This window comes from Pygocentrus nattereri, chromosome 19, assembly GCF_015220715.1.
Source record: "Pygocentrus nattereri isolate fPygNat1 chromosome 19, fPygNat1.pri, whole genome shotgun sequence".
Classification (NCBI taxonomy): domain Eukaryota; kingdom Metazoa; phylum Chordata; class Actinopteri; order Characiformes; family Serrasalmidae; genus Pygocentrus; species Pygocentrus nattereri.
The window spans coordinates 532-72,620 of NC_051229.1; the positions used below are offsets into that span (position 1 = coordinate 532).

Below are 72,089 nucleotides of genomic sequence, written 5' to 3' on the forward strand. Positions count from 1 at the left end.
TAGGTGCCCTAATGATAATGGGTCCTAAAATTTCTTAATATTTTATCTCACACCTGTTCGTTCTCTGACTTGCCGTTGTGGGAAGGAGAATGAATAGGTGAAAAACATAGGCCAAATCAGGCCTCGAGGGTGCCCTGCTCAGTCCAGTGGCGCACTTCTCTCTTCACCTTTTTGTTCTTTGCCTCGCAAAGCAGTTAGAAGAATCAAAGATAACTTAGCCCGAATACAATTATAAATAAAAAAAAGTTTTCCAACAAACAAAAGGAGATTCATCCACAGACGGAGGAACTGAAAGGCCCGATGGCGTGACTTAACAAGCGGTGGCCCGTGCAATACCCTTGATCTTCCTATCTAACCACGGCTGTTGAGGACAGTTGATGGGGGAAGTCATTGTATGTTCTCTAAACCTAACCCTAACCCTAACCCTAACCCTAACCCTAAACCCTAACCCTAACCCTAACCCTAACCCTATCCCTTGTGGCCATAGCCCTGAATCCTAAATACCCTAACCCTAACCCTAACCCTAAAACTTAACCTAACCTGAATCAGATCTGCCCTTAAACCTAAAACCTAACCCTAAACCTAACCTTAACCCTAATCCTAAAACGCTAGCCCTAAAACCTAACCCAACCTGAAATTAAATCTGTCCTTAAACCTAAAACCTAACCCTAAACCTAACCTTAACCCTAATCCCAAAACGCTAGCCCTAAAACCTAACCCAACCTGAAATTAAATCTGTCCTTAAACCTAAAACCTAACCCTAAACCTAACCTTAACCCTAATCCCAAAACACTAGCCCTAAAACCTAACCTAACCTGGAATTAAATCCACCCTTAAACCTAAAACCTACCCCTAAACCTAACCTTAACCCTGGTCCCAAAACGCTAGCCCTAAAACCTAACCTAACCTGGAATTAAATCCACCCTTAAACCTAAAACCTAACCCTAAACCTAACCTAATCTTAACCCTAGTCCCAAAAGAAACCTAACTATAAACATTAGACCCAAAACCTAATCTTAACCCTGCCCTTGCCTTAAACCTAACCTTAACCCCAAACTTAGTTCTTAGTCCCTTGTGGCCATAGCCCTGAATCCTAAATACCCTAATCCAGCCAGTGCCATCTACAGTCATTGGATTACAGAAGAATGCCATCTCTCCCTTGTCTCTTCCTTTTCCTGGAACAAGAAAAATCTCAAAGGGTCAAATTAAAACACATTGGATTTTTTTAAAAAAATAATTATTTACTTAATGGTTTAAATTTCAATGGGCATTTCCATAAAAAAGAAACTTCATATAGTTTAGGAACACAGAACATTCATTCATAAATATAATAGCAATTGACCTCTAAAAACAATGGATTAAAATAGGAGACATAAATTAAATATTATCTTCCAAATTAATATATTAACATCCACTTTAAAAACATTTAAACATTACCTTTAATGATCTTTCATCTTTCTATGTAATTATTTTTCCTTATTTTTCATTAAAAAGAGAAAAGATTAGGTGAAAAGGAGCCTTTTCTGCTCATCAGAAAAAGAACCTAATTTAATAACCTCCAACGGCCACTAGATGGCGGTCGAACAACACAGATGACGGAGAGCATCGTTTAAAATTTCAAACGGTCAACTAGGGGCGGTCCTACAACAGAGCTGAGCAAGGAGCTGAGTAGGACTCACATTACACAGCCAGATCCACTCGGAGAGAGACACGGACAGACAGTCATCTACTTCTCTACCTTTCTCCTGAGACAAGACCACAAAAGCTCTTTTTAGAGCTCCAACTTTAAACTTTCTTTTGATTTATTTCATTTCAGACTTCAATTGGATTTAATTTAATTTACTTTGTTGATTTAAATATTTTTTCCCTATTTGGGGAAAGCTCATTTCTCTCCACTTGGGAAGGAGCATTATTTGAATCTTCCTTCAATTCTCTCTCCCTTTTTGGTAAAGAGAAAAAAATATATATTCTTTTTATTTATTTTTTTTGGTTTTCCCTGTTTACTCTACTGAGTTTATCTGACTTTTCCTACTTAGGAAGAGCCAGACCTGAAATTTTTCCCTTGTAAAAGCTCTCTCCCTATACGAGAAGAGAATTCTTTTTGGAAAGGGATTTTTGTTTTTGTATGTTTTTGTATCTTTTCTATGTAGGAAAGACCTTTTGCCACAAAAACAGATTCTCAATTTTTTTATACAAGTCTGTGCCTGAAGAAGGTTTTGTTAAAAACCGAAACGTTGCAACAACAGACTTGTATCTCAAAATTTAAAAATGTTTCAGTATAGACCTGGTCAAAATATGCAATTTAAAAGACAGGAACCTCGATTCTGGATGAGGTCTTCTGAGAGAGAGCCCCGTTACCACTGGATCAGACCTGACGTACGGTTTTTCCGGGCTGACAGTGGACCCAGGTCTCAGTATAGGAGACCTGAATGGCGTGATTATCGGCCTTTTCCGCCTGAAATCACAAGGGTTCGGGGACCTGTAAACAGATACGGCTACTCACATTTTCCCAACCGTGGGAATAATGTAAATTTTTCGAAACCCCAGGAACGGGATACAATACGTACCTGGACCAAAAACCACAGTGCTCCGGCACTGCAAAACCCAAGCGGCAAACAGGGTGCCGCACCTGCAAAACAGAGGATAAAACAAAATAACAAACACAAAAATAGGAAACACAACACAAAGAACACAAATACAAATCTAGCTAACCCACAAACAAACACACAGGACAAAAATAGTGCTACTTACAAAAGATTTACTGGTCTGGTGAGGATTTTATTTAATCTGATGCGGTCTCACCACCACATGGAGATGGTTGCGGCTAACGCTGAAACAGAGCCCCCAACTTTCTCCAGACTAACTGCTTACCTTTCTAAAGTGGTGAAACCAGCAAACATAACACCCCAGACCAGAATCTTGTTAGAGGGAAATGCTAGAAACTGGGCCTACACCACACGGCTCATACTCACAGAGCATTATCAAACACACATTAGCCAGGAAACAGCAGAGCTAATAAAGGTGGGGGTGCAGGACATGAGAGAGGCACTAGAGGTCGCCACTAGATGGTACCAAAAAAGGTACCCAAAGAAATACATGGGGGGTGCAGTTAATAGTGTAGAAAAAATTATTTCCACACTTCAAAGCACACCTGAGGCTGTAAGGGAGGAACAGGGGATAAATATGCCCTCAGTACAGGAGATTCCTCTAGATGAGGAGGATTTTCCACCTTTGCCCCAGCGGGTGGATACTCCCTCGCCACAGTCCACATCATGGGGAACTTTAACCCCTTTTCCTATCGCTCTGCCACCTCGTCCACCCAGAAAACAGTCCCGACAAAGGATCAAGAGACGACAGTCTGCAATTAAAAATCCAGCAGTCGCCCATACGGAAGACTGTCTGGATTTAATCCAGATTCTGCCCTGTGCTGACACACAAGAGACTAGGAACCCGCCGCTTATTGAGGAGCCGCGGAGGGAGTCCTTGTGTTTGTCACCAGCAATTGTGGAGGTGCATGCAGAGAGCAGCACTCCCACGCACACCCAGGGAACCGATGAGGACCCTCAGGTGAGATTGCTGGCAGAACCTGACTCCGCATTAAGCCCTGAAATACCCTTCACTCCAATGGTGAGGACTAAAGGGAGTGTACTGGATGAGATCATTTCACCAGTCGATCCCTTAGGCAGTGTTCCTAGAGAGGAACGAGAGGTGAGCCTCTTGCCGAACCCTCCCATGGAACCAGTGGTGGTGGGTCCAAAGACAGTAGGGACCTTTAGGCCCATCAGACATATTAATACTAATAAGAAACTTTCCACTTGGAACTTCAATGCTCGTAAACCTGTGTGCATCCTGGGTGATTCGAATTTGGCCAAAATTCCAGAACACCCATATGAAAATATTCAAATTGACAGCTATCCAGGAGCTACATTTAGGCATGCAGAGAGCATACTAAACAGGGCAAAATTTCAAAATAAGGTGGAAACAGTTATTCTGTCATTTGGCATCAACCACCGCAACCAAAAATGTAAGGAGACGGCTGTAAAACAGATCCAGCGGGCTTTAAAGGTGGCAGAAGAGAAATTTGCAGACGCCACGATCTGGATCCCTTTAATTAATTTCTCCAGAGCCCTGAAATCAGAGGAACAAAACACTTTAACAGGCATTAACAAACACATGACGAAAAATATGCCTCACCTTCCTCTCTTACCAGCAGCCCAATTCAAGGTCAAACCGGACAGAGTGCACTGGACACCGGATTGTGCCAGGGCCATGCTGGATCATTGGGTGAATCACTTAAACTACCCAGCCCTGTGAACCTGAAAAAGGGTCTAAAGAGGGGGGAAGAGGTCTTAAACCTATCCAAACATTTTACCCCTACAAAAAGTCAAATTAGACTATTAAACAAGGGCTTAACTTTCATACCCACTCCCAAAATAGACCTTGACATGAAAAAACAAATTAATTTGGATGTACAACAGTACCATAGAAGGCTACTTTTAGCCTCTTACTTCAGATATGATGAAGGGTCTGAGCCCCTTCCATTCACCCCCAAGTCCGCATGGACTCCGAGACTGTCTCAGGTACCTAACACCGTGAGAAAGATCATTAGAGCAGATAAATACGCGGTGAAAAACTTACCGTGGAATTATAGAGAAGTTCCAAACCTGGATAGGGAGGAACAGCGGGCTCTGAGACAGCTTCGCGATGACACGTCCCTGGTCATCAAACCTGCTGATAAGGGAAGTGTCACGGTGATCATGGATAGGGACGCCTATGTGAGGGAAGCAGAGAGACAATTACATCAGGAAAATTACTATAAGAAGCTCTCTGAACCTATCTTCCTAAAAACAGTTCCAGAGGTGCACAATATCCTGGCAGAATTACGGAAAGGAGGATTTATTAACAAAAAACAGGAAACTTACCTTAAGGGCCCTGACAGTCCACGTCAGAGGTTCTTCTATCTCCTTCCTAAAATCCATAAGGACCCTCTGTCCTGGAGTGTTCCTTTTGAAATGCCACCAGGCCGGCCCATTGTATCTGACTGTGGTAGTGAGACCTACGCCACAGCAGAATACATAGAACATTTTCTGAATCCAATTAGCACCAGACACCCAAGCTACATTAAGGACACATATGATTTCATTGATAAGATCAAGAACATCCACCTTCCACCTGACTGCCTCCTGTTCACCGTGGATATAGACAGTCTCTATACTAACATAGAGACTCCAGCGGGACTGGAGGCTGTGAAAGAGTGGTTCACGCGATACCCTGATAAAAGCAGACCTGACAATTTATTACTAAAATTATTGGAAATAAATTTAACTAAGAATGATTTTGAATTTGACTCCAAATTTTACCTTCAGGTCAAGGGTACTGCGATGGGGAAGAGGTTTGCCCCATCATATGCCAACATATTTATGGCCCGATGGGAGGAAGCGGCACTTGCTGCGTGGCACACCAAGCCTCTCTATTATTATAGATTCCTTGATGACATCTGGGGGGTCTGGTCTGGAACAGAAGAGGAATTCACACAGTTCACAGACCATCTTAATCGATTTAATCAATCGATTAGGATTAAATACACCTTACACAAAACAGAGGTCAATTTTTTGGACACTGTAACCTATAAAGGTGATGGTTTTCTAAAGGACCATAAACTTCATGTCAAGGTCTACTTTAAGGAAACAGATACACATGCCCTTCTGTTTAAGTCCAGCTATCACCCTAAGCACACCTTTAGGGGGATTATTAAATCTCAACTCCTGAGATTCCGCAGAATCTGCACTCAGGAGGAGGATTTCTGGACTGCAAAAGAAATCCTTTTTCAGGCCCTCAGACGACGCGGATACTCCCGTTCATTTCTTCGGGGATGCCTGGAGGGATATCTGTCCACAAAAGAGAAGGAAACCACAGAAATGATTCCATTGATCACCACCTTCTCGAAAGGGAGTGTGGATCTCAATAAAAAATTAAAAGAGAATTTCACCAATTTTACCATGTCTGATGGAATGCTGAATAATCACAGGATAATTTCGGCCTATCGTAAGAATAAAAATTTGAAAGACTTATTAGTACACACCAAATTAACTCCATTACAGGGAACCAAAACCAAACCCAATAATATTAAGGAATTTGAACCCAAACGTTGGATCTCCAATCCAAACACTAAAAATTTATTTCCAATTTGGCCACCTCTAAAACCGGACATCTCAAATTGTGTCTACTTAATTTATTGTGATAAATGTAATGTACAATATGTGGGTGAGACCAAGAATAACTTGGCTACCCGCATGTACCAACACAGACACAATTTGAGATACGGAAAAGAGGCTCACACCCTGTTGATTCAGCATTTCATCAGACATGGATCGGAATCACTGAGGGTTATGGGACTGGAGTACAGTCCTCTGTGGTCCCTCAACACTAGAAAGAAAAAAGAGAGGGAATGGATAGAGAAACTGGGATCGATGCATCCAGGGGGCCTGAACGAACAAAAAAGGATAATTTTATAAATCTGTACGGGAATTAAGGAGAATGGGAGAATGGATAGTTTGTGATTAATGACAGTGGATAGGCCAGTGCACAACACAGGTACCAGACCAGTGGGGTTTCCCTAATTGGCTGGTGGCCGTGGGGATTTGGGACTTTGGTGATGGGGGACTATCTAAAGGATTGCACCTGATCCTTAATCCCACCGCTAACCCTAATCTGGACCCTGGCCCTAAACTTAGACTTAATCTTGTCCTTAAACCTAACCTTAACCCTGCCCCTAACCCTAACCTTAACCAACCCCCCCCCCCCCCCAAAAAAACAACCTGAAATTAAATTTGCCCTTAAACCTAAAATCTAACCCTAAACCTAACCTTAACCCTAACCCCAAAACGCTAGCCCTAAAACTTAACCTAACCTGAATCAGATCTGCCCTTAAACCTAAAACCTAACCCTAAACCTAACCTTAACCCTAATCCTAAAACGCTAGCCCTAAAACCTAACCCAACCTGAAATTAAATCTGTCCTTAAACCTAAAACCTAACCCTAAACCTAACCTTAACCCTAATCCCAAAACGCTAGCCCTAAAACCTAACCCAACCTGAAATTAAATCTGTCCTTAAACCTAAAACCTAACCCTAAACTTAACCTTAACCCTAATCCCAAAACACTAGCCCTAAAACCTAACCTAACCTGGAATCAAATCTGTCCTTAAACCTAAAACCTAACCCTAAACCTAACCTTAACCCTAATCCCAAAACACTAGCCCTAAAACCTAACCTAACCTGGAATTAAATCCACCCTTAAACCTAAAACCTACCCCTAAACCTAACCTTAACCCTGGTCCCAAAACGCTAGCCCTAAAACCTAACCTAACCTGGAATTAAATCCACCCTTAAACCTAAAACCTAACCCTAAACCTAACCTAATCTTAACCCTAGTCCCAAAAGAAACCTAACTATAAACATTAGACCCAAAACCTAATCTTAACCCTGCCCTTGCCTTAAACCTAACCTTAACCCCAAACTTAGTTCTTAGTCCCTTGTGGCCATAGCCCTGAATCCTAAATACCCTAATCCAGCCAGTGCCATCTACAGTCATTGGATTACAGAAGAATGCCATCTCTCCCTTGTCTCTTCCTTTTCCTGGAACAAGAAAAATCTCAAAGGGTCAAATTAAAACACATTGGATTTTTTTAAAAAAATAATTATTTACTTAATGGTTTAAATTTCAATGGGCATTTCCATAAAAAAGAAACTTCATATAGTTTAGGAGCACAGAACATTCATTCATAAATATAATAGCAATTGACCTCTAAAAACAATGGATTAAAATAGGAGACATAAATTAAATATTATCTTCCAAATTAATATATTAACATCCACTTTAAAAACATTTAAACATTACCTTTAATGATCTTTCATCTTTCTATGTAATTATTTTTCCTTATTTTTCCTTATTTTTCATTAAATAGAGAAAAGATTAGGTGAAAAGGAGCCTTTTCTGCTCATCAGAAAAAGAACCTAATTTAATAACCTCCAACGGCCACTAGATGGCGGTCGAACAACACAGATGACGGAGAGCATCGTTTAAAATTTCAAACGGTCAACTAGGGGCGGTCCTACAACAGAGCTGAGCAAGGAGCTGAGTAGGACTCACATTACACAGCCAGATCCACTCGGAGAGAGACACGGACAGACAGTCATCTACTTCTCTACCTTTCTCCTGAGACAAGACCACAAAAGCTCTTTTTAGAGCTCCAACTTTAAACTTTCTTTTGATTTATTTCATTTCAGACTTCAATTGGATTTAATTTAATTTACTTTGTTGATTTAAATATTTTTTCCCTATTTGGGGAAAGCTCATTTCTCTCCACTTGGGAAGGAGCATTATTTGAATCTTCCTTCAATTCTCTCTCCCTTTTTGGTAAAGAGAAAAAAATATATATTCTTTTTATTTATTTTTTTTGGTTTTCCCTGTTTACTCTACTGAGTTTATCTGACTTTTCCTACTTAGGTAGAGCCAGACCTGAAATTTTTCCCTTGTAAAAGCTCTCTCCCTATACGAGAAGAGAATTCTTTTTGGAAAGGGATTTTTGTTTTTGTATGTTTTTGTATCTTTTCTAGGTAGGAAAGACCTTTTGCTACAAAAACAGATTCTCAATTTTTTTATACAAGTCTGTGCCTGAAGAAGGTTTTGTTAAAAACCGAAACGTTGCAACAACAGACTTGTATCTCAAAATTTAAAAATGTTTCAGTATAGACCTGGTCAAAATATGCAATTTAAAAGACAGGAACCTCGATTCTGGATGAGGTCTTCTGAGAGAGAGCCCCGTTACCACTGGATCAGACCTGACGTACGGTTTTTCCGGGCTGACAGTGGACCCAGGTCTCAGTATAGGAGACCTGAATGGCGTGATTATCGGCCTTTTCCGCCTGAAATCACAAGGGTTCGGGGACCTGTAAACAGATACAGCTACTCACATTTTCCCAACCGTGGGAATAATGTAAATTTTTCGAAACCCCAGGAACGGGATACAATACGTACCTGGACCAAAAACCACAGTGCTTCGGCACTGCAAAACCCAAGCGGCAAACAGGGTGCCGCACCTGCAAAACAGAGGATAAAACAAAATAACAAACACAAAAATAGGAAACACAACACAAAGAACACAAATACAAATCTAGCTAACCCACAAACAAACACACAGGACAAAAATAGTGCTACTTACAAAAGATTTACTGGTCTGGTGAGGATTTTATTTAATCTGATGCGGTCTCACCACCACATGGAGATGGTTGCGGCTAACGCTGAAACAGAACCCCCCAACCTTCTCCAGACTAACTGCTTACCTTTCTAAAGTGGTGAAACCAGCAAACATAACACCCCAGACCAGAATCTTGTTAGAGGGGAATGCTAGAAACTGGGCCTACACCACACGGCTCATACTCACAGAGCATTATCAAACACACATTAGCCAGGAAACAGCAGAGCTAATAAAGGTGGGGGTGCAGGACATGAGAGAGGCACTAGAGGTCGCCACTAGATGGTACCAAAAAAGGTACCCAAAGAAATACATGGGGGGTGCAGTTAATAGTGTAGAAAAAATTATTTCCACACTTCAAAGCACACCTGAGGCTGTAAGGGAGGAACAGGGGATAAATATGCCCTCAGTGCAGGAGATTCCTCTAGATGAGGAGGATTTTCCACCTTTGCCCCAGCGGGTGGATACTCCCTCGCCACAGTCCACATCATGGGGAACTTTAACCCCTTTTCCTATCGCTCTGCCACCTCGTCCACCCAGAAAACAGTCCCGACAAAGAATCAAGAGACGAGAGTCTGCAATTAAAAATCCAGCAGTCGCCCATACGGAAGACTGTCTGGATTTAATCCAGATTCTGCCCTGTGCTGACACACAAGAGACTAGGAACCCGCCGCTTATTGAGGAGCCGCGGAGGGAGTCCTTGTGTTTGTCACCAGCAATTGTGGAGGTGCATGCAGAGAGCAGCACTCCCACGCACACCCAGGGAACCGATGAGGACCCTCAGGTGAGATTGCTGGCAGAACCTGACTCCGCATTAAGCCCTGAAATACCCTTCACTCCAATGGTGAGGACTAAAGGGAGTGTACTGGATGAGATCATTTCACCAGTCGATCCCTTAGGCAGTGTTCCTAGAGAGGAACGAGAGGTGAGCCTCTTGCCGAACCCTCCCATGGAACCAGTGGTGGTGGGTCCAAAGACAGTAGGGACCTTTAGGCCCATCAGACATATTAATACTAATAAGAAACTTTCCACTTGGAACTTCAATGCTCGTAAACCTGTGTGCATCCTGGGTGATTCGAATTTGGCCAAAATTCCAGAACACCCATATGAAAATATTCAAATTGACAGCTATCCAGGAGCTACATTTAGGCATGCAGAGAGCATACTAAACAGGGCAAAATTTGAAAATAAGGTGGAAACAGTTATTCTGTCATTTGGCATCAACCACCGCAACCAAAAATGTAAGGAGACGGCTGTAAAACAGATCCAGCGGGCTTTAAAGGTGGCAGAAGAGAAATTCGCAGACGCCACGATCTGGATCCCTTTAATTAATTTCTCCAGAGCCCTGAAATCAGAGGAACAAAACACTTTAACAGGCATTAACAAACACATGACGAAAAATATGCCTCACCTTCCTCTCTTACCAGCAGCCCAATTCAAGGTCAAACCGGACAGAGTGCACTGGACACCGGATTGTGCCAGGGCCATGCTGGATCATTGGGTGAATCACTTAAACTACCCAGCCCTGTGAACCTGAAAAAGGGTCTAAAGAGGGGGGAAGAGGTCTTAAACCTATCCAAACATTTTACCCCTACAAAAAGTCAAATTAGACTATTAAACAAGGGCTTAACTTTCATACCCACTCCCAAAGTAGACCTTGACATGAAAAAACAAATTAATTTGGATGTACAACAATACCATAGAAGGCTACTTTTAGCCTCTTACTTCAGATATGATGAAGGGTCTGAGCCCCTTCCATTCACCCCCAAGTCCGCATGGACTCCGAGACTGTCTCAGGTACCTAACACCGTGAGAAAGATCATTAGAGCAGATAAATACGCGGTGAAAAACTTACCGTGGAATTATAGAGAAGTTCCAAACCTGGATAGGGAGGAACAGCGGGCTCTGAGACAGCTTCGCGATGACACGTCCCTGGTCATCAAACCTGCTGATAAGGGAAGTGTCACGGTGATCATGGATAGGGACGCCTATGTGAGGGAAGCAGAGAGACAATTACATCAGGAAAATTACTATAAGAAGCTCTCTGAACCTATCTTCCTAAAAACAGTTCCAGAGGTTCACAATATCCTGGCAGAATTACGGAAAGGAGGATTTATTAACAAAAAACAGGAAACTTACCTTAAGGGCCCTGACAGTCCACGTCAGAGGCTCTTCTATCTCCTTCCTAAAATCCATAAGGACCCTCTGTCCTGGAGTGTTCCTTTTGAAATGCCACCAGGCCGACCCATTGTATCTGACTGTGGTAGTGAGACCTACGCCACAGCAGAATACATAGAACATTTTCTGAATCCAATTAGCACCAGACACCCAAGCTACATTAAGGACACATATGATTTCATAGATAAGATCAAGAACATCCACCTTCCACCTGACTGCCTCCTGTTCACCGTGGATATAGACAGTCTCTATACTAACATAGAGACTCCAGCGGGACTGGAGGCGGTGAAAGAGTGGTTCACGCGATACCCTGATAAAAGCAGACCTGACAATTTATTACTAAAATTATTGGAAATAAATTTAACTAAGAATGATTTTGAATTTGACTCCAAATTTTACCTTCAGGTCAAGGGTACTGCGATGGGGAAGAGGTTTGCCCCATCATATGCCAACATATTTATGGCCCGATGGGAGGAAGCGGCACTTGCTGCGTGGCACACCAAGCCTCTCTATTATTATAGATTCCTTGATGACATCTGGGGGGTCTGGTCTGGAACAGAAGAGGAATTCACACAGTTCACAGACCATCTTAATCGATTTAATCAATCGATTAGGATTAAATACACCTTACACAAAACAGAGGTCAATTTTTTGGACACTGTAACCTATAAAGGTGATGGTTTTCTAAAGGACCATAAACTTCATGTCAAGGTCTACTTTAAGGAAACAGATACACATGCCCTTCTGTTTAAGTCCAGCTATCACCCTAAGCACACCTTTAGGGGGATTGTTAAATCTCAACTCCTGAGATTCCGCAGAATCTGCACTCAGGAGGAGGATTTCTGGACTGCAAAAGAAATCCTTTTTCAGGCCCTCAGACGACGCGGATACTCCCGTTCATTTCTTCGGGGATGCCTGGAGGGATATCTGTCCACAAAAGAGAAGGAAACCACGGAAATGATTCCATTGATCACCACCTTCTCGAAAGGGAGTGTGGATCTCAATAAAAAATTGAAAGAGAATTTCACCAATTTTACCATGTCTGATGGAATGCTGAATAATCACAGGATAATCTCGGCCTATCGTAAGAATAAAAATTTGAAAGACTTATTAGTACACACCAAATTAACTCCATTACAGGGAACCAAAACCAAACCCAATAATATTAAGGAATTTGAACCCAAACGTTGGATCTCCAATCCAAACACTAAAAATTTATTTCCAATTTGGCCACCTCTAAAACCGGACATCTCAAATTGTGTCTACTTAATTTATTGTGATAAATGTAATGTACAATATGTGGGTGAGACCAAGAATAACTTGGCTACCCGCATGTACCAGCACAGACACAATTTGAGATACGGAAAAGAGGCTCACACCCTGTTGATTCAGCATTTCATCAGACATGGATCGGAATCACTGAGGGTTATGGGACTGGAGTACAGTCCTCTGTGGTCCCTCAGCACCAGAAAGAAAAAAGAGAGGGAATGGATAGAGAAACTGGGATCGATGCATCCAGGGGGCCTGAACGAACAAAAAAGGATCATTTTATAAATCTGTACGGGAATTAAGGAGAATGGGAGAATGGATAGTTTGTGATTAATGACAGTGGATAGGCCAGTGCACAACACAGGTACCAGACCAGTGGGGTTTCCCTAATTGGCTGGTGGCCGTGGGGATTTGGGACTTTGGTGATGGGGGACTATCTAAAGGATTGCACCTGATCCTTAATCCCACCGCTAACCCTAATCTGGACCCTGGCCCTAAACTTAGACTTAATCTTGTCCTTAAACCTAACCTTAACCCTGCCCCTAACCCTAACCTTAACCAACCCCCCCCCCCCCCCCAAAAAAACAACCTGAAATTAAATTTGCCCTTAAACCTAAAATCTAACCCTAAACCTAACCTTAACCCTAACCCCAAAACGCTAGCCCTAAAACTTAACCTAACCTGAATCAGATCTGCCCTTAAACCTAAAACCTAACCCTAAACCTAACCTTAACCCTAATCCTAAAACGCTAGCCCTAAAACCTAACCCAACCTGAAATTAAATCTGTCCTTAAACCTAAAACCTAACCCTAAACCTAACCTTAACCCTAATCCCAAAACGCTAGCCCTAAAACCTAACCCAACCTGAAATTAAATCTGTCCTTAAACCTAAAACCTAACCCTAAACTTAACCTTAACCCTAATCCCAAAACACTAGCCCTAAAACCTAACCTAACCTGGAATCAAATCTGTCCTTAAACCTAAAACCTAACCCTAAACCTAACCTTAACCCTAATCCCAAAACACTAGCCCTAAAACCTAACCTAACCTGGAATTAAATCCATCCTTAAACCTAAAACCTACCCCTAAACCTAACCTTAACCCTGGTCCCAAAACGCTAGCCCTAAAACCTAACCTAACCTGGAATTAAATCCACCCTTAAACCTAAAACCTAACCCTAAACCTAACCTAATCTTAACCCTAGTCCCAAAAGAAACCTAACTATAAACATTAGACCCAAAACCTAATCTTAACCCTGCCCTTGCCTTAAACCTAACCTTAACCCCAAACTTAGTTCTTAGTCCCTTGTGGCCATAGCCCTGAATCCTAAATACCCTAACCCTAACCCTAACCCTAACCCTAACCCTAAACCCTAACCCTAACCCTAACCCTACCCTAACCCTAACCCTAACCCTACCCTAACCCTAACCCTAACCCTAAACCCTAACCCTAACCCTAGTAGGGTAATTCCTTCCTTCTTTATCTGTTCCTTCTTAGTCTCATAATGCAGTGAACATTAAAAAATATGACCCCAAAACTACCATCACACTAAAAACATAACCCCAACACTAAAACCAGCCCTAAACCTAACCGTAATCCCAAACCCAGCCCTAAAACCTAACCGTAACCCTAAACCCAGCCCTAAAACCTAACCGTAACCCTAAACCCCAGCCCTAACCCTAACCCCTAACCCTAACCCCTAACCTAACCCTAACCTCTAACCCTAACCCTAACCTAACCCTAACCTAATCAAACACTAAACCATACTCCCTAAACTGATCAAACACTAAACCATACTCCCTAAACTGATCAAACACCAAACCGTACTCCCTAAACTGATCAAACACCAAACCGTACTCCCTAAACTGATCAAACACTAAACCGTACTCCCTTAACCAATCCAAACACTTAACCGTACTCCCTTAACCAATCCAAACACTTAACCGTACTCCCTAAACCAATCGAAACACTTAACCGTACTCCCTAAACCAATCGAAACAGTTAACCACTCTCCCTCAACCAATCCAAACACTTAACCACTCTCCCTAAACCAATCGAAACACTTAACCACTCTCCCTAAACCAATCGAAACACTTAACCACTCTCCCTAAACCAATCGAAACACTTAACCACTCTCCCTAAACCAATCCAAAGACTTAACCACACTCCCTAAACCAATCCAAACACTTAACCACACTCCCTAAACCAATCCAAACACTTAACCACTCTCCCTAAACCAATCCAAACACTTAACCACTCTCCCTAAACCAATCCAAACACTTAACCACTCTCCCTAAACCAATCCAAACACTTAACCACACTCCCTAAACCAATCCAAACACTTAACCACACTCCCTAAACCAATCCAAACACTTAACCACACTCCCTAAACCAATCGAAACACTTAACCACACTCCCTAAACCAATCCAAACACTTAACCATACTCCCTAAACCAATCCAAACACTTAACCACTCTCCCTAAACCAATCCAAACACTTAACCACACTCCCTAAACCAATCCAAACACTTAACCACACTCCCTAAACCAATCCAAACACTTAACCACACTCCCTAAACCAATCCAAACACTTAACCACACTCCCTAAACCAATCCAAACACTTAACCACTCTCCCTAAACCAATCCAAACACTTAACCACTCTCCCTAAACCAATCCAAACACTTATCCACTCTCCCTAAACCAATCCAAACACTTAACCACACTCCCTAAACCAATCCAAACACTTAACGACTCTCCCTAAACCAATCCAAACACTTAACGACTCTCCCTAAACCAATCCAAACACTTAACCACACTCCCTAAACCAATCCAAACACTTAACCACACTCCCTAAACCAATCCAAACACTTAACCACTCTCCCTAAATTATAATAACACTAAAATACAGCCCCTACGCAATCATAACTCTGTTCATCTACTAACACCTAGACTAAAAAACCCCAACACTAAACTAAAAACAGTAAATACTAAACGAAACACACCACGACACAACACACACTACACCACAGCACACCGCACAACACACACTGCACTTCACAACGCACCACACACACCACACTACACACATAGGCAGCACACACAGCGCACTGCACCACACAACACACTACAACACACATTACACCACAACACACCGCACAACACACACTGCACTTCACAGCACACCACATACAGCGCACCACACACCACACTACACCTCACAACACACACATGCAGCACACTGCACCACGACACACCACACCTCACAACACACACTGCACCACATTGCACACACAACATGCAGTGCACAACACACACAGCACACCGCACAACACACACTGCACTTCACAACGCACCACACACACCACACTACACACATAGGCAGCACACACAGCGCACTGCACCACACAACACACTACAACACACATTACACCACAACACACCGCACAACACACACTGCACTTCACAGCACACCACATACAGCGCACCACACACCACACTACACCTCACAACACACACATGCAGCACACTGCACCACGACACACCACACCTCACAACACACACTGCAGGCGTCGTGTCCACGGTCGTGCAAAGTCTACGGTGAGTGTAGACAGTCGCGCGTTCTGATTGGGAGTTTACGTTCAGAGTCTACGGTGAATGTAGACAGTCGCGCGTTCTGATTGGGAGTCTACGCTCAGAGTCTACGGTGACTCGAGTCTACGGTGACTCTGGACCAATCACCTTCAGGATCGCTACCACAGCGTGCAAGTCTAGACTAATCGCGCGCCGGATACTCGATCGTCACCGCTGTGTGCAAGGCTAGAGCAGTCTCGTGTCGGATAGTCGATCGCAGCCGCTGTGGGCATGTATAGCGTTTCTCTGTGACAGGAGTGACCCGTTGGTGATCGAGCATTGAGGTAAGAACCCATGTTAACTAGAAGAGCAGTTACTTTTCGGAGTTCAAGTCAAACACGATGTTTAGATTAAAGCGTTATTAGAAGAGTCATGTAAAAATGATGTCGTCATCAAAAGGTCTGGGCAACATAGTCTATGACAGCTATGAACACTTCACCTCTGTTGTTGACATATTGAAGAAATAAGTTGTAAATATGCTGTACACTAACAGTTTCTGCCAGTTGTTCCAAAAAGCACCTGTGTCTAGCTCTTTTTTATTTATTTATTTTTTAATTGTCTTTTTTTGCCCCATTTTCCATGTCTATTGCCATTAAGATACTTCCTTAACTATGTTAATTCTTTTAATTTGTAATTGTGTTTTTAAAATATTTTCAGTGTTTTCTTTTACAAATAAAGATATCAGGAACAGTAAAACCAAGCATGTGCATTCTTTTTAGATCACTTTGGGACATTTAAAATTCTTTTATTACAACTTAAATATAGTGTTCTTACTTAATGTAACTAACTTGAGTAAAACCTTTATTTCTTTAGCTGTACTTTTAATGTTAACACAATCAAAATCAGATTCAGAATCTTTATTTATTGACCAGTCATGACTATCACATCTAATGAAACACATAATACACATATAATATGGGATATAAGATGTTGGAATATCTAATACAAATATGCTCAGTATAAACAAGACAATACTTTCCTGATCCCTGGGGAAATTACATTGCCATGAAAACAATCGTACTACAGTGAATATCAACAGTCAACCGAGTAAATAACAGAATACAGTTACTTGAAGTCACTGTTACATTAACACAGAAGAGCAGCAACGATTCTTCACTTTTCACTTTGAAGAACGGATAAACCTACAGAAATAAACAAAAACACAAGACATCCCGTCAGGCTGTGTTCTTTCACCCAATCAGAGCACGGATAAGTGACAGCATATCGTCATTGCATCACATGGAAACGCCTCCAAGCTAACGTAGAAAATCACCCTATCACGGGTCGCGCGATTTACACTACTTTTCGGCACACCCCCCACTGCACCACATTGCACACACAACATGCAGTGCACAACACACACAGCGCACCACACACCACACTGCACCTCACAACACACACGGCACACACATGCAGCGCACACACACAGCGCACTGCACCACAACACACACTGCACCACATTGCACACACATCATGCAGTGCACAACACACACCGCGCACTGCACCACAACGCACTGCACAACACACCACCACACACTGCACACACACTGCACTAGCTAACCTAACCCTAAAACTTTCAATCTAATCCCTAACCTATAAAACCAGACCCCACCCAATCTGTAGTCAGGGGACCCAACAACGGGCCCCCCGACTTTAACCATAGATGGACCCCAAACTACAGAACACGGGTTCGGGAGCCCGGCGTTCGTCCCTTTAGGGAGAACAGAGTGAGTGATCCCCTCAAGAGGGGATCGAGTACATAGAATACAGCATTAAACCCAGAACCACACTAAAATGAGTAAAGCTTTAGAGGACGGTAGATTCTCAAGAAAAATATGCAAATTTTCCCAATATGCGAATCCTTCCAATAGACCAATGGCAACAACTCCACATCCTTAAATGATTAGATAGAGACTTAGAACCTATGAAAACATACCAAAATTCCCCCAAATAGGCGAATTCTCCCAATATGCAAATGAGGAACAACTTCACATCTTTAAATGTTAATAACTTTTAAACAAAATTAGATAGAGACGTAGAACTTTTTGCTAATAAAACTACACACTTTTCCCAACAATACTACATCATAAAACCATACGCATTCACCCCGATGGAATTTACTACTGCTAAGATAGACTAGGCTTACCAAAACCACAATACATTTAGGTGGGGGGAGCGCTGATGGTAGAAGCTTGACTCATCCTACATCTTTAAAGGTAAGGGATGAGTCCGCCATTGGTGTACAACCCCAAACAGGAGAGCCAAAGCGGTAGAAGCTTGGTATCTTCCCAGAAAAATTTCAGTGTTGGCTAACACCAGCCTGGAATTCAAAGGGAAGTTATCCGCCGGCTTGGATCTCCGCCCAAGACTGTCTGGGGGGTGACGTATTGCACGGTACCTACCTTCCCGAGGCTTGGAGTCGATCACCTGGCAACGGGTGATTGCGGCACGGTTTCCGATTCTGAGGGTCCTGGGAGGCAGTGATCGGTTCGCGGCTGGCCCTGGGCCTTTGGTCTTTGGATTCCGAGCTCTGGTGTATGCCAGGGTGGGCCTAAAGGCCTGTCTGGCTGACCTGGGTAACCTAGCGGTGCTAACAAAGGGTCAGTTGGGCAGGAGGTAAGTATTCAGCCCCCCTGGGTCCACTAGGACAGCACGCAGGGACGGTGGTCTGGGGCATACAGACCTTAAATGAGCGCCCAGTCTCCTACTTATATTAATAGCAATAACAGTGATAATGACAATAATAATGAAAAGGAAACTAATTACTTTCTAAAGGATAAAATAACTAAATTGGACATGGGACACAAGCCTAGGCATGATCAACCTATGGCTGGCCGCCTCGGACGAAGGTGTATAGTGTTTAAAGGCCGAAACACCTGATGACTCTGAGGTACACTACTGATGATGTGTCCTAAAATTTCTTAATCTACTATTTCTGTACTCTAATTTATCCACATATAAGGAATAATTCTCTTAGATATTTTTAATAATAAGAAAAACTAAAATACCAGGCGATTAGTAGGTAAGCTAACGATAATGTGTCCTAAAATGTCTTAATGTATTATCTCACACCTGTTCGTTCTCTGACTTGCCGTTGTGGGAAGGAGAATGAATGGGTGAAAAACATAGGCCAAATCAGGCCTCGAGGGTGCCCTGCTCAGTCTAGTGGCGCACTTCTCTCTTCACCTCTTTGTTCTTTGCCTCGCGAAGCAGTTAGAAGAATCAAATATAAATACAACTCTAATTTATCCATATATAAGGAATAATTCTCTTAGTAAATTAAAAAACCTAAAATACCAGACTACTAGTAGGTGCCCTAATGATAATGTGTCCTAAAAATTTCCTAAATATATTATCTCACACCTGTTCGTTCTCTGACTTGCCGTTGTGGGAAGGAGAATGAATAGGTGAAAAACATAGGCCAAATCAGGCCTCGAGGGTGCCCTGCTCAGTCTAGTGGCGCACACTTCTCTTCACCTCTTTGTTCTTTGCCTCGCGAAGCAGTTAGAAGAATCAAATATAAATACAACTCTAATTTATCCATATATAAGGAATAATTCTCTTAGTAAATTAAAAAAAACCTAAACTACCAGACTACTAGGAGGTGTGCTAATGATAATGGGTCCTAAAATTTCTTAATATTTTATCTCACACCTGTTCGTTCTCTGACTTGCAGTTGTGGGAAGGAGAATGAATGGGTGAAAAACATAGGCCAAGTCAGGCCTCGAGGGTGCCCTGCTCAGTCTAGTGGCGCACTCCTCTCTTCACCTTTTTGTTCTTTGCCTCGCAAAGCAGTTAGAAGAATCAAAGATAACTTAGCCCGAATACAATTATAAATAAAAAAAAGTTTTCCAAAAAACAAAAGGAGATTCATCCACAGACGGAGGAACTGAAAGGCCCGATGGCGTGACTTAACAAGCGGTGGCCCGTGCAATACCCTTGATCTTCCTATCTAACCACGGCTGTTGAGGACAGTTGATGGGGGAAGTCATTGTATGTTCTCTAAACCTAACCCTAATCCTAACCCTAAACCCTAAACCCTAACCCTACCCTAAACCTAACCCTAACCCTAACCCTAACCCTGTCCTTAAACCTAAAACCTAACCCTAAACCTAACCTTAACCCTAATCCCAAAACGCTAGCCCTAAAACCTAACCCAACCTGAAATTAAATCTGTCCTTAAACCTAAAACCTAACCCTAAACTTAACCTTAACCCTAATCCCAAAACACTAGCCCTAAAACCTAACCTAACCTGGAATCAAATCTGTCCTTAAACCTAAAACCTAACCCTAAACCTAACCTTAACCTTAATCCCAAAACACTAGCCCTAAAACCTAACCTAACCTGGAATCAAATCTGCCCTTTAACCTAAAACCTACCCCTAAACCTAACCTTAACCCTGGTCCCAAAACGCTAGCCCTAAAACCTAACCTAACCTGGAATTAAATCCACCCTTAAACCTAAAACCTAACCCTAAACCTAACCTAATCTTAACCCTAGTCCCAAAAGAAACCTAACTATAAACACTAGACCCAAAACCTAATCTTAACCCTGCCCTTGCCTTAAACCTAACCTTAACCCCAAACTTAGTTCTTAGTCCCTTGTGGCCATAGCCCTGAATCCTAAATAAACCATACTAAACCATACTCCCTAAACTCATAAAACACTAAACTATACTCCCTAAACTCATAAAACCTAAACCATACTCCCTAAACTCATAAAACACTAAACCATACTCCCTAAACTCATAAAACACTAAACCATACTCCCTAAACTCATAAAACACTAAACTATACTCCCTAAACTCATAAAACACTAAACTATACTCCCTAAACTCATAAAACACTAAACCATACTCCCTAAACTCATAAAACACTAAACCATACTCCCTAAACTCATAAAACACTAAACCATACTCCCTAAACTCATAGACACTAAACCATACTCCCTAAACTCATAGACACTAAACCATACTCCCTAAAACTCATAGACACTAAACCATACTCCCTAAAACTCATCAGACACTAAAATACAGCCCCTACACAATCATAACTCTGTTCATCTACTAACACCTAGACTAAAAACACTAAAATACTAAACGAAACACACCACACTACAACACACACTACACCACAGCACACTGCACAACAAACATTGCACTTCACAGCACACACGTGGCACATACAGCGCACTGCACCACACAACACACCACACTACAACACACACTGCACCACAACACACCCCGCAACACACACTGCACTTCACAACACACCACACACAGCGCACTATACACACGGCTCACACAGCACACATACAGTGCACTGCACCACTACACACCGCACAACACACACCGCACTTCACAACGTACCACACACAGCGCACTACACGCACCACACTACACCTCACAACACACACTGCACCACATTGCCCAAACAACATACAGTGCACAACACACACAGCGCACTACACACACCATACTACACCTCACAACACACACTGCACCACATTGCCCAAACAACATGCAGTACACAACACACACAGCGCACTACACACAGCACCACATTGCACACACAACATGCAGTGCACAACACACACACAACGCACTGTACAACACACCACCACACACATGTAACATACAACACACACTGCACTACACAACACACGCTAACCTAACCCTAAAACTTTCAAATCTAATCCCTAACCTATAAAACCAGACCCCACCCAATCTGTAGTCAGAGGGCCCAACAATGGGCCCCCCGACTTTAACCATGGATGGACCCCAAACTACAGAACACGAGTTCGTCCGTGTGGGAAGGAGAATGAATAGGTGAAAAACATAGGCCAAGTCAGGCCTCGAGGGTGCCCTGCTCAGTCTAGTGGCGCACTCCTCTCTTCACCTCTAAAACCTAAAACCTAACCTTAACCCTAATCCTAAAACGATAGCCCTAAAACCTAACCCAACCTGAAATTAAATCTGTCCTTAAACCTAAAACCTAACCCTAAACCTAACCTTAACCCTAATCCTAAAACAATAGCCCTAAAATCTAACCTAACCTGAAATCAAATCTGCCCTTAAACCTAAAACCTAACCCTAAACCTAACCCTAACCCTAATCCTAAAACGATAGCCCTAAAACCTAACCTAACCTGAAATTAAATCTGTCCTTAAACCTAAAATCTAACCCTGAACCTAACCTTAACCCTAATCCCAAAACACTAGCCCTAAAACCTAACCTAACCTGGAATTAAATCTACCCTTAAACCTAAAACCTAACCCTAAACCTAACCTAATCTTAACCCTAGTCCCAAAAGAAACCTAACTATAAACACTAGACCCAAAACCTAATCTTAACCCTGCCCTTGCCTTAAACCTAACCTTAACCCCAAACTTAGTTCTTAGTCCCTTGTGGCCATAGCCCTAAATCCTAAATACCCTAACCCTACCCTAACCCTAACCCTTATCCCTAAACCCTAACCCTAACTTTAACCCTACCCTAAACCTAAACCCTAAACCCTAACCCAAACCCTAACCCAAACCCTAAACCCTAACCCTAACCCTAACCCAGAGAAAGTCAAAAGACCCATGATTATGGGACTTAGAACTCCCAGAGGCCCAGAGAAAGTCAAAAGACCCATGATTATGGGACTCAGAACTCCCAGAGAAATTCAAAAGACCCATGATTATGGGACTCAGAACTCCCAGAGGCCCAGAGAAATTAAAAAGACCCATGATTATGGGACTCAGAACTCCCAGAGGCCCAGAGAAAGTCAAAAGACCCATGATTATGGGACTTAGAACTCCCAGAGGCCCAGAGAAATTGAAAAGACCCATGATTATGGGACTCAGAACTCCCAGAGGCCCAGAGAAAGTCAAAAGACCCATGATTATGGGACTTAGACCTCCCAGAGGCCCAGAGAAATTAAAAAGACCCATGATTATGGGACTCAGAACTCCCAGAGGCCCAGAGAAAGTCAAAAGACCCATGATTATGGGACTCAGAACTTTAAAAGACCCATGATTATGGGACTCAGAACTCCCAGAGGCCCAGAGAAAGTCAAAAGACCCATGATTATGGGACTTAGAACTCCCAGAGGCCCAGAGAAATTCAAAAGACCCATGATTATGGGACTCAGAACTCCCAGAGGCCCAGAGAAATTCAAAAGACCCATGATTATGGGACTAAGAACTCCCAGAGGCCCAGAGAAAGTCAAAAGACCCATGATTATGGGACTCAGAACTTTAAAAGACCCATGATTATGCGACTCAGAACTCCCAGAGGCCCAGAGAAAGTCAAAAGACCCATGATTATGGGACTTAGAACTCCCAGAGGCCCAGAGAAATTCAAAAGACCCATGATTATGGGACTCAGAACTCCCAGAGAAAGTTAAAAGACCCATGATTATGGGACTCAGAACTCCCAGAGGCCCAGAGAAATTAAAAAGACCCATGATTATGGGACTCAGAACTCCCAGAGGCCCAGAGAAAGTCAAAAGACCCATGATTATGGGACTTAGAACTCCCAGAGGCCCAGAGAAATTAAAAAGACCCATGATTATGGGACTCAGAACTCCCAGAGGCCCAGAGAAATTCAAAAGACCCATGTTTATGGGACTAAGAACTCCCAGAGGCCCAGAGAAAGTCAAAAGACCCATGATTATGGGACTCAGAACTCCCAGAGGCCCAGAGAAAGTCAAAAGACCCATGATTATGGGCCTCAGAACTCCCAGAGGCCCAGAGAAAGTCAAAAGACCCATGATTATGGGACTCAGAACTTTAAAAGACCCATGATTATGGGACTCAGAACTCCCAGAGGCCAAGAGAAAGTCAAAAGACCCATGATTATGGGACTCAGAACTCCCAGAGACCCATGGAAATTAAAAAGACCAATGATTATGGGACTCAGAACTCCCAGAGACCCATGGAAATGAAAAAGACACATGATTATGGTACTCAGAACTCCCAGAGGCCCAGGGAACTTTAAAAGACCCATGATTATGGGACTCAGAACTCCCAGATACCCATGGAAATTAAAAAAGACCCATGATTATGGGACTCAGAACTCCCAGGGGCCCAGGGAATCTTAAAAGCCCCACACCCACGTTACATGCTCCAAAGACCCATTCACCCCGCTTCTCTAGCTTCCTCCGGGACCGAGATCCACAATGCCCAGACGCGAGGCCATTGGTAGACCTAAAAAACTTTGACAATGGTTTGGACTTAGAGAAATTTCTCTAAGTTTTTACGGTCTACCAAAGGCCCATACACATAAATTGCTCTATGTCCTAAGGCCAGAATTTTGACTAAGTTTTTATGGTCTCCCAGGGAGTCCTAAGTCCTAAGGCTTAGGGAAGTTAGGGAATTTTGGTCGGGCCTCGTAGCTTTGTAGCTTCGTAGCTTCGTAGCTCCATAGCTTCCTGGCTTCATGGGACCTCCGGAGCACCGTGGCGGAACGGTTAGCGCTCCAGACTAAGGACCTAGCGACCCGGGTTCCCAACCCGGGGCAGCGGGCATTTTATTTTTGGCTGGAATTTACCATGGAGCTCCGGAGCTCCGAAGCTCCGACCATCCACAACTTTCCCCGTTACTTCCAGCCGGTTGGAGCGTAATGGGGCAGTGCTCTCGGGTCTCAGCTCAGTGGCCCGAGTTCGAAACTCGGTGGGGTCCCTGGTATTTTGCGGAATTTACGAAGCTAATTGCTTCCTCCCTTCTTTCCCCTAAACATAACCATAATCTCAAACATAACACTAAACATAACCCGAACACTAACTAAAACACTAAAAACACCTGATGACTCTGAGGTACACTACTGATGATGTGTCCTAAAATGACTTAATCTACTGTATCACACCTCTTCGTTCTCTGACATGCCATTGTGGGAAGGAGAATGAATAGGTGAAAAACATAGGCCAAGTCAGGCCTCGAGGGTGCCCTGCTCAGTCTCAGCCTTAATGTTAACCTTGAAATCTAACCCTAAACCTAACTTTAAGGCCAAATCCAAACCAAATATTGGATGAAGCTAAATCCTCAATAGAATCCTGGACATCTTCAGGATAAAAACTGGTGTGCAAATGAAAATCCCTCCCCAGAAACAAAACCAAACCTTTACACCCTAATAACTCCAAAATGATCGTACTTACAGACATGGGGTCTTTTGCTAGGAAAAGTTAGTGTGAAAATCTTGTGAACAATCCTGCAACATAAAAATATAGGAGCTCACCCTGATGAAGGTTATCATGGCTGAGTGTAAATTCCCCAGGAAACCACAGTGCTGGCATATAGTGAAGAACTTCTGATAGAAGCTTGATGAATCCCTATCTCTAACTGATGGACGAGCCTTGGTATCTCTGGGGTTTCTGAGGACAGTGATCTGTTGATGGCTGGCTCAACCCAAAATGAGACCAATTCACAGACCTTGCCTGGGTGACCTGGGTAACCTAGCGGTGTTAACAAAGGGTCAGTTGGGCAGGGGGTAAGTATTCAGCCTCTCTGGGTCCACTAAGACAGCATGCAGGGAAGGTGGTCTGGGGAAAACGGATCTTAAATGAGTGCCCAGTCTTCTATCAGCACACACCATACCATAGGACATAAATTGGTCTACACTACAAAAAACGTTGTATAGAAAATGATTATTATCCATAATAATGATGATTATGATGGTAATAATAACAATAGTGGTAATAATAATAAGTAAATTAACCCAATTACCTTTTAAATAATAAATAACTAAATTGGACATGGGACACAAGTCTAGGCTTGATCAACCTATGGCTGGCTGCCTGAGATGAAGGTGTATAGTGTTCAAACATTAAGCCCAACCCCAATCCTACCCCCAACCTTAAGGCCAAACTCAACCCCAACCCCAATCCTATTCACAGCCTTAACCCGAACAGCAACCTTAACCCCAACCTTAATCCCAATCTCAATCCTAACCCCAACCCCAATCCTATCAACAACTTTAACCCCTTACAGTAAAGCTTACAATGTGAGAGCTTCTAGATACATTACATTCTTCAGATGTCTGGTTCCAATCACCACTACTGTGAACAGTTCTGTCTCAGTAAGATTATCTAGAACGGAGCATTTCACACAAAACCGCTCTGAACCACTTTGTTTACATCAAGCTACACTACATTAGATTTGGGGATTTGGAAACCTTTCTGCTCTCCCTCTAGTCTGTCTAACCCTAACCCTATTTACACTCTGTCACATCATCTTGCCTTTAAAGAACTGTAGGGAATAGTGTGTTTCATCTTTGATTTGTTGTTGTTGTTATGAATGAACATGTGTATCACACTGTATCTGATGAATAAATACATGCTAATGATAAAGCAGCTGAGGGAGAAGACTAATGATACAAAAGTCATGAGTCAATCAAAAAGCAGGAATTATGCGATGCTGAATTTTATTTGATATCACTCACACCCCCTTCCACACACACAGCCACATTTCAATGCTGTAAAGAAATTGGGTCTTAGTTTTTAGATCAAACTAACTGAGAACACATTATTCTAATAATATTCTTTTATCTTTAATATCTGGGGAACTCAAAACTAAAGGAGTGATCATTCTATTGGCTTTTTGTCACACACAAAAGGGTACTTGAAGGAGCAGTTCAGGTTAGATCAGGCCTTTGAAACCACCTAAAACAAGAAAAAGATCCATTAGATCAAATTCAAGTGTCAAACTGACAGAAATGTAGGGCTACACTTCACCTTTATACCACACATTAGCATGCAATTCTAGTGATGGGATCCCAATCCTATCCCCAACCTTAATCCTACCCCCAACCTTAACCCCAACCCCAATCCTACCCCCAACCTTAACCCCAACCCCAATCCTACCCCCAACCTTAACCCCAACCCCAATCCTACCCCCAACCTTAAACCCTAACCCCAATCCTAGCCCCAACCCCCAACCTTAACCCCAACCCCAATCCTACTCGCAACCTTAAACCCAACCCCAATCCTAACCCCAACCTTAACCCCAACAGCAACCTTAATCCCAACCCCGATCCTAACCCTGATCCTAACCTTAACCCCAACCCTGATCCTAACCTCAACCCCAATCTCAACCCTGATCCCAATCTTAACCCCAACCCTGATCCTAACCTTAAAGCCAATCCTAATCCCAACCCCAATCCTAATCCCAACCTTAACCCTAACCTCAATGACTCTAAAATGCAGTGTTCTTTCATTATGCTGAATGTAATGGAAATAACTATATGGAAATGCAGTCGAATGCAAATTTTTTACTCAAAATAAGTCGATGAATAATTCATTGTCACTGTAGAGTGAAAATACTTAAATGTGGCATTTTTCTGTAAATGCTAGTGTACAATATATAACAACAATGTATTTGCTGAAAATAATGTGTGAAACTCACAGTGGCTGACAAAAACCAGACTGTCGGGTAAACTTTTACAATAAAGGAACATCAACAACAGCTTTATATGACCAGCTACACAATGCAGAAAAAACGAAACTCACCATTTTGGCCTTTCGAGCACAGACGAAAGGACGTTTATTGTAGCAAACAAGATCATCCCAGGCTCCTGTAAGAACAGTGAAATATGAAATCATAAAAAACCCACAATATTCCAATGATTATAACAGCATAGTGGTGGAAAATATGGCAATGGAAACATAATTCTACAATAAACATAAATGTAAATCATGAATATTATAAGAGGACTATGGCAGAAAGATGTTTTAGTGAGATGAGCATGTGGAAACCTTTGAGAAGGCCTCTTATCTCATTACCATAGTAGTTGGTCTGCAGACATTTTCCGGAGCCATTCGGCTCACCTGGGTACCAGTCAGCAAAGTCAAAATGAGAGCCGTCAGTCCAGTACCAGCGGTCATAAGCCTGAAGAACAACAATCTGAAATGAGTATCCATGTTCCAGAGAGAAGAGAGTGAGCATGAAGAACGCTAACTTACAGTCTTACTACTGTAGCCTCCGAGCCACGTGGCTTGATTCTGGTTAGACTGAGCATGAATCAGACGCTTAATGAAATTGTCTTCACCCTCATCATGCACTGAAGCCAGATGTGCATTGTTCCGCACACAGGTTTTCTACAGGGAAAGTTGATAGGGAGACACACATTTAACCAAGACTCTAATCCAACCTGTTTGGACATCTACTTTTAAATGTTGGAGTTTATACTTCAAAACTTGCTGTTCAGTGTTTCACACTGGGCAAGACACTGAATGAGCAACTTACAACATTATATTCTTACAACTAAAACATTCTAAACATTTAAAAACATACAATAAAACATAAAATTAACTCAAACTGGTTTAATGAACAAGCCTTGTGATGGGGAACGGTCTACCTTAAGGGTACTTTTCACAAAGCATGGTGGTCTAGTCTGTTGTAGGAACACTTGTAGGAACAGCATGGCATAAACATACCTCAGCCTCATCCCATGTAGTTTTGAGGCCAAAGAATTTGAACACGCGAGATCCATACGATTTCCAACCAGGGTCCCTGAGAACAGCCTCTTTTTTTTCCTCAGCAACTGCATCAGCAACAGATTGTAAAAGTTTGAATATCTGAATAGATGGCAAGTTTGGCCAAAAGTAACAAACCCTACAGTTTTACATTATCTTTGATTTCTGATGGGGTGATTCAAACATACAGACACATTTTGGTAAAGTTCAGTTCAGGAAAACATTGGACATTAACGTGACTGTTCATCATAGGCTTCTATATCTATTGGTGATTTTCATGGTACAGGTTTATGTCATTTTTGAACAGTCTGACCACAGAATGTTGTTAGATGAATGTTTCTGGCTGTCAGACTATTTTCAGTCAGTTTGGCATTGAGGTGTTTAAGATCCCTGTTGGCTGCGAGCCTCTCATACCAGCACCACATGCTGCCAGTGGTGGACGAAGTACACAAACCATGTATTCAAGTTAAAGTAGAGACACCCAAGGTAAAATATCACTCCAGTAAAAGCAGAAGTTCCTCCCTTTAGACCTCCATTTGAGTAAAAGTACTAAAGTATTTACCTTCAAATGTACTTAAGTATAAAGTAAAAGTACTAAAAGAATAATTCTGGCTCTGATGTCCTGTTATCATTTTTATAACCAGACTGGCTTCATGAACTCATTTCAGGTGAAAGTCCTCCAGCGTCTCTCTTCGTAAACCAGTCTTTTAATAGAACGTCATTAATTAGTGACGCTGACGTCTATTAAAATGATCAGAAGCACAAAACACTGAAGGTAAACAGGTTCCATCAGGGAGAACCGAGTGGCTCTGAAATCACTTTTTACACACAAGCAAAGTTTCAGTTTCAGATTTATTTACAACTTAGTTCCAAGTTTAAGTTGAATAAAAACTGGCTTTAAACTCAGGATCACAGATGAGCTCCTTTACTATGTTGATCTGTAGGCGTCTGTTCATAAACATAAACCAGCCCAAACTCATTTACTATAAAATGAAATGGTGTTTGTAGAAATTCAGAAAAAAGCCGCGTCAGTCTCGACTGCATATGTGGACATATTTCTATATTGTGCTCTATTTACACAAAGTTAGGTTAGTTCATCATTTATGTTGAACAGACTCTCCCAAAGTTTTACGCTGCTGCACTGACATTGAACTGCGTGCTGCACTGGGTCGGTATGACCAACAGGTCAAAACCAGCTCTAAACAAAGTGACCGCTGGGCCCTGATTGGTGCTCTGGCTTTGCGCTTCTTTCGTTTTGACATGTTTCATTTTTATACACACAGAAACCAATTACATTTACTTAGTTACTGCCCACCACTGCTGTGTCACTGCCATGCTGTCATGATGTGTCTGTGGTTTACCACGAAAACATCACTCCTCTGGTGTAAAAGTGAGGCTTCAAATCTCTGAGCAGCTGGTGCAGGGCAATAAGGCTTGTATCCTGATCTATATTACAGTTTTGCATTTTTTGCCAGTGTTGTTTTTAGAAATATCTTTTTAGGTTCTTTTAAAGTTAAAAAAATAGATTTGTCTTGAGGTTAAATCTTTAAATAAACATTTTATTCAATAAATGCATTCCCATGTTTTCTTATTACTACCAAAGCACTGTATTCAAAATGGCATACTGCATACTGCACCACTACATGCTGATGATGCATATTACTCTTCATAGTAATATACAGTACAGTAACCAATATACAACACAATCTGTGTACTAAAAGGTGTCCAACTAGCTGGCCGACATCAGGCACAGAGCCAATCACACCTCAGCCCAGCCCCCCAATAATTGCTTATCAACTGTTGCCAGTCACTCTCAGCTTTTTCAGGTCAGGTCTTTAGCAACACATGTGTATTTATAAGAGGCATCTTGCTGAGTTTTACGATAAGATTTGAGGGTTTTGTTTTCCATCTCCAAAGCCACAGATTAAGCTTTGGATTAGTTTGTGTGGTCCTATGTGGTCCCCAAACATACCAGTTTCCCTCAATTCACGAGTGTTTACATTTTCTTTACAGTGGTAGTTGGTAATAGGGTTAGGGTTAGGAATAGTATGGAATTTAAGCAGTTTGAATCCACATGGGAGCCTGAACAGCAGGTGCTAAGTGGATTGTTTGGCTCAGACCAACTTTACTGTTTTAACAATTTTCTCTACGCAGTAATGGAACTTCATTGTACAGGTGAAGTAATCAAATCAGCTCAAGACCAATGAAGAAATAAGGCAGACAAATGACCTCCTCTCATTGCATTTACGTACCTATAAAAGACTGAATCCGTTGCTGTAAGAATTGTTCAGAGTATGTATTGTATGTTTGGTCAGAGCAGAGTGCTGCCCGGCTTCACGCTGGTTGTCCTGCACACTACTTTTTGGGCAGAATCAGTGTGCAAGCATTGTGTGTTATATTGTTTCAAACACAGGCAATAGGTTTTATCCTGTGGGTGGAGCCCTATTTTAGCCACACCCCTGCATAGGTTTTAGCCTGTGGGTGGAGCCCTATTTTAGCCACACCCCTGCATAGGTTTTAGCCTATGGGTGGAGCCCTATTTTAGCCACACCCCTGCATAGGTTTTAGCCTGTGGGTGGAGCCCTATTTTAGCCACATCCCTGCATTTTAAGATGCAAGTGACACTGCTTTCTTGTCCCTCGTGGCCACTGGGAACCTCTAACATGGGTGAGTTGTCATACTGTTAAGATTTAGGAGATGGTGCTGCTTTAAAGTGGAGTACAAGTTTTGTGCATTTACTTAATCTGATGTCATATCCTGTCTGAGAATTTATGCACAGATTGGAATAGAGGATTCTTATCTGTTTAAACTCTTCACCATTCTTCATTTGCACCTTCCCTAATGTCCTGCACTAAACTTTAAATTATGGCAAATATTAGCCAACAGGGCAGTTTGGGGCAACTTGCCAAAGTAATTTTGGGGCAAGTTATCACATATGATGCCAGGTAATTTACATGTGCCAAAACTGAGTATGATGATGAGTCTTTTTAGTGAAGTCAGATAATCTAGAACCTACTGAATAAAAGGCAGATTTTAATGCATTGTTCTTCTGTTTAAATGCTTGAAATCATTTATGTGAAAGATTGTTTGAAATGATTTTCCAGTTTTTGTGGTTGGAGCCCTACAACACTCCAGAACTGACCTGGTGTTAAAGGATTAATCAAATTTAGTCCTTAATTCAGCTTTTTTTTGAAGTGGTAATTAATTTTAAAGTAAAATTAATTAGAAGTAAAAAAAGGAATCCAAGAATAACTCAACAATGGACAGATTTTATTCATGTATGGCAAAATCGGGTGTGACTTCTTGCCCCACATGGTATGACCCTAACCCTAACTTACTTAACCTTCTTAACCTTAAATAAGTAATAGGGCAACTTGTCATGAGCGGACACTCACTATATACTTAAGTCTGTACTGAAGTAAGGTATGAAAATATAGTGAAAACAAAAATACACGTCTAAGACTTTCTTCTTTCATTTGGTGTGTAACAACATACTTACCATAACATTATAATCTACTGATGACTGACTGAATAGCTATGCTATTAGAGTAAAACCAGTGTGGGACATGAGGTGATCTCCACGTTCTCTGCAGGTTTTTAGTGTTTTAATGAGAAATATGATGATTTTCTGTGTGAATAGCTGTTCACAGCTGTGTTTGCTGGTCATGTTCTGGCTACGTTTTTGAGCTCAAAGTGAAATAAAAGTATCTCTACTGAAAAAGTCACTACTGAAATATTTGGTAAAGCTTGGGTTGAGTTATGATTGTTTTGGTAGTGACAAAATGGAATGTTCAACCATTATATTTAATAATGAATATTAAATATGAGACTTTAATTAAAGAAGAGTTAAGGTTTAGTGTTACTCAAATACATTCATGCTTGGCTTAAAAAGGGGCCAAAAAGCAAAAATGCACTGTTCCAGCATTATTTCACAAAAAAGCTGACTTTCCACTTCATATTCATAATCATCTTTTGATCTAAAATATAATATTCAACAAAAACAACTTTTTCACACCCGGGTCACCAATACAGACATGTCAATGCAGATCAGCCTGAGTGCTGTAGTTGTTAGTTTATCTCATTCCTATGAACTTTCAGAACCACATAAATTACTTTATACACTGTCCTTAATTAGTAAACATGTGAAATGGTTTTGTTTTCTCACCTGCTTGGTGAACAGCCAGGAGACACATGACCCAAAGGAGCAAGGAGTACCGGATCGCCATGCTGACAGAGACTGCACAGAAATTTCAGTCAAATTAGATCAGTGATGGATTTTTAATATATCAGAGATTCTACATGCACAGTGTAAACATACATACAGAATGGTTTAACCCTTCAGGGCTTTTGCCAGAGTAAATGCCACTGTTTGATGTTGACTTCAATTCAGATCATTAAAAAATGCTGTGGTTAGAAGGAAGGTTTGAAACATTACCTGTAAATCTTGAGCCAATCTTCTGCAAAGTTTTGATCAAACCCTGTGGTCTTTCAAAACGAAAGCGTCAGAGCGAAGAAACTGATGGAAATTGTGACGATTCGTTGCTTTTATAGTTAGTTGGAAGTGTTGTGTAACAAAAAGTCACAAGGTGTTCTAGATAATTAGGCAGATAAGGACGGCCAATATCACTGTGTAATGATACGTGTCGAATTGCACTTTTTATCACCACAACCAGCTCTCGCTGCTCACCACTGGTGGGCACTACTGTGTCGTTATGGAAATGAAGGCACGGTGCTACTTTATTCGTTCTACAAGGGAAAGTTGTTAACCAATCAGGGAGCAGCAGAGCACCACCTGGGGCAGTGGAAGGTTAAGTGCCTTTCCCAAGGGCATAACCAGGTTTACCTGGTCAGTCGTGGTTGAACTCACAACCTTACTTACTCACAAGTTACTGGCTCACTTCTCCAACCACTAGGCTCCCTGCCACCTTCTATATCAGAATTCATCCATCGTCCTCACAAGCTAGAACGTTAGCCACAAGGCAGATTTTGCCCCCCCGAAAACCGTCTTGCACTGTGTACTGTAGCATAGCTCTCCATTGCAAGTGGACATGTACCGTAACCTTCTGACAACCGGTCAGTGTTTCAAACTGCAGTATGAATGTTGAAGTTGATGGTGGTCATGGTGACAATGTGTTGCTCTTTTGTTTGTTGGTGTGTTTGGTTGTCTCGTGAATGGGTCCTTAATAAAGTGCTATATAAAAATGTTTATTATTAATGTATCTTGTTGATTGCTTGTTGCATATTTAGGACAGTGTATTTGATCTTAACCCTACCAGTTTTTTCATCAGAGGAATCTATTTAAGGACTAAGAATGACCAAATAGGCATAATAAGCAGCAGATTAGGACAAGGAGACATGGGGTTTGGTTCACGTGAGGCTGCATAAACCCAGCTCAGCACATCCAACCCTTGTTCTTTCCAATGTACTGTCTCTGATAAATAAGGAAGACAACCATATTAACTCAGCTCTATGATGTGCTTTGCGGGAACATTCCTGACTCTGCGCGCTACTAGCAGGACTTTACTCTGCATCAAGTTGACCACATATTCGTTTCACTTACACAGACAGTGGTGAGTTGTGTTTTTAAGCTAGTAGGTGGTGCTCCGACACAAAAGAACGTTCATCTGTATGTTCTCCTGAGTCAGAAGCCCTTGCCATAAAGCATAGGCCTCTTTATTTACTGAGAGGTTTTTTTCTTTTTTATCCACCACAAGCCAGTGCAACCCAGCATGTGGCCTGCACATGGTGCAGATAGAGGACTCTTATCCTCTTACATATCTGTTTTACACACACACAAACACTCATTGGGTGAAAGGCAGGATACACCCTGGAAAGGTCATGTTTCTACCAGAGGGGACAAAATTCCAAACCAGTGCTACAGTGCCATCTCTGGAGCATCTCCTTCAGGACAGTTTGATTATGATATGATCTTTCTCATCCCGGATCATCAGAAAGGTCACTAGGCAAGTGAGTCATTGGTCACCACAAGCAGCAGAAATGCTCAATGACTGTTTAAACACTACATGTGTCTTTAGAGATGCACCGAATGATGATTTGGATTAGCTTGCAGACACAATTACATCACATACATTTTCAGAGTATTTGCATCCCAACTAAGATGATAACTGGTTTTAGTAATAATAATTGGTGATAAAGAGAAAAGCTATGTATGGATTCCAGAGAATGAAAGTGAAGCAGGCAAAGACAAACTATACAGATAAATTAGAAGATAAGTGGCAGATAGACAATGGTAGGGGTGTCTGGAAATGTCTTCAGCAGATCACTGACTACAGATCAAATATGATGTCCAGGTTTTTGATTTCTTCCTTCCAGACCAGCTTTATTGACTTTTAGTGCAGAATTGATTTGTAAGTACCAGCCAAAGTGACAAACAAGCAGTGGGTGTTTCTGTATCACCTTTCACTTTCAAGATATTAAAAGTCAATCCTTTGCTGTTAAAGCAGAACTGCAGGCTGCTGGATCTGACATATATTTAATTTGATTTATTTAGTCACTGAAAGCTTTTTTTTATTTAACTCACCTCAACACACAGCTTGGGCTCTGGGTCCAATCTGCTTGAGAGGGGCTGGACTTTATTCTTTTCTGGAGTTACCCATGGTGAGAGGCGGTGGGCAGGTGTGGGCTTTCTCATAGCCCCTCGACTCGGTGCTTGTATGTTGGGTTTTTCTCTGGGGGACGAGAGGGTAGCTTCCCTATGCCTTCAGGTTGGGGTCACAACAGTCCTGACTGTTGTCTGTGTTTATGCACTGAACAGCAGTTCAGAGTACCCAGCCTTCCTAGAGTCCTTGGGAAGGGTGCTTGAAAGTGGTCTTCCTGGAGACTCTATTGTCCTACTGGGGGACAGTGAGACCTGGAGGGGTGTGATTGGGAGGAATGGCCTCTCTGATCTGAACCCGAGTGGTGTTCAGTTTTTGGACTTCTGTGCAAACCACAGTTTGTCCATCACTAACACCATGTTTGAACACAAGGATGTCCATAAGTGCACATGGCACCAGGACACCCTAGGCCGCAGTTCAATGATTGACTTTGTAGTTGTGTCATCGGACTTGCAGCCATGTGTTTTGGACACTCGGGTAAAGAGAGGAGCTGAGCTGTCAACTGATCACCACCTGGTAGTGAGTTGGATCAGGTGGTGGGGGAAGATGCCGGTCAGACCAGGCAAACCCAAACGTATAGTGAGGGTTTGCTGGGAACGTCTGGCAGAAGAACCTGTCAGATTGATCTTCAACTCACACCTCCGTCAGAACTTTGACCAGATATCAGGGGAGGTGAGGGACATTGACTCAGAATGGGCCATGTTCCGCTCCTCCATTGTTGAAGCAGCTGACTGTAGCTGTGGTCATAAGGTAATTGGTGCCTGTCGGGGCAGTAATCCTCGAACCCAGTGGTGGACACCCCAGGTGAGAGATGCCATCAAGCTGAAGAAGGAGTCCTACCAGGCATGGTTGGCCTGTAGGACACCAGAGGTAGCTGGCAGGTATCGACAGGCCAAGCGATCTGCAGCTTCAGTCGTTGCCAAGGCAAAAACCCGGGTGTGGGAAGAGTTTGGTGAGGCTTTGGAAAGTGACTAAGTCGGCTCCAAAAAGATTCTGGCAAACCATCAGGCGACTCAGAAGGGGAAAGCAGTGTGCCACTAGCACTGTATATAGTGGAGATGATGTGCTGCTGACTTCGACTGAAGACGTCATTGGGCGGTGGAAGGAATACTTTGAGGACCTTCTCAATCCCACCGACATGTTTTCCAGTGAGGAGGCTGAGTCTGGGGACATGGGAATAGGCTTGTCCATTACTGAGGCTGAAGTCGCTAAGGTAGTTAAAAAGCTCGTTGGCAGCAGGGCTCCAGTGGTGGATGAGATCCGTCCCGAGTTCCTCAAGGCTCTGGATGTTGTGGGGCTGTCTTGGCTGACATGCCTTTTCAACATTGTGTGGACATCGGGGGCGGTGCCACTGGATTGGCAGACTGGGGTGGTGGTGCCTCTTTTTAAAAAAGGGGACCGGAGGGTGTGTTCCAACTACAGGGGAATCACACTCCTCAGCCTCCCTGGTAAGGTCTATGCAGGGGTACTGGAGAAGAGAGTCTGGCTTATAGTCGAACCTCAGATTCAGGAGGAGCCAAGTGTCCTTTTATGTCCACCTGTTTTAATGACTACAGACCTGTAGCTCTCATTTCAACTGTTATGAAAGTTTTCAAAAGACTGATTTGTGGTCATTCACCTATAAGGTAAATAGGTCAGCTGAGGACATAGTGTCACACTTGGAGGTACCAGGCACCATCTGCATGAATATAATTCATAGATAGTAGCCCAGCATTCATTGCTGCCTTTAAGGCTCTTTGACAGGCCTCAGACGTTTGGTGTCCACCAGTCTTTGTGCTTTTGGATTCTTGATTTTCTGTCGAACAGAAATCCGGTAGTTAGAAAGAATAATGTGGCTTCCTCTCTTCAAATCCTCAAAACTGCACCAGTGATTGTATTTCAGATTCTGTGCAATCGTATAAGTGCAGATATTACAACATTGTTGGGATTGCTGTCAAGCGATCACACTGCATACAGGGACATGGCTGCAGCCTTAGTGGAGTAAGTAATTGAAAAGAGAAAAGAGTTGGTGGTTGACTTCAGGAGACAGAAGGTGGGCCTACGATGTCTGACCATCAATGGCAGGGAGGTGGAGATCCATCAGAACCATCAGCTCATCTCTTAAGTGGGAGAGCATCACTGCTGTCTTGTTGGTGAAGCTCATCCAGTGCTTTTCTTTATAAGACAGCTTACGACATTTGGTGTGAAAACTGAATGATGTGCTTTTTAGAGCTTTGTTGTTAAGTGTGTTGACCTTCTCCATGCATGTCTGGTAAAAGAGTATAACAGCCTATGAGAGAGAGCAGGTGGAGAAGGAGGTGCGTACTGCCTTCAAAATGATTGGTTGTGAACTTCCATTTGTTGTGTCTGTTTATGCCAGAATGATTGAAAAAGAAAGCATTAAAAATTGTACAGCACTTATTCGAATTGCTCTTTTCAGGGGGAAGGATTCAAAGCATCATTTAGTAACAGTACCGACTTTTGAATTTCACTCAACCATCTCAATCTTGTTGATTGTCATTGATTTTAATGAGTGCTGTTATTTTAATTATGGCTGTTGTGAATATGTGTATATTGTTTGATGTTTGGCTCTTAGTCAAGTACTGACTAATGTAGCAATAAAGTACTAAAGCCTGCAACAAAGGAAAATTAACTGTCTCAATTCTGTCAAAGTCACCCTGCAACTTACACTGAACTCTCCTAGTATGTGTGCCTAACCTAGTGGTTGGTTAGTGTAGTGGTTAACACCTCTGCCTTCTACGCTGTAGACTGGCGTTCAATCCCCCATTTGGGTAACCACCCTACACTATACCAATAAGAGTCCTTGGGCAAGATTCCTAACACCACCTTCGCCTACTTGTGTAAAAAATGATCAACTTGTAAGTCACTCTGGATAAGAGCATCAGCCAAATGTAAATATAATGTGTGCAAATCAGTTTGACCCTGTATGGCTGAATCAGCTCAGAAGAGTCCTCAAGCACAACACTCTACAATTTCATTTAACACTACTTATCAACTACTTTCCCATCAACAACATTGAGGCTAACATCTATTATACAGCACTGTTCATAATCAGCTTATTTGCCTTAATATCAGACATTTTATTCTCAAAACACACATTTTAAAGCTTTTTATAGGTTTTTATTTTATATATTCTCCTGGATTATCACTTTATAGCATGTAGATATTTGATTTGTGTTGATGACATCATATTATGAATAAATTCACAATATTTCGGTGTCAAAACTGACCCCTATGTATAAATAAAACCAAAAGCATGCTGTTCATTTTTTCCACAGACCCTGTTTGTCCTGGACTCAGGTTGATTGTATTTTGAGGTGCCATCCTACCCTGAGTTTCAGAGGGGATGAGGATGTTATCTTTACATTAATGCCTCATTTTCAACATTTGCTGCACACCAGGTTCCTCATCAGAGGCCTCAAGCTCTGAACTGACTTCTCTATTTCAGACATTTCTCCTATTTCATTATCAGCATCGCCATTTTCTTAATCAGCGATCTCGTGGATTTCATGGGCTGTGAACTTCCTTTTAGCTGTTATGCCTAGAGACAAGTGGGCTCTGTCCTGCACAGGACCCTTATATGAGAATGGGCCCTCACCTGAAAATAAACACTTGATTCCCATGAACGGCACGTGTGTGTGTAAAACCTTACAAACTATTATAAACTTTATCTGCACTGTGTTTTTGCTCTGCTACGTTAGACTGTCATTCTGTACTACTGGGTCAAATCTGACCCTGAACAGTGTCTTAGTACCTAAATGGTGTGGACACTTTAGAAAAACATCAAATTGGTCAAATTGAGCCTACAAAAAGGTCAAACAGCTGATGGGCTTCAAGACATCTACAAGAGCAGTGATGAAGTGCATGAGCAAAATTACAGGTGACCCCTCTCATCCTGGAGATCACCTAACGGGCACATTTACATTAATAGCATTTGGCAGATGCTGTTTTCCACAGCGACTTACAATTTGATCATTTTTTAGGTGAAGGCAGTGTTAGGAGTCTTGCCCAAGGACTCTTATTGGTGTAGTGTGGAGTGCTGCCCAGGTGGGGGACTGAACCCCAGTCTATAGTGTAGAAGGCAGATGTGTTACCCACTACACTAACCAACCACTAGACAGCCCCCTCTGCTAGTAGATTCAGGACAATCAAAACCAGCACAGACAGACATGCTGACAGCTTTTTCCCCAGAGCTGTAGATCACTCACCACAGTGCACATTCCAGTAACTCCTCTGTAACATAATGCTTACTTGCACAGTAAATAAAAAATAATACAGCTGCAAATATTCACAGCATTCTGAGACATTTTGTATATCACTGCTGTCAGAACAAAACCTTGTATCTCCATGTTTGTCATTTTTCAGTTTTTGATCAAATATGTAAATACCCATAGTCCTATATTGTGTGTAAATTTCATGATTGGAGCAAAAGAAATGACCTAAAATTACTTGGAAAGACGTCTGGTTCCACTGACTTACATTAAAAGTAGAGTACGTTTTTCCTTCTCCTGTAAAGTTAGTTTTGGAGATATGAGGTTTTGATCCGACAACAGTGAGATAATAGTTTTTAAAGTATGTCATCAGGCTTTCAAATGTACTTTCAAAAGATATCCGCACTTCTCTTTAGCTCCCCCATAGCTCTTTATTATTCATTGATCTTTATTCTTTATTCTATTTACTGTCTTGTTATTGTGTTTGTCTGGTCTGTTTGGTGTGTTACTGTCATACATGCAGAAACTGATTCCTTTTATGTGTAACTTACATGGCAAAATAAAGGAATTCAGAATTTGACTAAAGCACATAACACCAGTTACATTTAGACATTATGTGCTGCCTGATAAGTTATTAATTTATTATTAATTTATTAATAAAATCTAATGAGCAAATATTGGCTCATCTTCTCATTCCCTGAGTTGCTTCCTCTCTGATAAGCCTTGACTCAGGAAAGCAGGTTCAATAGACCTGAAAACACTGTGTTGAAATATAAAATGATGCCAGTGACCAAAACCTCTGACAAATGGATTTTAAAAAAAACACATTTTTAATGCAGTTTAATTTGAATTATGTATATAGTAAACATGGATCTGGTTTATATAGTTTTGTAAGTTAAACCTTTTAAAGAATTTAGATTATATTAAAAATGTTTTCTTAAATGTTGAATGGTTTTGTGATGAGCAGTTTTTTTTTTGCTTGTTTGATTTTTCCAGAGCGAATATGGAACACGATAAAAACACACAGATCAGAGAAATCATAAGAGAAATGTGTAATTTTATCTTAGCTCACCTGTATAATTGTCTATACTGACTTTTGGAGCTGTGCCTAATATTTTAACCTCTGTGATGTTTCCCACCCCAAATGGAGAAAAACCCACGTATCCAGTTAAATGCGTTTATGACTGGGAACCATGGGAACAAGTTATTCACTCACTGCATGGGAGGCTGTGAAATCCATGTGTGACACCACAGTGCTCTCTGTCCACTTTCACACAATACTGTGGTGAGATAAGTAACTTCTGCTGAAGCAGCTCAGCAACAGCTTTGACCACAGAGAAAGTAACGCAAGTACTGTGATTGTGTGAGAATGTAACAGAAGTCAAAAGGTTATATGAAGATTAAAGATACATGAAGATACGTGAGCACTTGTTCAGTCCTCACTGAACAAGGACCTTTTATTATTATTCATATGAGTGTCATTTAAGCACAAAACATAAACATAATGAATGAAGTATCTGTGCTTTCAACTCAGGATCCAAGATGGTGTTACGAGAAGACTCTGCGGCTCAGTGTTCTCAGTTAAGCAGGAGTGTTCTCTGTTCATGTAAACAATACAAACAAGTTGAACTTCCTAAAATCAGAAATACATTGATATCAAGATCACAGCTCTGAAAGCCTGAACTCTATTCCACAGGAGATCCTGCATCCAGAGGAGCCCAGTGGAATCATCACCATCTCACCTAAGAGGCATCGGACTATAGTGGGACTTATATCTGACAATGAGGAGACACTAAGACAGGAATTCCAATATATGGTTGAGTGGTGTTCAGACAATAATCAGGTCCAGAACAACACAAAAACCAAGATCACTGGAGATGATTGTAAACTTCAGGAGGTCCAGGATGATCACAGATCCACACAGAGGATTGTGGGAACTGCACTCCTAAATGTAGGCACACTGTATTACCAAAGATTCTTACCTTGGATAGTCCCAATTTATTATTATTATTATTATTATTATTATTATATAAATACAGCAAAGATGCTACAATGTTCCTTTAATCTGGGGCTGGGAAACTGGCCATAGATACTATACATATCCTATATCCAATCTGCTCTTGGTTGGTTAGTGTAGTGGGTAACACCTCTACCTTCTACGCTGTAGACTGGGGTTCAGTCCCCCACTATGGCAAGCACCCTACACTATACCAATAAGGGTCCTTGGGCAAGACTCCTAACACCACCTTAGCCTACCTATGTATAATGATCAAATTGTAAGTCGCTCTGGATAAGAGTGTCAGCCAAATGCCATAAATGTAAATGTATGCTCACCATCTATACAACAAGGCTAGTAACATAGAGTAAAGACCCAACTCACCCTGGTCTCAGCTTGTTCGTCCCCTTGGGAAGAGATATACTAAATATGAAGAACAGCTTCTTCCCCTAAACCTGTAGCCTTCATCACTCATCATCCACCCCCATCTCCACCCTCAATTATCTGTGGAGCAATGATTGAAGACTGTTGGTTTAAATATGAAAGTGCCTTTATTTGTTATTATTTATATATGTGGGAAACACTACTTCACTATATTCATCTACTTCATTTATTTATCCCGTGCATCTTGTTTTCTTCTGCTGCTGGTTTGTTAGAATCACCCAACAAAACTTCACTGTATGCCCACAAAGACAAACGCAGTGGCTTTACCTTATTCTAACTCAGGATGTGCTTCATGGTTTAGAAATGGAAATTGTGAAATTGAGTGTGTCAGATATTGTGAGGGGGAAGTTGGTCCTTTTCTGTAGAAAGAAGACAAAAAGCTCACGGCTGAATACTCAACAGACTGGCACTCACTCTTCACTGAAGTGTGTGTAATGAACTGAATGCACTGTGTAAGGAGAACTGTTAATACCTGTGGCACCACAGTCGTATTTCACTCAGGACCACAGCCCTGAGGGGAGATAAGAATCTTCTGCTGAAAAAGCTCAGCAACAGTTTGACCAAAGAACATTGGGCAAGGAGTTTGATTGAGTTTCAACACAAAGAAGAAAAAACAAAGGGCAAAGACTTAAGAAGCAAATAAACACACTGTTCTCACTTAATACAGTTACAGTGTTCTAGCACAGTTCTCTCTGAATGCAGAGCTTACGGTGTTCTAGCACAGTTTTCACTGAATGCAGAGCTTACAGTGTTCTAGCTCAGTTCTCTCTGAACACAGAGCTTACAGTGTTCTAGCTCAGTTCTCTCTGAACACAGAGCTTACAGTGTTCTAGCTCAGTTCTCTCTGAACACAGAGCTTACAGTGTTCTAGCTCAGTTCTCTCTGAACACAGATCTTACAGAGTTCTAGCACAGTTCTCTCTGAACACAGAGCTTACAGTGTTCTAGCACAGTTTTCTCTGAATGCAGAGCTTACGGTGTTCTAGCTCAGTTACCTGAGATGGAGCGGCCTGCACTTTTTCCAGACCTGAATCCCATAGAAAACCTATGGGATCGGCTGAGTCGCCGTGTAGAGGCTCGTAACTCTGCACCCCAGAAGCTCAATGACCTGAGGGCCATCCTTCAAGAAAAGTGGGACGCCGTGCCTCAGCAGACGAGTCGACTGGTGAACAGCAGGAGACGTCGTTGTGAACCTGTAATTCAAGGGTCATGACGAGTTATTGAGACATTGAACTTGTTTACTGGGGGTTACCCACCACTGTTGTTGGCTTTTGTTTCAGTAAATTGTTTGGTATGAGGAAATCACCACCGCACACTTCTACTGAAACGCCCTATTTTCATAACATAACTTTTTACGTTTTCCATAAATTTCATCCCAAAGTCAAATATCCCTAACTTTTTGTGAGTAGTGTACACAAAAAACAGTGCAGACCAAGCAAAGTAAAAACTGAAACACACACACACACACACATACATATACACACTCACCGGCCACTTTATTAGGAATGTTTTGCTGGTATCAAATTCAAAATGGGCATTTTATATATATATATATATATATATACACACACACACCGGCCACTTTATTAGGTACATGTTCAACTGCTTGTTAACACAAATAGCTGATCAGCCAATCACACGGCCGCAGCTCACTGCATTCAGGCATGTAGAGGTGGTCAAGACGACTTGCTGAAGTGCAGACCGAGCATCAGAACGGGGAAGAAAGGGGATTTAAGGGCCTTTGAACGTGGCGTGGTTGTTGGTGCCAGACGGGCTGGTCTGAGTATTTCAGAAACTGCTGATCTGCTGGGATTTTCACACACAACCATCTCTAGGGTTTACAGAGAACGGTCCGAAAAAGAGGAAATATCCAGTGAGCGGTCAGTTGTGTGGACAAAAATGCCTTGTTGATGTGAGAGGTCAGAGGAGAATGGGCAGACTGGTTCCAGATGATAGAAAGGCAGCAGGAACTCAAATAACCAACCAGAATCTCTGAGGAACGTTTCCAACACATTGTTGAAAGTCTGTCATGAAGAATTAAGGCAGTTCTGAAGGAAAAAGGGGGTCCAACCTTTTACTAGCAAGGTGTGTGTGTGTGTGTGTGTGTATGTATATATATATATGTATATATATATATATATATATATATCTATATATATGAAACATATATGTGGAAAATGTAAAAAAATGTAAATTAAATAATAATAAAATTGTGTAAGCAATAACAAGCGTATAAGCAATCTGGGGATCTTGACCACCAAACTATCTTTTTGGGGACCTTGACCAACTACAGGTTATTAAATGGTATTTTAAAAGAATCAGAGATAATCATTACAGAAGTTAGTGTTTTTATGTTCTTTTGCGCCTAGAGCTTATCTGTGATGGTCAAGGTTGTTGGGCTCTAGGGAGCTATCATAGTCAGGCTCTTCTGCAACTCATGTAGACACACACACCCACACACTTTCACATACACACACACACACACACACATCCACACACCCACACATACAACCCCAATTCCAATGAACACTACAAAGACGAGATATTTAATGTTCAAACGGATAAACTTTATTGTTTTTTCATTTTGAATTTGATGCCTGCAACACGTTCCAGAGAAGTTGGGACAGGGGCGTTTTTACCACTGAGTTACATCACCTTTCCTTTAACACTCAATAAGCGTTTGGGAACTGAGGACACTGATTGTTGGAGCTTTGTAGGTGGAATTCTTTCCCATTCTTGCTTGATGTACAGCTTCAGCTGCTCAGCAGTCCGGGGTCTCCACTGTCGTATTTTGAGCTTCATAATGCGCCACACATTTTCAATGGGAGACCGGTCTGGACTGCAGGCAGGCCAGTCTAGTACCCGCACTCTTTTACTACGAAGCCACGCTGTTGGAACACATGCAGAATGTTGCTCGGCATCGTCTTGCTGAAATAAGCAGGACGTCCCTGAAAAAGACGCTGCTTGGATGGCAGCAGATGTTGCTCCAAAACCTGTATGTACCTTTCAGCATTAATGGGGCCTTCACAGATGTGCAGGTTACCCCTGCCATGGGCACTAACTCACCCCCCCACACCATCAGAGATGCTGTCTTTTGAACTTTGCACTGAAAACAATCCGGACAGTCCTTTTCCTCTTTGGCCCAGAGGACACGACGTCCATGATTTCCAGAAGATGATTTCCACTTTTCCACTCTGCGTCAGTCCATCTCAGATGAGCTCGGCCCAGAGAAGCCGGCGGCGTTTCTGGGTGGTGTTGATATGTGGCTTCGCTGTGCATGGCAGAGTTTTAACTTGCACTTGTAGATGAAGCGACGAACTGTGTTCACTGACAGTGGTTTTCCGAAGTGTTCCTGATCCCACGTGGGAATATCCATTACAGAATGATGTGGGTTTTTAATGCAGTGCCGCCTGAGGGGTCGAAGGTCACGGGCATTCAGTGCTGGTTTTCTGCCTTGCCGCTTACCTGCAGAGATTTCTCCAGATTCTCTGAATCTTTTGAGGATATTATGGACTGTAGATGATGAAATCCCTAAATTCCTTGCAGTTGCACGTTGAGAAACGTTCTTAAACTGTTTGACTATTTGCTCACGCAGTTGTTCACAAAGTGGTGAACCTCGCCCGTCCTTGCTCGTGAACGACTGAGCCTTTCAGGGATGCTCCCTTTATACCCAATCATGACACTCACCTGTTTCCAATTAACCTGTTCACCTGTGGAATGTTCCAAACAGGTGTTTTTTGAGCATTCCTCAACTTTCCCAATCTTTTGTTGCCCTGTCCCAACTTCTTTGGAACATGTTGCAGGCATCAAATTCAAAATGAGTGAATATTTGCAAAAAACAATAAAGTTTATCTGTTTGAACATTAAATATCTCGTCTTTGTAGTGTGTTCAATTGAATATAGATTGAAAAGGATTTGCAAATCATCGTATTCTGTTTTTATTTATGTTTTACACAACGTCCCAACTTCACTGGAATTGGGGTTGTAGATTAGAGGGGTGACTATCACTCCAATTGATGACATTTTGACGCTTATTGACGATGAGGGTCTGTCTTTCTCCCTGTCTCTGTCTGGTGGGGGTTATTAGTTAGATTAGATGTTTCTGTGCCTGGAAGCTATCTCTGCGATGTTCAAGGCTGTTTCTATCAAGGGAACGAGGAGATGTCACGTATCACTTTAGGCTCCATTTAGTCTGCACATCCAACACACACATACATCCAATAAACCTGCGCATCACACACACATACACACACACACACACCTTTCACCTCCATTGATTACACTTCATCTTTAGCTTTAGGTAGGGTTACAATGTTCTTAGGTGTATTACAATGTATGTTTCCTAAGTGTGCACTTGGATCGTCCATCACTGTAGGCCCTGACAATGAGTGCTTGTCTCTCTGGTGAATGCTGATTGGGTGAAGGAGGTCACTTCAGATACGTAGGGTTGTTATAAATTCTTTTGGGTAAAACCTTAGGGGCAGTTCGGGCAGGAGCACGGGGAGTTGAGACTTGGAGAGATAAGCGGGAACTCATTGTCTTGGGAGATGGGAGAAAGAGCGAACCCGAGTTCACACTCAGGTTTACTGGGGTGATGGGTGCCCTAAAGGCTTTCAAGCCTAATAATTTTTTCATTTTTATTCACTTTTGTTAAACTTTTCATATTTAGCATGATTTTTCTTGTCTTGATTTCTATTTTTCATATTTTCTGCATTATCATAAAAACTGTTTTGTCCAGCGGTTTATCCAATAAACTGGCAAAACTCCTTTTCGACTCTTTTTACACCACAACGGACATTTTTTTTTCCATTTTCACAATCTTACAAGTGGTAAAGTTGTGAAATGCTAAAAAAAAAAAAAAAAACACCTGGTGGTTGATTGGCAGCAGGTCAGTAGCATGTTTGGGTAGAAAAAAGCATCTCAGAGAGGCGGAGTCTTTCAGAAGTAAAGAGGAGGAGGGGTCACCTCTCTGTGAAAGACTGAACCATCAAATAGAGCAACAACTCAAGAAGAACGTTCCTCAACATAAAACAGCAAAGAGCTTCTGCTTTTCATCGTCTACGGTGCAGAATATCATTAAAGACTCTGGAGAAATCTCTGTCTGTGAGGGACGAGGCTGAACACCAGTATCTGCTGGCCGTGATCTTTATGCCCTCAGCCAGTGCTGCATTAAAAACAGACATGATTCTGTAGTGGAAATCACTGCATGGGCTCAGAAACACTTCTGAAAACCACTGACTGTGAACACAGTTCATCACTGCATCCACAAACGCTGTTAAACTCTAAAACACAAAGAAGAACCCAAATATAAACAGGACCCAGAAACGCTGCCACCTTCTCTGGGCCTGAGCTCATTTAAAATGGACTGAGGGGAAGTGTCCTGTGGTCCGATGGATCAACATTTGAAATTCCATTTGGAAATCATGGACACTGTGTCCTCCGGGCTGAAGACCACTCAGCTTGTTATCAGTGCACAGTTCAAAGCCAGTATTGATGATGGTACAGGGGGCATGGTATGGGTGATTTGTGCATTTATGAAGGCAACATCTGCTGCCATCCAGATGACATCTTTTTCAGAGAAGTCCTTGCTTATTTCAAGATGATGTCAATCCACATTCTGCATGTATTACAGCAGCATTGCTCCATATTAAAAGAGTCTGGGTTCTAAACTGACCTGCCTGCAGTCCAGATCAGTCATCACTGAGAACATTTGGCTATTATTAAATGAAAAATACAACAAAAGACATCCAGAACTGTAAAGAAGATGAAATTCTATATCAAGCAAGATTCACTTTCTAAACTACAGGAGCGTCTCCTAAGTTCCCAAATGCTTACAGAGTGCCGTTAAAAGGAAAGATGATGAAACACAGTGATAAACAGGCACCCGTCCCAACTTTTTTGAACATGTTATTTGGCAACAAATTCAAAATGGCCATATATTTTTTAAAAGATTTTTCCTTTAAAAATATGGTTTACCTGATTTGCACATGAATGTGTCTCACCTGAGTGTCCTGATGTGAGAGAGAAGTAAGCCCATGAAATAAGGAGATCCCTAAACTGATCAGCGATGTACATTTTGAGGACAATGGGCTGGTATGACAGTATCTCTAAGGGTTAGACAGATCTCCTCATCTAACTCCCAATGGATCCAGGCAATTTGAACATACAGGGGATGAATGGGCTCAGGTTCACTAACAGAATCCTTCCTCTCACTTTGATACATCTGCTTTAGAATTACTGGAACCTGGACAGAATGAAATGTTAAGCTGGAAACATGTGAAAAAGAGTGAACAACGGGCTTGCTGTGGATTTAGGTATTTAGCTGACTGTAAATATTCTAGATTTTTGTGGTCTGTTAGGACTACGAAGAGACGTTGATCCCCTCCAACCAGTGCTGGCATTCCTCTAAAGTTAGTTTAACTGCTAGTAGTTCTCTGTCTCCTACCGTAATTGCATTCTGCAGGACAGAGCTTGTGGGAATAAAAGGCAATGGCATGGAGTTTAGAAGGATACAAGCTATGCTGAGACAAAACTGCACCAACTCCAGATTCTGATGCTGCTACTTCTAAACCAAAAGGTAATGAAGGGTCTGGGTGTCTGAGAATGGGGGCTGTGGTGAAAGCATTTTTTAGAGCAGCAAATGCCTCCAAATGACTCCAAACTAATTTTTTAGAGGCTGCCTTAGGACGAGCAGTTAGGGGAGTTCCTAATTAACCTTTTTAAAAATTGGCAAAACCTAAAAATCTCTGAAGTTCTTTCACCGATTAGGGGACAGGGCAGTTAACCACAGGATCTACTTTGTGGTGATAATTACATAACTCAGGACAGTTACAGTCTGAAAGAGAAACACATTTCTCTCCTTTCACATGCAGTTTATTATCTAATAATCTATGAAGAACTTGATAAACCATGAGTGAAGGTCAGGGGAATACACCAGAATATCATCAATATAGGCAATGACAACCTTTTTATATCATCTTTACCTTTCATTACCTTCTCTGAAAAAAATAAGATTATAGGCACTACAGAGATCTAACTTGGTGAACTGGGCTTCTCTGAGCTGTTCAAGAGTGACAGGAATGAGTGGTAGTGGATATGCATTTTTTATTTTTTGGTGACATCCTTGAGTGCTCTATAGTCTATGCAAGATCTGAGTCCACCATCCTTTTAACAAATCCTGAAGCAGAGGGAGATGTAGAAGGCCAAATAAAACCTTGATCTAGTGCTTCACTAATATATTCTTCCATAGCTTTCTCTTTATCCAGGTATACTCTAGATTTGGGATGGGTAGATCTGATCTCTCAATTGAACAGTCATAGGAGCGATGTGGTGGTAGCTTGGTGGCTTTGACTTTACTAAAGACTTCAGTCAGGTGTTAGTATTCCTCTGGGATCTGAATTTTATTAACAGTATTTGGGTTTTCTATGAAAGTGGAAGTGATGGAAATGATAGGAAAGTTCTCTCTACAGTAATTGGACCAAGCAAAAATGTATTTTTCAGACCAGGAGATCTGGTGATTATATTTCGCTACCATGGGAGACCTAGTACAACGGAAAATTCAGTGACTTGAGTGACAGATTCCACACCAACCAGATCTCCATCCAGTGCTAACACTGGATGTTTCAACAGAGATCTGTCGCTAGGATACAACCTTGGCATGGACAAAGTTTCCTTTGGCTCCTGAGTCAATCAAGGCTGGGAAAACAAAAGAGGAATTCTGGCCATGAATAATTACAGGCAACATGAATGATTTTGAAACCAACACTTTCTTGGGGTTGGCACCTTATGCTTGTGCATGCGAGTCCAAAAGTCATGTAGCACATGACCTGTAACACCGCAGGAAAGACACAAGCCCCCATGGAGAAATCAATGTCTCCTCCTTTGACAGGCTTGAAGATTCCCATTGGAGATGTGCAGGAGATGAGATGGAACTGGAACTGGAGCTGAATCCAGAACTGGAGCTGGACAGACTTCTAAGTGATGATGCAGTTTTCTGTGTAGGACGCTTTTGCCGAAGTTGGTCCGGATGGATTCACATGGAAATTAGATGGTGTAACGTTAGTTCATTGTTGAGTTCATTACAAAAGGCACTGAGTAAAGCAGGCTCATTCCAACCACCATCAGCAGCAATAGTATGAAAATTCAAAGCATAAGCTGCCACTGAGCGTTTACTTTGGTGAATCTTAAAAAGTAATTCACTAGAGCGCCCCTCATGAAGGTGATCAAAAACAGAGCAGAGGTCCATTAAAAACTGTTCATAAGATTTGTCTTTCACAGTTCTCCAAACTGCAGTAGCCCACTCCAGAGCCTTATCAGACAGCTGAGAAACCACAAACACTATTTTAGACTGATCAGAGCTAGGAGATGAAAAAATTATTAAAAAAACACTGAACGCTGTAGCAAAAATCTGCTACATTTCTCAGGAGTACCATCAGGCTTACTGACAAGAAACATGTTGAGTGTAGTGTTAGAACTAATAGACGTTATAGAAGGTGCCTTACCAGTAAGATGTTGGAGCTGGTTAGATCTTTAACACAGTGATAAGCTGGGCGAACTGAGACTGCTGAGACTCACCCTGTTGTGATTTTAACCCACTGACTGACTAAGTAAAATCAGAGAGAAGCTGGTGATGTTGTCCCAGAAGCTGGTCTTGAGGAGAGTCATACGGAGCCAGAATACAGCAACAAAAGCCAAACCAGAGATCACAACAATACTGAGAGGGCGAGGCAATAAGACAAAGTCAAAAAACAAAGCAGGGTTCATACACAAAATGACAAAAAGACAAATAGAAGTCTCGGTAAGGCTTTGGAAAACAAAGGCAATACTCCACAAAGAGCTAAGCTAAATCCCAGGCTTGTATACTAAACTAACAATAAACCATAACAAGGAACAGCTGCACAGAGTCAATGGTCAAGTGAAGCAGAATGGTGTAGAGTCATGTCAGGGGATCTTATTAATGTGGTAATGTGGTAATGTAATCAGATGTGGGGTTCTGGGAATTTAGAATGGACAGTTAAATTCTGCTGCTTTACAAAGCTAATCTAGAACTTGAGTACAGTGTACCTATTGCAGAGAGGCTGGAATTGTTTACCATACTTCAACAAAATGAACTCACACACACACACACACACACACACTTTCTAAGTCGCTTCAGCCTCAGGGTCATGGGGATGCTGGAGCCTATGTCAGCGGTCATTGGGCAGAAGGCAGGTCACCAGTCCATCGCAGTACGATTACGTACTTGTATAGTAGATCTGACTGTCAATAATAAACTCCTCTCTCAGTTTTGCTTGGATTCCAAATACTCTTAACCTAGCAGTACTTAGACCACTAATTAAGAAATCTGACCTTGATCCCTGCAAACTATAAAATTACAGACCTCAAATCTTCCCTTTATGTCAAAGGTCTTGAAAAATGTGGCAAAACATTAAAAATTACTGTCTGGTTTTTGGCCACATCAGAGTACAGAGATGGCACTAGTTAAAATTGTAAACAAACATTTATCTCTGATTAAAATAGTGCATTCCTATTTAACCCCTTAAAAGGCCAGGACCTGCTGGTGGGCACAAACATTTTACACACTTAATCTAATAATCTAAGAACAGCTCAGCCAGTTTGCATTGGAGCCCCTGTAGTTAATTAATAATAATAAGCCTTAGTGTGTAAGTGTCTAAAGTGCTGTCTGTCCACTTCATCATTCACGCAATGCTGTGGTGAGATGAGTAAATTCTGCTGAAACAGCAAGCAGAATGTTAGGCAAGCAGACAGATTGTGTGAAGTGCATCAAATGTCAAAAGATATGAAGATAAAAGTCAAATCAACGTTAATTTATAAAGCGCTTTTACAACAGGTGTAACAAAGCAGCTTTAGAGAAAAATCCAGGTCCAAGCCCCCATGAACATCAACAATAGAAACAGTTGCAGGAAAAACTCCCTAAGAGCAAGAGGAAAAAACACTGAGAGGAAGGAAGACTCAAAAAGATTACCCATCCTCTTCTGGGCCACACCGGACAGCAAACAATAACACAAGAGCAAAATGACCAGAGAAGAATAAGATTTTAACATTAAGATAAAATAGTAAAATGCAGAAAAGAGGAAAAACTAGTTAAACAATGTGTTTAAGTAAATAGTTTAGTGCAGCAGGATCATCAGGAGTTTACATAGTGGTCAAAGTGCACAATGATTGGCAGTTTAATGAAGTTAAGACAAATGACAATATGTTGAGCACAGTTCTCTCTGAACACGGCTTATAGCGCTCTAACACAGTTCTCTCTGACCACGGCTTATAGCGCTCTAACACAGTTCTCTCTGAACACGGCTTATAGCGCTCTAGCACAGTTCTCTCTGAACACGGCTTATAGCGCTCTAACAGTTCTCTCTGAACACGGCTTATAGCGCTCTAGCACAGTTCTCTCTGAACATGGCTTATAGCGCTCTAACACAGTTCTCTCTGAACACGGCTTATAGCGCTCTAACACAGTTCTCTCTGAACATGGTTTATAGCGCTCTAACACAGTTCTCTCTGAACACGGCTCATAGCGCTCTAGCACAGTTCTCTCTAAACACGGCTTATAGCGCTCTAACACAGTTCTCTCTGAACACGGCTTATAGCGCTCTAACACAGTTCTCTCTGAACACGGCTCATAGCGCTCTAACACAGTTCTCTCTGAACACGGCTTATAGCGCTCTAGCACAGTTCTCTCTGAACACGGCTTATAGCGCTCTAGCACAGTTCTCTCTGAACACGGCTTATAGCGCTCTAGCACAGTTCTCTCTGAACACGGCTTATAGCGCTCTAGCACAGTTCTCTCTGAACACGGTTTATAGCGCTCTAGCACAGTTCTCTCTAAACACGGCTTATAGCGCTCTAGCACAGTTCTCTCTGAACACGGCTTATAGTGCTCTAACACAGTTCTCTCTGAACACGGCTTATAGCGCTCTAACACAGTTCTCTCTGAACACGGCTTATAGCGCTCTAACACAGTTCTCTCTAAACACGGCTTATAGCGCTCTAGCACAGTTCTCTCTGAACACGGCTTATAGTGCTCTAACACAGTTCTCTCTGAACACGGTTTATAGCGCTCTAGCACAGTTCTCTCTAAACACGGCTTATAGCGCTCTAGCACAGTTCTCTCTGAACACGGCTTATAGCGCTCTAGCACAGTTCTAACATCTAGCCTCTCTAAGTTCTAGCCTCTCCTCCTTTTCTAAAAGTTTGAGTTGTCACTAAATTAGGGCTCCATCTATGTTTTTTGTGTTTTTATTTTAAAATGATTGCCTTCTTTCATCCATCCATTTTCTAAGCCACTTCTCCCTCAGGGTCTCGGGGGGTTTTGGAGCCTATCCCAGTGGTCACCGGGTGGAAGGCAGGACACATCGTGGACAGGTCGCCAGTCCATCGCAGGGCAGACACACAGACACACCCAGAGGCAATTTAGCAAGTCCAATTGGCCTGACTGCATGTCTTTAAACTGTGGGAGGAAACCCACACAGACACGGGGAGAACATGCAAACTCTGCACAGAGAGGACCCCGGTCACCCGGCCAGGGAATCGAACGCAGGCCCTCCTCACTATGAGGCGCACCCACCGTGCCACCTTCAATTTCATTTTCAAAGACAATAATATCATCTAAAAATTTTTTTTTTCACAGGTTATAGGTATTGTGGCGAGCACGGGGTTTTCCTGGATTGGCCGCGTTGCGGCCCTCCAGTCAGAGTGGGAGGGGTTATGCAAATGTGGTTACTGCCGTCTTCACCCTCTGGCAGAAGTGCAGCCAGCCTGATGGCCTGGGCACGGTTTTCCTCAAGGTGGAAGTCTGGTTTCGCTCTCCGTGCAGTTTAGATGCAGTAAGTGAGTAGTAAGCTAAATAAAGAGCACTGTTGGCAAAGAACATGTCTCCTGCCTCTGAGTCTCGCCGCCGATCGTCACAATGGTGTCAGAAGTGGGATATGACCGAGATCGATTATCTGGAGCAGCAGATTCTCAAGCTGGATGCGGAAGAGTTCCAGCGAGAAAGAGGCGACCCGCGGGAAGTGGGTGCCGGGCGATACGCCGGCCCAGCCTTGCCCGACGGAGCTAGCCAGCCACGAGCCCGGCTGGATAGTGGCGAGCTCCACCGTCGGCGTTTGGACGGCGGCGTCGAGAGGAGACTGGAGGACGGCGAACGGCACGAGCAGAGCCACGCCCCCCTCGCTTCGACGGCAGTGAGTATCCAGCTACCCCGTTATAATGGAGAGGCCGCATGGGAGCCGTATGAAGCACAGCTGGGAGTGGTGGCAAGACATTACGGATGGTCCTCGGTGACGATAGCGGCCAGGTTATGCTTGGCGCTGGAGGGCAAAGCGCTGCAAGCTCTGGTGGACCTTCCGGTGGAGGAACACGGGAACCTGGAGGCCCTCAAAGCGATCCTCCGTCAGCGTTTCGGGAGGATCCCCGCGGTCCAGGTCTTGCGGCAACAGTTGAGAGAGAGGAGGCGAGAAAAGGGAGAAAGGCTGGGTGTCCTCGCAGTCGAGATTCGCACGCTGGTGAGACAAGCCTACCCCGATTTCTCGGCCAGCGTGTGGGACGAGCTCGCGTTGGACGCATTTTTCAATGCGCTAGCACCCGGTAGCCTGCAGCGGCATGTCAGGCTGAGCAAAGTCATCTCACTTAGCCAAGCGGTGGAGGAAGCAGAGAGAGCGGAGCTCATCCTGAAGGATGTAAGGCCTGCCGCCTGCTACCAAGTCGAAGCAGAGGAGAGGGACGAGCCAATGACGTGCCGAGCCCACCCAGCGCTAGGTACAGAAAGAGCCACGGGTGGAAGGCTTATCCGATGCTGGCGCTGTAGGAGACGCGGACACAAAGCCAGCCAGTGTCGCGCCCCAGAGCCAGCGGGAAACGAGTTCAGGGCCCCCCAGTGAGGGATGGGGTGCCCTTGAAAGCCAACACCCTCGAGCGAGATCTAGTGGTGGGGAGGCTGGGCACAGGACACGGACTCTGGCTCAAGTGCACCGTACAGGGCGTGCCTGTCACAGCCCTGGTGGATACCGGCTCTACCGTGTCACTCGTCCGGCCGGGTGCGCTGTGCCTGCTCCGAAAGAACGCCGCTGTGGCATGGGACCCCACCGACACCATGCTGAGGTCAGTAACCGGGGAAAGAATTAAGATGGGAGGGAAGAAAAGACTGTGCGTGGGGCTAGCCAAGAGAACCCTGCAGCATGAGTTCTGCCTTGCTCCCATCCGCGATGCGTGCATACTCGGGCTGGACTTTCTCGAGGCCCTGGGCGCAGTCCTTGACATCCCCGCTGCGGCGCTAATACTGGGGAGGACGCGCATTTCGCTGGCGGCGCGTCCTACTGCTGAGCAAGACCGTGTAGTGGCAACGGCCAGCGTACAGGCCAGGGACCAGGGGCCGGTCGGGCCCGATCAGACACAGCTCGAAGTGGAGGGTGTCACCCCGCTTCCCGAAAAGACCCCCAGCCAGAGCACGCCGGAGGCGGTGAGGGAACTGTGGCGCTGCAGCAGCGAGGGGCTCACGGAGGAGCAAAGCCAGCGGCTGTGGGCACTGTTGCAGGCGAACCTGGATGCGTTCGCGGCCCGGGAGGAGGATTGCACCCGGACAAGTCTTGTGCAGCACCAGATCGACACGGGCTCCACTGCACCCATTCGACTACGTGCGCACCGCCTCCCCATCGCAAAGCAGCAAGCAGCTGAGCAGAAACTGAAAGAAATGGCAGAGAGCGGAGTCATCGAGCCATCTAACAGCCCGTGGGCAGCCCCTGTGGTGCTGGTGAAAAAGAAAGACGGCAGTTGGCGTTTTTGTGTCGACTATCGCCGCCTCAACGCGGTCACCAAGGCGGACTCATACCCACTGCCTCGCATCGACGATGCCCTTGATAAGGTGGCAGGGTCGTCGTGGTTCAGCTCGCTGGACTTGCGGAGTGGGTACTGGCAAGTGGAGCTGGCGCCAGAGGCTAGGGAGAAGACCGCATTCACCCTGGGGGCGGGGCTATGGCAGTTCCGTGTGATGGCATTCGGGCTCCGGAACGCCCCCGCCACCTTCGAGCGCCTGATGGAGCGAGTCCTGGCGGGCATCCCTAAGGAACGGTGTATCCTGTACTTGGACGATCTGCTCGCTCACGCACCGACCTTCGATGAGGCCTTAGCCTGCCTGGAACAAGTGATCGGCGCCATCAAAGCTGCCAATCTCCGGTTGCATCCCAAGAAATGTCTCCTCCTCCAGCGCAAGGTGCAGTTCCTGGGCCATGTCGTCAGTGGGGACGGGGTGGCTACCGATCCGGAAAAGGTGCAGTCCGTCCGGCACTGGCCGACACCGCGCGACGTGAGTGAGCTTCGGAGCTTTCTGGGGCTAGCCTCTTACTACCGGAGGTTCATTCAGGGGTTCGCGGACATCGCGGCTCCCCTCCACCGGTTGACGGAGAAAGGCGCAGTGTTCCAGTGGACAGACGGGGCGGACAAGGCATTTCGGCGGCTCCGCGAAGTGTTGTGTGCGGCTCCTGTGTTAACGCTCCCTCAGGTGGGTGGACAGTTTGTTGTGGACACTGATGCTAGTGGGTGCGGTATCGGGGCGGTGCTATCCCAGGTTCAGGGGGGTCAGGAGCGTGTGATAGCTTATTATAGCCGTGCTCTCAGTAAACAAGAGCGTAACTACTGCGTAACCCGTAGAGAATTGCTTGCTGTAGTGTCAGGTCTGAGACACTTTAGACACTATCTTTATGGCACCCCGTTCGTGCTGCGTACCGACCACGCTTCATTAACCTGGCTGATGCAGTTTAAGGAACCAGAGGGACAGGTAGCTCGTTGGATTACTGCCCTCCAAGAGTTTCAATTTGTCATTCGACATCGCGCGGGACGGTTACATAGCAACGCTGACGCGCTTTCACGCCGGCCCTGTCTAGAGGTAGAATGCCGATACTGCGCGCGGTTAGAGCAGAGGGCGGAGCAGGTAGAAGAACGGGTAGCGGCCGTGGGGGTGGCAGATAGCGAATTGATAGAGAGTTGCGGGCGCGAGGAGTTTCAGAAGGCCCAGGGGGAGGACCCGGTCCTCCGTAAAGTTTTACAGTGGAAACGGGAGGGGCACCGGCCGGAGTGGAAAGACGTTACGCCGCACGGGCCGGACCTAAAAGCATATCGGTCCTCCTGGGACAGTCTAAGCGAACGCGAGGGGCTGCTGTATCGGCGCTGGGAGGACGCTGTTCCCGACAAAATCGTGTGGCAGTTGTTAGTTCCGCGTAGCTTGAGGCGGCGCGTACTCCAGGCGGTGCACGGGCCCGTTGGGGTGGGACACTTTGGGGTCAATAAGACACTGAGACAGCTCCGCCAGCGGTTCTACTGGCCGGGCTGTCGGACGGACGTTGAGCTATTTGTGCACTGCTGCGACGCGTGCACAGCCAAGAAAGGCCCCACAGGGAAGTCCCGAGCACCCCTCCAACCATTGCAGTCCGGCGCCCCCATGGAAAGGGTCGCTGTGGACGTGTTGGGACCGTTTCCGCGCACCGAGGCTGGCAATCGCTACGTGCTAGTAGCCATGGACTTCTTCACAAAGTGGCCAGAGGCCTATGCGGTCCCCGACCAAAGCGCCGTCACCACCGCGGAGCGGCTGGTCGAGGAGTTCTTTTGCCGTTTCGGCTTACCGGAGGAGCTCCACAGCGACCAGGGGCGAAACTTCGAGTCGCAGGTCATGGCTGAGGTCTGTCAACGTCTGGGGGTCCGGAAGACCCGTACCACACCCCTGCACCCTCAGAGCGATGGGTTGGTCGAGCGGTTCAACAAGACGCTCGCCACGCAGTTGGCCATCCTTACGGACAAACACCAGCGCGACTGGGACCGGCATCTGCCGCTGGTCCTGTGGTCGTGCCGAGCGGCAGTGCAGGAGTCTATGAGTTTCACGCCAGCACAGCTTATGCTGGGAAGGGAGCTGCGCACGCCCACGGACTTGGTCTTCGGACTGCCCGTGGGGTTGGATACCCCCGTGAACGAGTCATGTTACGCCCGCAACCTCAGAGAGCGCTTGGCGGCTGTGCACGGAACTGCACGAGAGAATCAAGAGGGGGCTAGCGCGCGCCAGAAAAGGGCGTACGACACGCGCTGCCAAGGTGCCCCTCTGGCACCGGGGACTGCCGTGTGGTTCTACAACCCAAGGCGTAAAACAGGACGCTGCCCTAAGCTCCAGTCCGACTGGGAGGGGCCATGCCGCGTTTTGCACAGGCTGTCTGAGGTGGTTTACCGGGTCCAAACAAGCCGCAGGACTGTGGTTGTTCACCGTGACCGACTGGCCCCTTACCGACCTAAGGGCAATGACGTGGCTGAGGAACCTCCAGGGACTTTGGGTGGGGAGAACGCAGGGGGGGCCCAAAGAAGGGCTTCTACACGAGCTCGGCGGACCCCCCCGCACCTCAGAGACTGTATCAGGGACTAGGTGTTAAAAAAAAAAAAAAAAAAAAAAATGTTGTTGCATTGGTTCTGTGTTGTGTGTTATGGGGGAGTCGCCGGGTCGGCTGACTCTTAAGGGGGGGGTTATGTGGCGAGCACGGGGTTTTCCTGGATTGGCCGCGTTGCGGCCCTCCAGTCAGAGTGGGAGGGGTTATGCAAATGTGGTTACTGCCGTCTTCACCCTCTGGCAGAAGTGCAGCCAGCCTGATGGCCTGGGCACGGTTTTCCTCAAGGTGGAAGTCTGGTTTCGCTCTCCGTGCAGTTTAAATGCAGTAAGTGAGTAGTAAGCTAAATAAAGAGCACTGTTGGCAAAGAACATGTCTCCTGCCTCTGAGTCTCGCCGCCGATCGTCACAGTATGATATCATTTTGTTTACATTCTGGTTTATAACTTTCAACATTAATTTACCTTTTGAGCCATAATGGCAGTTGAGCTGTGGACTCGTTCATTTTACACAAGTCGACGTCTTTCAAGTGACGATGGACAGTGACATCAATTTGTTTACTTATCCAGCTTCCATTAGATAGTGTCCAGGTTGCATAGTGTACTAGTTAGCAGAGATGGGTAGAAACATCTAAAGACATACAGTTAAACATAAAGCTACTGTTACTTCTGTAAAGTAACCGCTGAAGTATGATTATATTTTCAATACAAAACTGTAGTAGAAATGCAAAAGTTTCCTAAAAAGTTCAACCAAATTTTTTACTCAGGTATGTGAGGAAATGGAAGTAAGGCCTCAAAATATACCAAGCCCTTAAAATATAGGTTTCAGTAAGACATCCCAGATGAGGTCTTGAATGTTAGTTGTGCAAAGTATTAAATGGTCAGTAGATGTGTTGAGCCAGTGTTGTTCTACAGTGTTTGGATGGTCACAGAAGGCCAAACTTTCACAGAGATAATTGTCTATGATGCTGTTTCTCTGCTTAGCAAACTTGTAGGACCCTGAACTTTGAAACTGGACAATCTAATACATCAGAGACTGGGGCCCTGAAAATACAGAGTGTTTGTGTGTATTGTATCCATTAGTCAGTTCACACATAGATTCTCAAGTCTCACAGACACACAAACACACGCATTCATCCTCAGTTACATCTTTTATGTGGTTATTACTGACCTCTTCATCCCACACCACGGAACCTTCTATTTTAGTTGTAACACACCTACAACAAGATCCAGGTATTCAATAAACATGCAGAGAAAGAAAATACATTGTCCAAGAAGTAACTGATTAAACACATTCAGAGAACTTTTGCACAGTGGACCATTTCAATTCCTTGATGGTTCATTCTCTGACTCCATCTAGTGGACCAAACAGTCAGAATGTGAATTTGGTTATTCCTACTGGAAGTGGTGAATTTGCAGGGAACTGTTTTCGAGGAAGAAGATGCCAGACCCATCAAGGTTGTCCACAGAGTCACTGACATGGGAAGAAAGGGGTTTCCTCCAGAAGTTAATGTCAGAGAGAGTGGACATTAGGGTGGAGACCTGCCCAGTTCCACATTGCCAACAACATTCAACAACCTTGCTGGACAGGTATGTATGCACCATGAGCTGTCCAAGCAGCAAAAAGGCAGCCATGAACGGCTCCAAAAGATCGTACAGAACAAATAGCGCCCAACCGCAGCGTGCTGGTGGAGTTAGGGATGCTGCAGGAAGAGACCCCACATCAGCTGCTTAGTGCCACAGTGAAAATGGAGGTGGGGGAACAGCGCCTGTCTGAGGAAGGTAAAGTCAATGGAAATGGCCAGCAGGACAAATCACTGACCTCAAAGAGGAGCTGGAGCAGAAGACAAAAAAATGTATACTTCCCCAGGTAAAGAACACCTACACTATATTGCCAAAAGTCTGGCTTCACACGCATATGAACTTGAGTGACATCCCATTCTTAATCCATAGGGTTTAATATGATTTCGGCCCACCCTTTGCAGCTATAACAGCTTCAGCTCTTCTGGGAAGGCTTTCCACAAGGGTTAGGAGTGTTTATGGGAATTTCTCAATCTAATAGAATACAGCCTTCACAATACGGGTCCTGAGAAAAATGGTGTAGAACACCAAAACTAGAGTTGACATACACACAGTAAATTAAAGGATCCGTATCATGGAAAACTAAATATTCCTGTCTTTGGTGAGAGGGTCCCCTTATAGTATTTTCACCTTATACTGTACAAAAATGACTTGTCAGATGTACTTAAAAATACTTCATGTGGTTATAAGTAAATTAACTAGTGTCATTCAACCAAAATAAATGCTTCATATGAATGAATTTCAATCAAAGAATTTTTTGAGTTGAATAAAACTAGTTCAGCGTCACGCTTGGCCCCTCCCAGTCCGGTCCATGTGCGTTTGTTTTGGTCTAGTCCATGTGCTTTTTGCTTTGATCCTAGTCCAGCCCCTTGTTTTGTGACTCTGCCCCTGATTGTCGTCACCTGTTTTCCGCCTGTCCCTCATTATCCCTGTGTTTTATAAGCCCTGTGTTAATCGTTAGAATTCTCGCTGGTCTTTGTTTGACATGTTTCATGTTTGAAGTGTGTTGTGTTGTGTTGTTTGATCTTCCAGCCCAGTTGTTTGTTTGACCCGTTTAGTTTCATTATGTCAGGTAATCGTTCTCTCTGACCATGGACTGTTATGACCCTGATTTTGGATTTGCCCACAATAAAAGACGCTTATCTCAGCATATGCGTCCACCTCCTCGCTCGCCAATGTTACAATCAGTTGCTTGTTACTACGTGAAGTAATTTTTTAAGCTAGATCTGATAAGTCACTTTTTACAGTGTATGTAATTTATGTTGCTTTATGTACCAGAACAATTATTTCATATTATACACACTATCCCCACGACCCTGAGGGAGAAGTGTCTTAGAAAATGGATGGATGGATGGATGGATGGATGGATATATACAGTATATATTATAATTATTTTATGTACATCATTTTATGTGATCATTTTCCAAGCTCAACCTGTTTTTTGTGACTGTGCTTTGAAACTTGATCTCGCTTTTAAATGAATGTCTTGTGTTGTGCTTTTTTCGAAAAAGAAAGTCTGGGCTGCTCCTAACGTTGGTGTGAACGGGCTGGCCCGAACTGCTGCAGGCTAAATAGCTGGATATATGTCAATGTAATGGTTATAAACACTATTGAAGATTAAAAACCTGCCATAGCAGAATGACTGAGTGCTTTTATGACCATTGTGCAACCACTTTGCAAGACTCAGGCAGCAACCACATAACAACCACCTAACTACAGTTAACAACTATTTACCATAGTGTTGTCTAAATAAAACCACATTATTATTGCAAACCTGGATTCCACAGCCCTGCACACAGACTGGATGCTGGCATAGTAGCCTTGATTGTAAGGGCTGGGTCCAGGGCTGTGGCGCTCCAGGCCACCAGAGGCTGCACTCCTCCCAGGTCCAATCAAGCCCAATGTACTACACCTGGGCAGAGGGCTTCATAAGCGCAGAGAAGGAGACAAATATCGCTGTGTCTTTGTCTCATCTTGGGTCTGCAGAGACAGCCGATAATTTGGATAAGAAGCCTTAGAATTTTGCACTCCAGCGCACTTTTTGAGTTTCTCCAGCCTCATCTTGAGGTTATTTCTCTGCTCTCAAAGGAATTCTCCTTCCTTCTGTTCTGTTTTGGTTCTGTTTCTTCTGAGAGAGCCATTTTTACCCTGGTGTCCTTTGTTCTCTTTTCCCACCTGATAGAAAAGGGTGGGTTTTTTTGGGCATTTCCATATAAGGGTGCTCCTTTCACCTTGCACGGCTTCAGTGGTAAAGTGGTAGAGCACTCGTCCAGTATCAGTAGTGCCTGGGTTCAATCCTTAGACTCGTCATGTGTTCTTTCGTTTAGCTCATCCATCTGTTGTACGTAAGCTTGGTACTTGGGTCTCGTCTCCCTTAAACCGGTAGTGGTTTACATCCTGTTTGATGAGCCACGCCCGTTAAACTCATAGCTTCAAGGTTTACTTCTTGGCAAGACCAGTGTTCCTGTGAAAAAAAAACTGGGAAGGCAGGCAGTATTTTTCACTCCCAAATTAACAGCACACACAGCAATTTGGCAACCTTGTGATTGTCCCCTTTGGAAAGCAGTCCAGACATTCTCCTTTTGCTTTAGTAGCACTGTGCTGCTTAGTCAGAGTACTAACCTGTGTGGTGGCCAGTCCTCCAGACTTCATGAGACCCATGAAGTTAGTCTCAGTCTCCAGAAAAGACATCAACATCAGACTACTCCCATCGAGTGTTCATGTGAAAAATAAAAAAATCCTCTGCTTTCACCAAGATCTGGATCTGTTCAGGTCTAAATAGCATAACCATCACTATCCATGCAGTAGTAGCCTTAGATGCTTTCTGGTCTAAGTGTTGTTTATGTTGCTGTCTGTGCAACAACAGCTTCAGATCTGGTCTGGTCTAAATAACATTACAGTCTCTGTCTGTAAATAGTTTCAGGTCTAAGTAGAGTTAGTCTTTGCATCCGTGCAGCAACAGGTTTTTATTTAGATTAGATTAGAATCAACTTATACAACTTGCAGAGTACAGGTACAGAGCCAATGAAATGCAGGTAGCATCTAACCAGAAGTGCAAAATACAGTACTATTTATATAAAAAAATGCAGAAATATGGTATAGAGGTAAAAAAAAAATTCTATAAAATACCATAACATACTAAACACCCAGAAAACCAAGGAGATCATAGTGGACTCCAGGAGGGCTAGGAGCCAAGCACACTCCCCATCTACAACAACAGAGCTAAGGTAGAGTGTCTTGCTTAAAGTTCCTTGGTTTCTACATCTCTGATGATCTTGCCTGGTCTTTAAACTCCTCCATCATGGCGAAAAGGCGCAACAGTATCTTTACTTCCTATGGAGCCTCAAGAAAGCTCACCCATGTCCCTGGATACCTAGTGAACTTCTACCACTGTACCATCGAGAGCAAACTCACACACTGCATTCCAGTGTGGTTCAGCAACTGCGCCACATCTGACCACAAAGCGCTCCAGCAGGTGGTGAAAACTGCCCAACACATCACAGATACTCAATTACCCTCCATTGAGAACGTTTTCCATAAGCGCTGCCTGGGCAGGCAAGGAACATTATCAAGGTGCACTCACTGCACTGTTACTGTACTTCATGTCCTGGTACTGCATTATTGATATTTGCAGACAGTTTTACTGCACGTTTACTCTGCATACTTACCTTTTACATGTGCTGCTCTCACGGCAGATACGACCTACATTCACATATCCACTCACTCCTTATATGTGGATATTATATTTAGGCGTGAATGTCTATTATTTTACCACTCTACCGTCCTTCTGCACTTTATATGTGAATAAACTGGAAACTCCCTGTTCTTCTGTTTCACACACCAGTGCAAGTGTGCAGATTCTTAAAGTGAGCGTCTTCTGTGTGACACATGATTCACATGCACTGTTTGTATAATAAACTGCCCCAGATGGCCTGAATCTCCCACAGCACTCCATTAAACACTCTGATAGAATTACATAATATAATCTGCATATCATCTGGAAAAACTCTTTCTTGTTGATGAATCTTGGACACGTGCATAAAGTGTGACATCAGTAACCCCTTTTTCATGTATGACCTTTGACCCCTGACACTCCCTTACACTAAAACTATTTATTCCGTGACGACTCAGTCAAAAACAGAAAGGATACACTCAGAGCAGCTAAAGAAACACACAGGTTCCCTGTGAGGGAATTTGGCCTCCTGAAGTATCTATCATGAGTAATCTAGAAAAAGACATGCACAAAAATGTATTTCAGGATGTTTCAACTTTAAACTGTTTTGCAGAAGTGCAGTTACGGATCAGTGAAATTCTGTTGTGTAGCAAAAGGTTAGTATTCAAACACATTCTGCTGAAATGAGTTTCATCATCCCATCTTTGTAACAGACTATGTAAAAAACTGCGTACTGCTAGTGACCTAAACATTGCCTCCACCTGGTCACACTTCAGAAGTTCATGACATAAAATGGAATTTTTCCCTTTAACTGCTGTTTAAATGAAATGAAGTTTAGAGCTGCAGCTGTGTGTTTACGTTTTTCTGAAGGTGTAGTTTGTTTTGTGTGTGTGTGTGTGGTGTACATGCAGATAATCGTTCTGAACACACACAAACAATCTTTACAACTTTAAACTGCTAAAGATAAAATACAATAACTTGAAGTTGAAGGATTAAAAGAAATAAGAATTATTTTCTTATTGTAATGCTAAGGTAAAATGTAGAGCTAAACAAAAGCACAAGCAATCCAGAGCATCTTTAGTCTGGACTTAAAGATCTCTGCATTTGGAGCATATCTGACGTCATCTGGTAGTTTGATCCAGCAGATGGCAGCATAGTGATTAAATGTTGCCTCACCCTGTTTGGCTCTGACTCTGGGATCATATCTCCTTGCATATTTGTATAGAATTAGAAGCATTTAAATTAATTAAAGTTCATTAGTAGCCAGTGCAGTGCCTGAGTGAAGTGTTCAGATCTCTTAGTTCTCAGACGCGTTCTAGCAGCTGCGTTCTGACTAGGCTGTACCTGTCTGATTGTGGCCTTGGTAAGGCCATTCTCTCAGTTCTGGCTAGAAGCAGGTTGAACTGGCATGTCAGATATGTTGCTTTGCAGCCACATTTCAGACAGAATTAAACACAGCATTCCTACATCTCATGTTCCTGAGTCATTTAGCTGTAAAGAGACCTAATCAAAAGGCAGACATTTATTTACAGTCTGTAAACAGCATTTACTGAAGCTGCATTAAGATATGAAAAGGATCTCCAGGGTTAGACTTGGGGACCCCTGAAGTGTCCCCTCCATGCTTTTCTTATATATGTTTTCTCAGCTCTCACCATCTAATGAGGCGAGTCAGGTGTGCTGGATTAGAGAAAGAATAAATGTGGGCAGATTATGAGGATTGATGTCAGTAAGTCTTGGTTTCAGTAAAAGCTTGTTTAGAGCTTTTAGCGGTGTAGTGGTTGCATTTAATTACTGCAAGGCTGTAAAAATAGAAGGGCAACCAAAACTGGAGCATGGTGAGGTGAACGGGTGCTCCTGGTCTGTATCCAGTGCCAAATTCTGGAACACAGCTGTCACTGTAGATACCGAGAGAAAAGGAGTTGAACACAGAACTCTGTGCCGTACAATATAATACAGTAAACTACAAAACACAGTGCAATACAATAAAATATGATATACAAGTAGAGGACAATATATTGTAAACAATACTTAATTCAGTGCTCATTTAAGTGCTGTGTAAAGAGACGGTCTTCAGTCTGCGTTTGAAGACAGTGAGAGACTCCGAGTTCGTTCCCCCACTTGGGCTCCAGTACAGAGAACATTCTCGACGCTTGTCTTCCACGCACCTTGAAGGATGGCGGGTCAAGCCGAGCTGTACTCGAAGCTCGAAGGGCTCGTGGTTCAGTTTGAGATTTCACCATTGCCATCAAGTCTGTAGGGGCTGGTCCATTTCTGGCTTTGTAGGCCAGCATTAGGGTTTAAATCTGATGCAGCTACAGGAAGCCAGTGAAGGGAGCGCAGCAGTGGGGTGACGTGGCTGAACTTGGGCAGATTGAAGACGAGCCGAGCTGCTGCGTTCTGGATGAGCTGCAGAGGCTTGATGGTCTGCATGGGAAGACCAGCCAAGAGTGAGTTGCAGTAGTCGAGCCTTGAGATGACCAGAGACTGCACTAGCACCTGGGTGGCCTCTCACGTGAGGAAGGGTCGGATCCTCCGGATGTTGTACAGGAGAAACCTGCATGACCGAGTCAGGTTCGCGATGTGAGACGAGAACGATAACTGGCCATCCAGAGTCACACCAAGACTTCTCACCTCTACAGACAGAACAATCAAAGAGGTCTCGAATGAGACGGTGAGATCATGATGAGGACCTGTAGTCGCAGGGATGAATATCAGCTCAGTCTTGCTGGGATTGAGCTTCAGGTGGTGGGCTGCCATCCATGAAGAGATGTCAGACAGACATGCCGAGATGCGACTGGAGACCTGTGTGTCAGAGGGAGAGAAAGAAAGCATTAGTTGTGTGTCATCAGCATAACAGTGATGAGAAGCCATGAGAAGATATTACATCACCAAGAGAGCTAATGTAAAGAGAAAAGAGAAGAGGACCGAGCACAGAGCCTTGTGGGACACCAGTGGAGAGCCTGCATGGAGAGGATGTGAACACTGTCCATGTTACCTGATAAGAGTGATCCTCCAGACAGGACTTGAACCACTTCCACGCATAGCCAGTGATTCCAAGGTTGGTGAGGATGTCCAGAAGGATCATATGGTTGACTATGTCAAAAGCTGCTGAGAGATCAAGAAGGATCAGGACAGATGACAGGACTAATCTTGCTGATTGGAGCTTCTCGGTCACTGCTATGAGGGCAGTTTCTGTTGAGTGTGCTAGTTTGAAGCCAGACTAAAGCTGTCTTGTGTTGAGTAACAGTTGTGTTGAGGTAGTTCTACATTAACAGTAGTGTACAGTCACCTGAGCAGTTGTGTAGAGGTAGTTCTACATTAACTGTAGTGAACAGTCACCTGAACAGTTGTGTAGAGCTACAGTTGTAAATTAACTGTAGTGAACAGTCACCTGAACAGTTGTGTAGAACTGCAGCTCTACACAACAGTACTGTACAGTCACCTGAACTGTTGTGTAGGGCTACAGTTCTACATTAACAGAAGTGAACAGTCACCTGAGCAGTTGTGTAGAGGTAGTTCTACATTAACAGTAGTGTACAGTCACCTGAACAGTTGTGTAGAGGTAGTTTTACATTAACAGTAGTGTACAGTCACCTGAGCAGTTGTGTAGAGCTGCAGTTCTACATTAACAGTAGTGAACAGTCACCTGAACAGTTGTGTAGAGCTACGGTTCTAAATTAACTGTAGTGAACAGTCACCTGAACAGTTGTGTAGAACTGCAGCTCTACACAGCAGTACTGTACAGTCACCTGAACTGTTGTGTAGGGCTACAGTTCTACATTAACAGAAGTGAACAGTCACCTGAGCAGTTGTGTAGAGGTAGTTTTACATTAACAGTAGTGTACAGTCACCTGAGCAGTTGTGTAGAGGTAGTTCTACATTAGCAGTAGTGAACAGTCACCTGAACTGTTGTGTAGAGCTGCACTTCTACATTAACAGTAGTGTATAGTCACCTGAGCAGTTGTGTAGAGCTGCAGTTCTACATTAACAGTAGTGTACAGTCACCTGAGCAGTTGTGTAGAGGTAGTTTTACATTAACAGTAGTGTACAGTCACCTGAACAGTTGTGTAGAGGTAGTTTTACATTAACAGTAGTGTACAGTCACCTGAGCAGTTGTGTAGAGCTGCAGTTCTACATTAACAGTAGTGTACAGTCACCTGAGCAGTTGTGTAGAGCTACAGTTCTACATTAACAGTAGTGAACAGTCACCTGAACTGTTGTGTAGAGCTGCAGTTCTACATTAACAGTAATGAAGTCACCTGAGCAGTTGTGTAGAGGTAGTTCTACATTAACTGTAGTGAACAGTCACCTGAACTGTTGTGTAGAGCTGCAGTTCTACATTAACTGTAGTGAACAGTCACCTGAGCAGTTGTGTAGAGCTGTAGTTCTACATTAACAGTAGTGAACAGTCACCTGAACTGTTGTGTAGAGCTACAGTTCTACATTAACAGTAGTGAACAGTCACCTGAGCAGTTGTGTAGAGCTACAGTTCTACATTAACAGTAGTGAACAGTCACCTGAACAGTTGTGTAGAGCTGCAGTTCTACATTAACTGTAGTGAACAGTCACCTGAGCAGTTGTGTAGAGCTGCAGTTCTACATTAACAGTAGTGAACAGTCACCTGAACTGTTGTGTAGAGCTACAGTTCTACATTAACAGTAGTGAACAGTCACCTGAGCAGTTGTGTAGAGCTACAGTTCTACATTAACAGTAGTGAACAGTCACCTGAGCAGTTGTGTAGAGGTAGGTCTACATTAACTGTAGTGAAGTCACCTGAGCAGTTGTGTAGAGCTACAGTTCTACATTAACTGTAGTGAACAGTCACCTGAGCAGTTGTGTAGAGGTAGGTCTACATTAACAGTAGTGAACAGTCACCTGAACTGTTGTGTAGAGCTACAGTTCTACATTAACAGTAGTGAACAGTCACCTGAGCAGTTGTGTAGAGCTACAGTTCTACATTAACAGTAGTGAACAGTCACCTGAGCAGTTGTGTAGAGGTAGTTCTACATTAACTGTAGTGAACAGTCACCTGAACTGTTGTGTAGAGCTGCAGTTCTACATTAACTGTAGTGAACAGTCACCTGAGCAGTTGTGTAGAGCTGCAGTTCTACATTAACTGTAGTGAACAGTCACCTGAGCAGTTGTGTAGAGGTAGGTCTACATTAACTGTAGTGAACAGTCACCTGAACTGTTGTGTAGAGCTGCAGTTCTACATTAACTGTAGTGAACAGTCACCTGAGCAGTTGTGTAGAGCTGCAGTTCTACATTAACTGTAGTGAACAGTCACCTGAGCAGTTGTGTAGAGGTAGGTCTACATTAACAGTAGTGAACAGTCACCTGAACTGTTGTGTAGAGCTACAGTTCTACATTAACAGTAGTGAACAGTCACCTGAGCAGTTGTGTAGAGGTAGGTCTACATTAACTGTAGTGAAGTCACCTGAGCAGTTGTGTAGAGCTGCAGTTCTACATTAACTGTAGTGAACAGTCACCTGAGCAGTTGTGTAGAGGTAGGTCTACATTAACAGTAGTGAACAGTCACCTGAACTGTTGTGTAGAGCTACAGTTCTACATTAACAGTAGTGAAGTCACCTGAGCAGTTGTGTAGAGCTACAGTTCTACATTAACAGTAGTGAACAGTCACCTGAGCAGTTGTGTAGAGGTAGTTCTACATTAACTGTAGTGAACAGTCACCTGAACTGTTGTGTAGAGCTGCAGTTCTACATTAACTGTAGTGAACAGTCACCTGAGCAGTTGTGTAGAGCTGCAGTTCTACATTAACTGTAGTGAACAGTCACCTGAGCAGTTGTGTAGAGGTAGTTCTACATTAACTGTAGTGAACAGTCACCTGAACTGTTGTGTAGAGCTGCAGTTCTACATTAACTGTAGTGAACAGTCACCTGAGCAGTTGTGTAGAGCTGCAGTTCTACATTAACTGTAGTGAACAGTCACCTGAGCAGTTGTGTAGAGGTAGGTCTACATTAACAGTAGTGAACAGTCACCTGAACTGTTGTGTAGAGCTACAGTTCTACATTAACAGTAGTGAACAGTCACCTGAGCAGTTGTGTAGAGCTACAGTTCTACATTAACAGTAGTGAACAGTCACCTGAGCAGTTGTGTAGAGGTAGTTCTACATTAACTGTAGTGAACAGTCACCTGAACTGTTGTGTAGAGCTGCAGTTCTACATTAACTGTAGTGAACAGTCACCTGAACTGTTGTGTAGAGCTGCAGTTCTACATTAACTGTAGTGAACAGTCACCTGAGCAGTTGTGTAGAGGTAGTTCTACATTAACTGTAGTGAACAGTCACCTGAACTGTTGTGTAGAGCTGCAGTTCTACATTAACTGTAGTGAACAGTCACCTGAGCAGTTGTGTAGAGCTGCAGTTCTACATTAACTGTAGTGAACAGTCACCTGAGCAGTTGTGTAGAGGTAGGTCTACATTAACAGTAGTGAACAGTCACCTGAACTGTTGTGTAGAGCTACAGTTCTACATTAACAGTAGTGAACAGTCACCTGAGCAGTTGTGTAGAGCTACAGTTCTACATTAACAGTAGTGAACAGTCACCTGAGCAGTTGTGTAGAGGTAGTTCTACATTAACTGTAGTGAACAGTCACCTGAACTGTTGTGTAGAGCTGCAGTTCTACATTAACTGTAGTGAACAGTCACCTGAGCAGTTGTGTAGAGCTGCAGTTCTACATTAACTGTAGTGAACAGTCACCTGAACTGTTGTGTAGAGCTGCAGTTCTACATTAACTGTAGTGAACAGTCACCTGAGCAGTTGTGTAGAGCTGCAGTTCTACATTAACTGTAGTGAACAGTCACCTGAGCAGTTGTGTAGAGGTAGTTCTACATTAACTGTAGTGAACAGTCACCTGAACTGTTGTGTAGAGGTAGTTCTACATTAACAGTAGTGAACAGTCACCTGAGCAGTTGTGTAGAGGTAGTTTTACATTAACAGTAGTGTACAGTCACCTGAGCAGTTGTGTAGAGCTACAGTTCTACATTAACTGTAGTGAACAGTTGTGTTGCACTTCATCCCATTAAACAGCACTAATTACACTCTCTAATGAAACATGCAGTTGGCCAGTGTTTTATGCACTGATGATATCCATATGATCAGAAAAGTATATCATCTATATTGAGAACAAATTTATCATGACACCATAAAATATTGTCATATTGCCCAGCTCCATTGCCAAGCTTAAGTTTAGGCTTTAGGCTTGATTCCAGGTTAAGTTTAGGGTTAGGGTTAGGTATAGTTTGAGATTCTATGGACCATAATTTACATTCAACTTGTATTTAATAACTATTCAGTTGAATGTCACTTGAGCATCTACAATGTACCATCCCAGTAAAATGATCCCAAACAAAAAAGGTTTGTTAGTCAGGTTAACTTGACCAGATGCTAATGATTAGACTACTTTTGAGAATCTGCCCGAGGCCTTTATAAAGAAAGCCAAAGTTGCCTGTTCCACACAACTGTAGATGGACATGATGAAGCTACAATATAGGTGCTTCTAATAAACCAGACACTTGGAAAGGAAATCTCAAAGGGGTTAATTGTTGTAACTTACCTGATTTTCTTGTCTCTACATCTTCAACAAGGTCTGCATTTTGAGTCCTGGAGGAAGGCCTCTTCTTTCGGACAGGGGAACGTTCTCTGGAAAACAAAATACAAACTGTGTACTGCAAGTCTATACAAAATCATTTTGATCTTGAGTTTGGGTGGTCAAATACACTGGACAGCAGTCACATTAAATTATGTGGTGCCTTCGCAACACAAACCCCATCAACATTCTTCATAAAAGCCACAACAACAGGCTTGAGCATTTGAGGCATGGCCTCCACAAGACTTCTAAGTGTTTTATGTTATCTGGCACCAAGACTAACGTTAGTAGCAGATCCTTTAAGCAAGTCCTGTAAGTTGTTAGGTGGGGTCTCCATGGATCAAACGTTTGTCCAAAATATTCCCCAGATACTGGATTGGACCGAAACATTGAGACCAAGTCAACAACTTGAACTCATTGTGTTCCTAGAACCATTCTGGAATCATTTGCATTGTGGCAGTGTGCATCAAGCAATCTAGGCACCTTCCTTGGAGAATCTTTGGTAGGTACTGACCGGTATTCACAGCGCTTCACTTTTTTCACATTTTATGGTCTTATTCCAAAATGGATTAAATTCATTTATTCCCTCAAAATTCTACATACAGTAGTACCCCATAATGACAAAGTGAAAAAAGTTTGTTTTAATTTATTGCACATTTATTAAAAATAAAAAACAAAAAACTAAAATCCCATGTACATAAGTATCACAGCCTTTGCTCAATACTTTGTTGAAGCACCTTTGGCAGCAATTACAGCCTCACGTCTTTTTGAGTATGATGCTACAACCTGTGTTTGGGCA

General features: G+C 43.3%; 1 protein-coding gene and 1 long non-coding RNA gene across 2 annotated transcripts in view; both read right to left on the reverse strand.

The window, feature by feature from the left end:
• Positions 1–26,720: 26,720 nt before the first annotated feature.
• LOC108415205 (galactose-specific lectin nattectin-like) lies at positions 26,721–33,304 on the reverse strand. Its single transcript, XM_017688210.2, has 7 exons — positions 33,223–33,304; positions 32,953–33,024; positions 28,749–28,855; positions 28,275–28,409; positions 28,095–28,200; positions 27,822–27,886; positions 26,721–26,975 (listed from the first exon to the last, which is right to left on the reverse strand). The coding sequence occupies exons 2-7, from the start codon at positions 33,011–33,013 to the stop codon at positions 26,958–26,960; spliced, it is 492 nt and encodes a 163-aa protein (XP_017543699.1). The 5' UTR covers positions 33,014–33,024; positions 33,223–33,304; the 3' UTR covers positions 26,721–26,957.
• A 37,953-nt stretch (positions 33,305–71,257) lies between these two features.
• The window catches only part of LOC119261568, a 2,459-nt gene continuing 1,627 nt past the window's right edge, over positions 71,258–72,089 (reverse strand). The window contains exon 3 of the long non-coding RNA XR_005129054.1: positions 71,258–71,343. This is a non-coding gene — a long non-coding RNA (uncharacterized LOC119261568). The remainder of the gene's footprint in view (positions 71,344–72,089) is intronic.

Bases quoted from the DNA above. Each gene is read 5' to 3' on its own strand.
- LOC108415205 (XM_017688210.2), bottom strand. From the start codon at position 33,013: ATGGCGATCCGGTACTCCTTGCTCCTTTGGGTCATGTGTCTCCTGGCT. The intron at 28,201-28,274 runs GTAAGTTAGCGT...GTTGTTCTTCAG, and splicing joins GAGGCTACAGTAGTAAGACT to GCTTATGACCGCTGGTACTG. The intron at 27,887-28,094 runs GTAATGAGATAA...CTGTTCTTACAG, and splicing joins TCTGCAGACCAACTACTATG to GAGCCTGGGATGATCTTGTT.